The sequence below is a fragment of the Schistocerca gregaria genome, unplaced genomic scaffold, assembly GCF_023897955.1.
Source record: "Schistocerca gregaria isolate iqSchGreg1 unplaced genomic scaffold, iqSchGreg1.2 ptg000281l, whole genome shotgun sequence".
Classification (NCBI taxonomy): Eukaryota; Metazoa; Arthropoda; class Insecta; order Orthoptera; family Acrididae; genus Schistocerca; species Schistocerca gregaria.
In genome coordinates this window covers 243,346-315,434 of record NW_026061774.1, presented here as the reverse complement: position 1 = coordinate 315,434, position 72,089 = coordinate 243,346, and positions in this window count along the sequence as shown.

Below are 72,089 nucleotides of genomic sequence, written 5' to 3'. Positions count from 1 at the left end.
ATTGGCAGCTCTTCTCTCTGAAACGGTTACATTTATCGTGTGAAAAGCTATGTCGCGTGCTGCGGTATACGGAGACACTAAAAGCACCAAAATAGAGCACAGAAGAAGTTTCTAAGTTTATGTAATAGCCAGTAAGAAGCAGTACAATTCAAGTTTCAGTTGTCGATTACTGTCATTTTAGCCTTCTTTGGTACCTTGGACACGAGCAAGGACCTTACGATTTTGCATAAATGGAGGACTAGCAGCTGCGTTGCACGCGAGAATGTGAAAAGTGTTCATACGTAGTAAAAACCTGAGATATCCGTCCGTTTTCGTCATTTGTTATCATATCGACTTAAAGCCAGATCGTTACATTGGCCGCTCTTCTCTCTGAAACGTTTTCATTTATCGCTTGCAAAGCCATGTCGCGTGCTGCGTGCCGCGTTGCTATTGAGATTGTGAAAAGTGTTCATATGTACTAAAAACATGAGAAATCCGTCCGTTTTCGTCATTTGTTATCGAATCGACTTAAAGCCAGATCGTCACATTGGCCGCTCTTCTCTCTGAAACGGTTTTATTTATTGTCTGCAAAGCTATGTTGCGTGCTGAGGTATGCGGAGACACTAAAAGCACCATAGTAGAAAACACGTGAAGTTTCTAAGCTGATGTAGAAGCCAGTAAGAAGAAATATAATTCAAGTTTTAGTTATCGATTATTGACTTTTTAGCCGGCTTTGGTGCCTAAAAGCACCATAGTAGAACACACGTGAAGTTTCTAAGCTGATGTAGAAGCCAGTAAGAAGAAGTATAATTCAAGTTTTAGTTATGGATTATTGACTTTTTAGCCGGCTTTGGTGCCTTGGGCATGAGCTAGGACCTTAAAATTTTGCATGAAAGGAGGACTAGCAGCCGCGTTGCAAGGAAGAATGTGAAAAGTGTTCTTATGGAGTAAAAACCTGAGATATCGGTCCGGTTTCGTCATTTGTTATCAAATCAACTTGAAGCCAGATTGTTACATTGGCCGCTCTTCTCTCTGAAACCATTAAATTTATTGTCTGCAAAGGTATGTCGCTTGCTGCAGTATACGGAGACACTAAGAGCACCATAGTAGAACACAGAAGTAGCTTCTAAGTTGATGTAATAGCCAGTAAGATGTAGTACAATTCACATGCCTTGGGCATGCGCTAGGACCTTAAAATTTTGCATGATGAAGGACTAGCAGCCGCTTTGTACGGGTAATTTGAAAAGTGATCATAAGTAGTAAAAACCTGCGAAATCTGTCCGTTTTCGTAATTTGTTATCGTATCGACTTAAAGCCAGATCGTCACATTGGCCGCTCTTCTCTCTGAAACGGTTATTTTTATAGTGTGCAAAGCTATGTCGCGTGTTGCGGTATGCGCGAGACACTAAAAGCATCATAGCAGAACACAGAAGAAGCTTCAAAGTTGATGTAATAGCAAGTTAGAAATAGTACAATTCAAGTTATAGTTATCGATTATTGACCTTTTACCCTTCTTTGGTGATTTGGACATTAGCTAGGACCTTAAGATTTTGCATAAGGGGATGTCTAGCAGCCACTTTGCACGGGAGTATGTAAAAAGTGTTCATATATATAGTAAAAACCTGAGAAATCCGTCCGTTTTCGTCATTTGTTAACCATTCGACTTAAAGCCAGTTCGTCACATTGGCCGCTCTTCTCTCTGAAACGGTTTCATTTATCGTCTGCAAAGCTATGTCGTGTGCTGCGGTATGGGCTCGACACGTAAAGCACCATAGTAGAACACAGAAGAAGCTTCTAAGTTGACGTAATAGCTAGTAAGAAACAGTACAATTCAAGTTTTAGTTATTGATTATTTACCTTTTACCTTTCTTTGGTGCTTGCTTGATGGGAAGTCTGGCAGCCACGTTGCACGGGAGAATGTGAAAAGTGTTTATATGTAGTAAAAACCTGAGAAATCGGGCCGTTTTCGTTTTTTCTTATCGAATCGAATTAAAGCCAGATCGTCACACTGCCCGCTCTTCTCACTGAAACGGTTACATTTATCGTCTGCATAGCTATGTCGCGTGCTGCGGCTTGCAGGGACACTAAAAGCACCATAGTAGAACACAGAAGAAGTTTCTAAGTTGAAGTAATAGCCTGTAAGAAGTAGTACAATTCACGTGTTAGTAATCGATTATTGACTTTTTAGACGGGTTTGGCGCCTTGGACTTGTGCAAGGACCTTAAGTTTTTGCATGATGAAGGACTAGCAGCCGCTTTGCACGGGTGATTTGAAAAGTGATCATATGTGCTAAAAACCTGAGACATCTGCCATTTTCGTCATTTATTATCAAATCGATTTAAAGCCAGATCGTTACATTGGCCACTCCTCTCTCTGAAACGGTTTCATTTATCGTCTGCAAAGCTGTGTCGTGTGCTGCGGTATGGGCTAGACACTAAAAGCACCATAGCAGATCACAGAAGAAGCTTCTAAGTTGATGTAATAGCCAGTAAGAAACACTACAATTCAAGTTTTAGTTATCGAATATTGACCTTTTACCCTTCTTTGGTGCCTTGGACATGAGCTAGGACCTTACGATTTTGCTTGAAGGGAAGTCTAGCAGACGCGTTGCACGGGAGAATGTGAAAAGTGTTCATATGTAGTAACAACCTGAGATATCCGTCCGTTTTTGTCATTTGTTATCGAATCGACTTAAACCCAGAACGTCACGTTGGCCGCTCTTCTCTCTGAAACGGTTACATTTATCGTCTACAAAGCTATGACGCGTGATGCGATATGCGAAGAAACAAATAACACCATAGCAGAACACAGAAGAAGCTTCTAAGCTGATGTAATAGCTAGTAAGAAGTATTAAAATTCACGTATTAGTTATCGATTATTGTCCCTTTAGCCGTCTTTGGTGTCTTGTACATGAGCTAGGACATTAAGATTTTGCATGAAAGGAGGACCAGCAGCCGCGTTGCTCGGGAGAATGTGATAAGTGTTGATAAGTAGTAAAAACCTGAGAAATCCGTCCGTTTTCCTCATCTGTTATCAAATCGTCTTAAAGCCAGAAAGTTACAATGGCCGCGATTCTCTTTGTAACGGTTACATTTGTCGTCTGCACAGCTATGTCGGGTGCTGTGGTATGCTTAGACAATAAATGCACCATTGTAGAACACAGAAGAAGCTTCTAAGTTGATGTAATAGCCAGTAAGAAGTAGTACAATAACGTTTTAGATATCGATTATTGACTTTTTAGCTGGCTTTGGGGCCTTGGAGATGGGGTAGGACCTTCACATTTTGCATCTAAGGAGGACTAGCAGCTGCGTTGCACGGGAGAATGTGAAAAGTGTTCATATGTAGTCAAAACCTGAGAGATCCGTTCGTTTTCGTCATTTCTTATCAAATCGACTTAAAGCCAGATCGTCACATTGGTCGCTCTTCTCTCTGAAACGGTTACATTTATCGTCTGCAAAGCTATGTCGCGTGCTGCGGTATGCGGAGACACTAACAGCACCATAGTAGAAAACAGATGAAACTCCTAAGTTGCTGTAATAGCCAGTAAGAAGTAGTGCAATAACGTTTTAGATACCGATTATTGAATTTTTAGCTGACTTTGGGGCCTTGGACATGAGCTAGGACCTTAAGATTTTGCATCAAAGGAGAACTAGATGCTCCGTTGCACGGGAGAATGTGAAAAGTGTTCATGTGTAGTAAAAACCTGAGAAATCCGTCCGTTTTCGTCATTTCTTACCAAATCGACTTAAAGCAAGATCGTCACAGTGGTCGCTCTTCTCTCTGAAACTGTTACATTTATCATGTGCAAAGCTATGTCGCGTGCTGCGGTTTGCGGATACTCTAACAGCACCATCGTAGAACACAGATGAAACTTCTAAGTTGATGTAATAGCCAGTAAGAAGTAGTACAATAACGTTTTAATTATCGATTATTGACTTTTTAGCTGGCTTTGGGGTCTTGGACATGAGCTAGGACCTTAAGACTTTGCATCAAAGGAGGACTAGCAGCTGCGTTGCACGGGAGAATGTGAAAAGTGTTCATATGAAGTAAAAACCTGAGAAATCCGTCCGTTTTCGTCATTTCTTATCAAATCAGATTAAAGCCAGAACGTTACATTGGCCGCCCTTCTCTGTGAAACGGTACCATTTATCGCCTGCAAAGCTATGTCGCCTGCCGCGGTATGCCGAGACACTAACAGCACCATAGTAAAACAGAAGAAGCTTCTAAGTTGATGTAATTGCCAGTAAGAAGTAGTACAATAACGTTTTAGATATCGATTATTGACTTTTTAGTTGGCATTGGGGCCTTGGACATGAGCTAGGACCTTAAAATTTTGCATCAAAGGAGGACTAGATGCTCCGTTGCACGGGAGAATGTGAAAAGTATTCATATGCAGTACAAACCTGAGAAATCCGTCCGTTTTCGTAATTTCTTATCAAATCGACTTAAAGCCAGGACGTCACATTGGACGCTCTTCTCTCTGAAACGGTTACATTTATGGTCTGCAAAGCTATGTCGCGTGCTGCGGTATGCCGAGACACTAACAGCACCATAGTAGAACACAGAAGAAGCTCCTAAGTTGTAGTAATTGCCAGTAAGAAGTAGTGCAATAACGTTTTAGATATCGATTATTGACTTTTTAGCTGGCTTGGGGCCTTGGACATGAGCTAGGACCTTAAGACTTTGCATCAAAGGAGGACTAGCAGCTGCGTTGCACGGGAGAATGTGAAAAGTGTTCATATGTAGTAAAAACATGAGAAATCCGTCCGTTTTCGTTTTTTCTTATAAAATCGACTTAATACCAGATCGTCACATTGGTCGCTCTTTTCTCTGAAACGGTTACATTTATCGTCTGCAAAGCTACGTCGCGTGCTGCGGTATGCGGAGACACTAACAGCACCATAGTAGAACACTGATGAAACTTCTAACTTGATGTAGTAGCCAGTAAGAAGTAGTACAATAACGTTTTAGATATCGACTATAGACTTTTTACCTGGCTTTGGGGTTTTGGACATGAGCTGGGAACTTAAGACTTTGCATCAATTGAGGACTGGTAGCTGCGTTGAACTTGAGAATGTGATAAGTGTTCATATGTAGTAAAAACCTGAGAAATCCGTCCGTTTTCGTCATTTCTCATGAAATCAACTTAAAGCCAGATCGTCACATTGGTAACTCTTCTCTCTGAAACGGTTACATTTATCGTATGTAAAGCTATGTCACGTGCTGCGGTATGCGGAGACACTAACAGCACCATAGAAGAACACAGATGAAACTTCTAAGTTGATGTAATAGCCAGTAAGAAGTAATACAATAACGTTTTAGATTTCGATTATTGACTTTTTAACTGGCTTTGGTGTCTAGGACATGAGCTAGGACCTTAAGACTTTGCATCAAAGGAGGACTAGCAGCTGCGTTGCACGGGAGAATGTGAAAAGTGTTCATATGTAGTAAAAACATGAGAAATCCGTCCGTTTTCGTCATTTCTTATCAAATCGACTTAAAACCAGATCGTCACATTGGTCGCTCTTCTCTCTGAAACGGTTACATTTATCGTCTGCAAAGCTATGTCGCGCGCTGCGGTATGCGGAGACACTAACAGCACCATAGTAGAAAACAGATGAAACTTCTAAGTTGATGTAATAGCCAGTAAGAAGTAGTACAATAACGTTATCGATACCGATTATTGACTTTTTAGCTGGCTTTGGGGTCTTCGACATGAGCTCGGACCTTAAGAATTTGCATCAAAAGAGAACTAGCAGCTGCGTTGCAGGGCAGAATGTAAAAAGTGTTCATGTATAGTAAAAACCTGAGAAATCCGTCCGTTTTCGTCATTTCTTATCAAATCGACTTAAAGCCAGATCGTCACATTGGTCGCTCTTCTCTCTGAAACGGTTACATTTGTTACATTTATCGTCTGCAAAGCTATGTCGCGTGCTGCGGTATGCGGAGAGACTAACAACACCATAGTAGAAAACAGATGAAACTTCTAAGTTGATGTAATAGCCAGTAAGAAGTAGTACAATAACGTTTTAGATATCGATTATTGACTTTTTAGCTGGCTTTGGTGCCTTGGACGTGAGCTAGGACCTTAAGATTTTGCATCAATGGAGAACTAGCAGCTGCGTTGCACGGGAGAATGTGAAAAGTGTTCATATGTAGTAAAAACATGAGAAATCCGTCCGTTTTCGTCATTTCTTATCAAATCGACTTAAAGCCAGATCGTCACATTGGTCGCTCTTCTCTCTGAAACGGTTACATTTATCGTCTGCAAAGCTATGTCGCGTGCTGCGGTATGCGGAGACACTAACAGCACCATAGTAGAAGACTGATGAAACTTCTAAGTTGATGTAATAGCAGGTAAGAAGTAGTACAATAACGTTTTAGATATCGATTATTGACTTTTTAGCTGGCTTTGGGGTCTTGGACATGAGCTAGGACCTTAAGACATTGCGTCAAAGGAAGAGTAGCAGCTGCGTTGCACGGGAGAATGTGAAAAGTGTTCATGTGTAGTAAAAACCTGAGAAATCCGTCCGTTTTCGTCATTTCTTATCAAATCGACTTAAAGCCAGATCGTCACATTGGTCGCTCTTCTCTCTGAAACGGTTACATTTGTTACATTTCTCGTCTGCAAAGCTATGTTGCGTGCTGCGGTATGCGGAGAGACAAACAGCACCATAGTAGAACACTGATGAAACTTCTAAGTTGATGTAATAGCCAGTAAGAAGTAGTACAATAACGTTTTAGATTTCGATTATTGACTTTTTAGCTGGATTTGGGGCCTTGGACTTGAGCTAGTACCTTAAGATTTTGCATCAATGGAGAACTAGCAGCTGCGTTGCACGGGAGAATGTGAAAAGTGTTCATATGTACTAAAAACATGAGAAATCCGTCCGTTTTCGTCACTTCTTATCAAATCGACTTAAAGCCAGATCGTCACATTGGTCGCTCTTCTCTCTGAAACGGTTACATTTATCGTCTGCAAAGCTATGTCGCGTGCTGCGGCATGCGGAGACACTAACAGCACCATAGTAGAACACTGATGAAACTTCTAAGTTGATGTAATAGCCAGTAAGAAGTAGTACAATAACGTTTTAGATATCGATTATTGACTTTTTAGCTGGCATTGGGGTCTTGAACATGAGCTAGGACCTTCAGACCTTTCATCAAAGGAGGACTAGCGGCTGCGTTGCACGGCAGAATGTGAAAAGTGTTCATATGTAGTAAAAACCTGAGAAATCCGTCCGTTTTCGTCATTTCTTATCAAATCGACTTAAAGCCAGATCGTCACATTGGTCGCTCTTCTCTCTGAAACGGTTACATTTGTTACATTTCTCGTCTGCAAAGCTATGTTGCGTGCTGCGGTATGCGGAGAGACAAACAGTACCATAGTAGAACACTGATGAAACTTCTAAGTTGATGTAATAGCCAGTAAGAAGTAGTACAATAACGTTTTAGATTTCGATTATTGACTTTTTAGCTGGATTTGGGGCCTTGGACTTGAGCTAGTACCTTAAGATTTTGCATCAATGGAGAACTAGCAGCTGCGTTGCACGGGAGAATGTGAAAAGTGTTCATATGTAGTAAAAACATGAGAAATCCGTCCGTTTTCATCACTTCTTATCAAATCGACTTAAAGCCAGATCGTCACATTGGTCGCTCTTCTCTCTGAAACGGTTACATTTATCGTCTGCAAAGCTATGTCACGTGCTGCGGCATGCGGAGACACTAACAGCACCATTGTAGAACACTGATGAAACTTCTAAGTTGATGTAATAGCCAGTAAGAAGTAGTACAATAACGTTTTAGATATCGATTTTTGACTTTTTAGCTGGCATTGGGATCTTGGACAAGAGCTAGGACCTTCAAACCTTTCATCAAAGGAGGACTAGCAGCTGCGTTGCACGGGAGAATGTGAAAAGTGTTCATATGTAGTAAAAACCTGAGAAATCCGTCCGTTTTCGTCATTTCTTATCAAATCGACTTAAAGCCAGATCGTCACATTGGTCGCTCTTCTCTCTGAAACGGTTACATTTATCGTCTGCAAAGCTATGTCGCGTGCTGCGGTATGCGGAGACAGTAACAGCACCATAGTAGAACACTGATGAAACTTCTAAGTTGATGTAATAGCCAGTAAGAAGTAGTACAATAACGTTTTATATATCGATTATTGACTTTTTATTTGGCTTTGGGGCCTTGGACATGACCTAGGAACTTAAGATATTGCATCACAAAAGGACTAGCAGCTGCGTTGCACGGGAGAATGTGAAAAGTGTTCATGTGTAGTAAAAACCTGAGAAATCCGTCCGTTTTCGTCATTTCTTATCAAATCGACTTAAAGCCAGATCGTCACATTGGTCGCTCTTCTCTCTGAAACGGTTACATTTGTTACATTTATCGTCTGCAAAGCTATGTCGCGTGCTGCGGTATGCGGAGAGACTAACAACACCATAGTAGAAAACAGATGAAACTTCTAAGTTGATGTAATAGCCAGTAAGAAGTAGTACAATAACGTTTTAGATATCGATTATTGACTTTATAGCTGGCTTTGGTGCCTTGGACGTGAGCTAGGACCTTAAGATTTTGCATCAATGGAGAACTAGCAGCTGCGTTGCACGGGAGAATGTGAAAAGTGTTCATATGTAGTAAAAACATGAGAAATCCGTCCGTTTTCGTCATTTCTTATCAAATCGACTTAAAGCCAGATCGTCACATTGGTCGCTCTTCTCTCTGAAACGGTTACATTTATCGTCTGCAAAGCTATGTCGCGTGCTGCGGTATGCGGAGACACTAACAGCACCATAGTAGAAGACTGATGAAACTTCTAAGTTGATGTAATAGCAGGTAAGAAGTAGTACAATAACGTTTTAGATATCGATTATTGACTTTTTAGCTGGCTTTGGGGTCTTGGACATGAGCTAGGACCTTAAGACATTGCGTCAAAGGAAGACTAGCAGCTGCGTTGCACGGGAGAATGTGAAAAGTGTTCATGTGTAGTAAAAACCTGAGAAATCCGTCCGTTTTCGTCATTTCTTATCAAATCGACTTAAAGCCAGATCGTCACATTGGTCGCTCTTCTCTCTGAAACGGTTACATTTGTTACATTTCTCGTCTGCAAAGCTATGTTGCGTGCTGCGGTATGCGGAGAGACAAACAGTACCATAGTAGAACACTGATGAAACTTCTAAGTTGATGTAATAGCCAGTAAGAAGTAGTACAATAACGTTTTCTATTTCGATTATTGACTTTTTAGCTGGATTTGGGGCCTTGGACTTGAGCTAGTACCTTAAGATTTTGCATCAATGGAGAACTAGCAGCTGCGTTGCACGGGAGAATGTGAAAAGTGTTCATATGTAGTAAAAACATGAGAAATCCGTCCGTTTTCATCACTTCTTATCAAATCGACTTAAAGCCAGATCGTCACATTGGTCGCTCTTCTCTCTGAAACGGTTACATTTATCGTCTGCAAAGCTATGTCACGTGCTGCGGCATGCGGAGACACTAACAGCACCATTGTAGAACACTGATGAAACTTCTAAGTTGATGTAATAGCCAGTAAGAAGTAGTACAATAACGTTTTAGATATCGATTTTTGACTTTTTAGCTGGCATTGGGATCTTGAACAAGAGCTAGGACCTTCAGACCTTTCATCAAAGGAGGACTAGCAGCTGCGTTGCACGGGAGAATGTGAAAAGTGTTCATATGTAGTAAATACCTGAGAAATCCGTCCGTTTTCGTCATTTCTTATCAAATCGACTTAAAGCCAGATCGTTACATTGGTCGCTCTTCTCTCTGAAACGGTTACATTTATCGTCTGCAAAGCTATGTCGCGTGCTGCGGTATGCGGAGACAGTAACAGCACCATAGTAGAACACTGATGAAACTTCTAAGTTGATGTAATAGCCAGTAAGAAGTAGTACAATAACGTTTTAGATATCGATTATTGACTTTTTAGCTGGCTTTGGGGTCTTGGACATGATCTAGGACCTTAAGACATTGCATCAAAGGAGGTTTAGCAGCTGCGTTGCACGGGAGAATGTGAAAAGTGTTCATGTGTAGTAAAAACCTGAGAAATCCGTCCGTTTTCGTCATTTCTTATCAAATCGACTTAAAGCCAGAACGTCACATTGGCCGCTCTTCTCTCTGAAACGGTAACATTTATCGCCTACAAAGATAGGTCGCGTGCTGCGGTATGCCGAGACACTAACAGCACCATAGTAGAACACAGAAGAAGCTTCTAAGTTGTAGTAATTGCCAGTAAGAAGTAGTGCAATAACGTTTTAGATATCGATTATTGACTTTTTAGCTAGCTTTGGGGCCTTGGAATTGAGCTAGGTCCTTAAGATTTTGCATCAAAGGAGGACTAGCAGCTGCGTTGCACGGGAGAATGTGAAAAGTGTTCATATGTAGTAAAAACCTGAGAAATCCTTCAGTTTTCGTCATTTCTTATCAAATCGACTTAAAGCCAGATCGTCACATTGGTCTCTCTTCTCTCTGAAACTGTTACATTTATCATCTGAAAAGCTATGTCGCGTGCAGCGGTATGCGGAGACACTAACAGCACCATAGTAGAACACAGATGAAATTCTAAGTTGATGTAATTGCCAGTAAGAAGTAGTACAATAACGTTTTAGATATTGATTATTGACTTTTTAGCTGGCTTTGGGGTCTTGGACATGATCTAGGACCTTAAGACATTGCATCAAAGGAGGTTTAGTAGCTGCGTTGCACGGGAGAATGTGAAAAGTGTTCATGTGTAGTAAAAACCTGAGAAATCCGTCCGTTTTCGTCATTTCTCATCAAATCGACTTAAAGCCAGATCGTCGCATTGGTCACTCTTCTCTCTGAAACGGTTACATTTATCGTCTGTAAAGCTATGTCACATGCTGCGGTATGCGGAGACACTAACAGCACCATAGTAGAAAACAGATGAAACTTCTAAGTTGATGTAATTGCCAGTAAGAAGTAGTACAATAACGGTATAGATACCGATTATTGACTTTTTAGCTGGCATTGGGGTCTTGGACATGAGCTAGGACCTTAAGACTTTGCATCAAAGGAGGACTAGCAGCTGCGTTGCACGGGAGAATATGAAAAGTGTTCATGTGTAGTAAAAACCTGAGAAATCCGTCCGTTTTCGTCATTTCTGATCAAATCGACTTAATGCCAGATCGTCACATTGGTCGCTCTTCTCTCTGAAACGGTTACATTTATAGTCTGCAAAGCTAAGTCGCGTGCTGCGGTATGCGGAGACACTAACAGCACCATAGTAGAACAATGATGAAACTTCTAAGTTGATGTAATAGCCAGTAAAAAGTAGTACAATAACGTTTTAGATATCGATTATTGACTTTTTAGCTGGCATTGGGGTCTTGGACATGAGCTAGGACCTTAAGACTTTGCATCAAAGGAGGACTAGCAGCTGCGTTGCACGGGAGAATGTGAAAAGTGTTCATGTGTAGTAAAAACCTGAGAAATCCGTCCGTTATCGTCATTTCTGATCAAATCGACTTAAAGCCAGATCGTCACATTGGTCGCTCTTCTCTCTGAAACGGTTACATTTATCGTCTGCAAAGCTATGTCGCGAGCTGCGATATGCGGAGACACTAACAGCACCATAGTAGAACACTGATGAAACTTCTAAGTTGATGTAATAGCCAGTAAGAAGTAGTACAATAACGTTTTAGATATCGATTATTGACTTTTTAGCTGGCTTTGGGGCCTTGGACATGAGCTAGGACCTTAAGATTTTGCATCAAAGGAGAACTAGCAGCTGCGTTGCACGGGAGAAAGTGAAAAGTGTTCATATGTAGTAAAAACCTGAGAAATCCGTCCGTTTTCGTCATTTCTTATCAAATCGACTTAAAGCCAGTTCGTCATATTGCTCGCTCTTCTCTCTGAAACTGTTACATTTATCGTCTGCAAAGCTATGTCGCGTGCTGCGGTATGCGGAGACACTAACAGCACCATAGTAGAACACTGATGAAACTTCTAAGTTGATGTATTAGCCAGTAAGAAGTAGTACAATAACGTTTTAGATATCGATTATTGACTTTTTAGCTGGCTTTGGGGTCTTGGACATGAGCTAGGACCTTAAGACATTGCATCAAAGGAGGGCTAGCAGCTGCGTTGCACGGGAGAATGTGAAAAGTGTTCATGTGTACTAAAAACCTGAGAAATCCGTCCGTTTTCGTCATTTGTTATCGAATCGACTTAATGTCAGATCGTCTCATTGGCCGCTCATATCTCTGAAACGGTTACATTTATCGTCTGCAAAGCTATGGCGCGTCCTGCGGTATGCGGAGACACTAAAAGCACCATAGTAGAACACAGAAGAAGCTTCTAAGTCGATGTAATAGCCAGTAAGAAGTAGTACAATTCAAGTTTTAGTTATCGATTTTTGACTTTTTAGTCTGCTATGTAATAGCCAGTAAAATGTAGTACACTTCAAGTTTTAATTATCGATTATTGAATTTTTAGCCTTCTTTGTTGCCTTGGACATGACCTAGGACTTTAAGATTTTGCATGAAAGGAGGAATAGCAGCCGCGTTGCACGGGAGAATGTGAAAAGTGTTCATATGTAGTAAAACCCTGAGAAATCCGTCCGTTTTCGTCATTTGTTATCGAATCGACTTAAAGCCAGATCGTCACATTGGTCGCTCTTCTCTCTGAAACGGTTACATTTGTTACATTTATCGTCTGCAAAGCTATGTCGCGTGCTGCGGTACGCGGAGAGACTAACAACACCATAGTAGAAAACAGATGAAACTTCTAAGTTGATGTAATAGCCAGTAAGAAGTAGTACAATAACGTTTTAGATTTCGATTATTGACTTTTTAGCTGGCTTTGGTGCCTTGGACGTGAGCTAGGCCCTTAAGATTTTGCATCAATGGAGAACTAGCAGCTGCGTTGCACGGAAGAATGTGAAAAGTGTTCATATGTAGTAAAAACATGAGAAATCCGTCCGTTTTCGTCATTTCTTATCAAATCGACTTAAAGCCAGATCGTCACATTGGTCGCTCTTCTCTCTGAAACGGTTACATTTATCGTCTGCAAAGCTATGTCGCGTGCTGCGGTATGCGGAGACACTAACAGCACCATAGTAGAAGACTGATGAAACTTCTAAGTTGATGTAATAGCAGGTAAGAAGTAGTACAATAAAGTTTTAGATATCGATTATTGACTTTTTAGCTGGCTTTGGGGTCTTGGACATGAGCTAGGACCTTAAGACATTGCGTCAAAGGAAGACTAGCAGCTGCGTTGCACGGGAGAATGTGAAAAGTGTCATGTGTAGTAAAAACCTGAGAAATCCGTCCGTTTTCGTCATTTCTTATCAAATCGACTTAAAGCCAGAACGTCACATTGGCCGCTCTTCTCTCTGAAACGGTAACATTTATCGCCTACAAAGATAGGACGCGTGCTGCGGTATGCCGAGACACTAACAGCACCATAGTAGAACACAGAAGAAGCTTCTAAGTTGTAGTAATTGCCAGTAAGAAGTAGTGCAATAACGTTTTAGATATCGATTATTGACTTTTTAGCTAGCTTTGGGGCCTTGGAATTGAGCTAGGGCCTTAAGATTTTGCATCAAAGGAGGACTAGCAGCTGCGTTGCACGGGAGAATGTGAAAAGTGTTCATATGTAGTAAAAACCTGAGAAATCCTTCAGTTTTCGTCATTTCTTATCAAATCGACTTAAAGCCAGATCGTCACATTGGTCTCTCTTCTCTCTGAAACTGTTACATTTATCATCTGAAAAGCTATGTCGCGTGCAGCGGTATGCGGAGACACTAACAGCACCATAGTAGAACACAGATGAAATTCTAAGTTGATGTAATTGCCAGTAAGAAGTAGTACAATAACGTTTTAGATATTGATTATTGACTTTTTAGCTGGCTTTGGGGTCTTGGACATGATCTAGGACCTTAAGACATTGCATCAAAGGAGGTTTAGCAGCTGCGTTGCACGGGAGAATGTGAAAAGTGTTCATGTGTAGTAAAAACCTGAGAAATAAGTCCGTTTTCGTCATTTCTTATCAAATCGACTTAAAGCCAGAACGTCACATTGGCCGCTCTTCTCTCTGAAACGGTTACATTTATCGTCTGTAAAGCTATGTCACGTGCTGCATTATGCGGAGACACTAACAGCACCATAGTAGAAAACAGATGAAACTTCTAAGGTGATGTAATTGCCAGTAAGAAGAGGTACAATAACGTTATAGATACCGATTATTGACTTTTTAGCTGGCTTTGGGGTATTGGACATGAGCTAGGACCTTAAGATTTTGCATCAAAAGAGAACTAGCAGCTGCGTTGCACGGGAGAATGTGAAAAGTGTTCATATGTAGTAAAAACCTGAGAAATCCGTCAGTTTTCGTCATTTCTTATCAAATCGACTTCAAGGCAGAACGTCACATTGGCTTCTCTTCTCTCTGAAACGATTACATTTATCGTCTGCAAAGCTATGTCGCGTGCTGCGGTATGCGGAGACACTAACAGTACCATAGTAGAACACTGATGAAACTTCTAAGTTGATGTAATAGGAAGTAAAAAGTAGTACAATAACGTTTTATATATCGATTATTGACTTTTTATTTGGCTTTGGGGCCTTGGACATGACCTAGGAACTTAAGATATTGCATCACAAAAGGACTAGCAGCTGCGTTGCACGGGAGAATGTGAAAAGTGTTCATGTGTAGTAAAAACCTGAGAAATCCGTCCGTTTTCGTCATTTCTTATCAAATCGACTTAAAGCCAGATCGTCACATTGGTCGCTCTTCTCTCTGAAACGGTTACATTTGTTACATTTATCGTCTGCAAAGCTATGTCGCGTGCTGCGGTATGCGGAGAGACTAACAACACCATAGTAGAAAACAGATGAAACTTCTAAGTTGATGTAATAGCCAGTAAGAAGTAGTACAATAACGTTTTAGATATCGATTATTGACTTTTTAGCTGGCTTTGGTGCCTTGGACGTGAGCTAGGACCTTAAGATTTTGCATCAATGGAGAACTAGCAGCTGCGTTGCACGGGAGAATGTGAAAAGTGTTCATATGTAGTAAAAACATGAGAAATCCGTCCGTTTTCGTCATTTCTTATCAAATCGACTTAAAGCCAGATCGTCACATTGGTCGCTCTTCTCTCTGAAACGGTTACATTTATCGTCTGCAAAGCTATGTCGCGTGCTGCGGTATGCGGAGACACTAACAGCACCATAGTAGAACAATGATGAAACTTCTAAGTTGATGTAATAGCCAGTCAAAAGTAGTACAATAACGTTTTAGATATCGATTATTGACTTTTTAGCTGGCATTGGGGTCTTGGACATGAGCTAGGACCTTAAGACTTTGCATCAAAGGAGGACTAGCAGCTGCGTTGCACGGGAGAATGTGAAAAGTGTTCATGTGTAGTATAAACCTGAGAAATCCGTCCGTTATCGTCATTTCTGATCAAATCGACTTAAAGCCAGGTCGTCACATTGGTCGCTCTTCTCTCTGAAACGGTTACATTTATCGTCTGCAAAGCTATGTCGCGTGCTGCGATATGCGGAGACACTAACAGCACCATAGTAGAACACTGATGAAACTTCTAAGTTGATGTAATAGCCAGTAAGAAGTAGTACAATAACGTTTTAGATATCGATTATTGACTTTTTAGCTGGCTTTGGGGCCTTGGACATGAGCTAGGACCTTAAGATTTTGCATCAAAGGAGAACTAGCAGCTGCGTTGCACGGGAGAATGTGAAAAGTGTTCATATGTAGTAAAAACCTGAGAAATCCGTCCGTTTTCGTCATTTCTTATCAAATCGACTTAAAGCCAGTTCGTCATATTGCTCGCTCTTCTATCTGAAACTGTTACATTTTTCGTCTGCAAAGCTATGTCGCGTGCTGCGGTATGCGGAGACACTAACAGCACCATAGTAGAACACTGATGAAACTTCTAAGTTGATGTATTAGCCAGTAAGAAGTAGTACAATAACGTTTTAGATATCGATTATTGACTTTTTAGCTGGCTTTGGGGTCTTGGACATGAGCTAGGACCTTAAGACATTGCATCAAAGGAGGGCTAGCAGCTGCGTTGCACGGGAGAATGTGAAAAGTGTTCATGTGTACTAAAAACCTGAGAAATCCGTCCGTTTTCGTCATTTGTTATCGAATCGACTTAATGCCAGATCGTCTCATTGGCCGCTCATATCTCTGAAACGGTTACATTTATCGTCTGCAAAGCTATGGCGCGTCCTGCGGTATGCGGAGACACTAAAAGCACCATAGTAGAACACAGAAGAAGCTTCTAAGTCGATGTAATAGCCAGTAAGAAGTAGTACAATTCAAGTTTTAGTTATCGATTTTTGACATTTTAGTCTGCTATGTAATAGCCAGTAAAATGTAGTACACTTCAAGTTTTAATTATCGATTATTGAATTTTTAGCCTTCTTTGTTGCCTTGGACATGACCTAGGACTTTAAGATTTTGCATGAAAGGAGGAATAGCAGCCGCGTTGCACGGGAGAATGTGAAAAGTGTTCATATGTAGTAAAACCCTGAGAAATCCGTCCGTTTTCGTCATTTGTTATCGAATCGACTTAAAGCCAGATCGTCACATTGGTCGCTCTTCTCTCTGAAACGGTTACATTTGTTACATTTATCGTCTGCAAAGCTATGTCGCGTGCTGCGGTACGCGGAGAGACTAACAACACCATAGTAGAAAACAGATGAAACTTCTAAGTTGATGTAATAGCCAGTAAGAAGTAGTACAATAACGTTTTAGATTTCGATTATTGACTTTTTAGCTGGCTTTGGTGCCTTGGACGTGAGCTAGGCCCTTAAGATTTTGCATCAATGGAGAACTAGCAGCTGCGTTGCACGGAAGAATGTGAAAAGTGTTCATATGTAGTAAAAACATGAGAAATCCGTCCGTTTTCGTCATTTCTTATCAAATCGACTTAAAGCCAGATCGTCACATTGGTCGCTCTTCTCTCTGAAACGGTTACATTTATCGTCTGCAAAGCTATGTCGCGTGCTGCGGTATGCGGAGACACTAACAGCACCATAGTAGAAGACTGATGAAACTTCTAAGTTGATGTAATAGCAGGTAAGAAGTAGTACAATAAAGTTTTAGATATCGATTATTGACTTTTTAGCTGGCTTTGGGGTCTTGGACATGAGCTAGGACCTTAAGACATTGCGTCAAAGGAAGACTAGCAGCTGCGTTGCACGGGAGAATGTGAAAAGTGTTCATGTGTAGTAAAAACCTGAGAAATCCGTCCGTTTTCGTCATTTCTTATCAAATCGACTTAAAGCCAGAACGTCACATTGGCCGCTCTTCTCTCTGAAACGGTAACATTTATCGCCTACAAAGATAGGTCGCGTGCTGCGGTATGCCGAGACACTAACAGCACCATAGTAGAACACAGAAGAAGCTTCTAAGTTGTAGTAATTGCCAGTAAGAAGTAGTGCAATAACGTTTTAGATATCGATTATTGACTTTTTAGCTAGCTTTGGGGCCTTGGAATTGAGCTAGGGCCTTAAGATTTTGCATCAAAGGAGGACTAGCAGCTGCGTTGCACGGGAGAATGTGAAAAGTGTTCATATGTAGTAAAAACCTGAGAAATCCTTCAGTTTTCGTCATTTCTTATCAAATCGACTTAAAGCCAGATCGTCACATTGGTCTCTCTTCTCTCTGAAACTGTTACATTTATCATCTGAAAAGCTATGTCGCGTGCAGCGGTATGCGGAGACACTAACAGCACCATAGTAGAACACAGATGAAATTCTAAGTTGATGTAATTGCCAGTAAGAAGTAGTACAATAACGTTTTAGATATTGATTATTGACTTTTTAGCTGGCTTTGGGGTCTTGGACATGATCTAGGACCTTAAGACATTGCATCAAAGGAGGTTTAGCAGCTGCGTTGCACGGGAGAATGTGAAAAGTGTTCATGTGTAGTAAAAACCTGAGAAATAAGTCCGTTTTCGTCATTTCTTATCAAATCGACTTAAAGCCAGAACGTCACATTGGCCGCTCTTCTCTCTGAAACGGTTACATTTATCGTCTGTAAAGCTATGTCACGTGCTGCATTATGCGGAGACACTAACAGCACCATAGTAGAAAACAGATGAAACTTCTAAGTTGATGTAATTGCCAGTAAGAAGAGGTACAATAACGTTATAGATACCGATTATTGACTTTTTAGCTGGCTTTGGGGTATTGGACATGAGCTAGGACCTTAAGATTTTGCATCAAAAGAGAACTAGCAGCTGCGTTGCACGGGAGAATGTGAAAAGTGTTCATATGTAGTAAAAACCTGAGAAATCCGTCAGTTTTCGTCATTTCTTATCAAATCGACTTCAAGGCAGAACGTCACATTGGCTTCTCTTCTCTCTGAAACGATTACATTTATCGTCTGCAAAGCTATGTCGCGTGCTGCGGTATGCGGAGACACTAACAGTACCATAGTAGAACACTGATGAAACTTCTAAGTTGATGTAATAGCCAGTAAAAAGTAGTACAATAACGTTTTATATATCGATTATTGACTTTTTATTTGGCTTTGGGGCCTTGGACATGACCTAGGAACTTAAGATATTGCATCACAAAAGGACTAGCAGCTGCGTTGCACGGGAGAATGTGAAAAGTGTTCATGTGTAGTAAAAACCTGAGAAATCCGTCCGTTTTCGTCATTTCTTATCAAATCGACTTAAAGCCAGATCGTCACATTGGTCGCTCTTCTCTCTGAAACGGTTACATTTGTTACATTTATCGTCTGCAAAGCTATGTCGCGTGCTGCGGTATGCGGAGAGACTAACAACACCATAGTAGAAAACAGATGAAACTTCTAAGTTGATGTAATAGCCAGTAAGAAGTAGTACAATAACGTTTTAGATATCGATTATTGACTTTTTAGCTGGCTTTGGTGCCTTGGACGTGAGCTAGGACCTTAAGATTTTGCATCAATGGAGAACTAGCAGCTGCGTTGCACGGGAGAATGTGAAAAGTGTTCATATGTAGTAAAAACATGAGAAATCCGTCCGTTTTCGTCATTTCTTATCAAATCGACTTAAAGCCAGATCGTCACATTGGTCGCTCTTCTCTCTGAAACGGTTACATTTATCGTCTGCAAAGCTATGTCGCGTGCTGCGGTATGCGGAGACACTAACAGCACCATAGTAGAACAATGATGAAACTTCTAAGTTGATGTAATAGCCAGTAAAAAGTAGTACAATAACGTTTTAGATATCGATTATTGACTTTTTAGCTGGCATTGGGGTCTTGGACATGAGCTAGGACCTTAAGACTTTGCATCAAAGGAGGACTAGCAGCTGCGTTGCACGGGAGAATGTGAAAAGTGTTCATGTGTAGTAAAAACCTGAGAAATCCGTCCGTTATCGTCATTTCTGATCAAATCGACTTAAAGCCAGGTCGTCACATTGGTCGCTCTTCTCTCTGAAACGGTTACATTTATCGTCTGCAAAGCTATGTCGCGTGCTGCGATATGCGGAGACACTAACAGCACCATAGTAGAACACTGATGAAACTTCTAAGTTGATGTAATAGCCAGTAAGAAGTAGTACAATAACGTTTTAGATATCGATTATTGACTTTTTAGCTGGCTTTGGGGCCTTGGACATGAGCTAGGACCTTAAGATTTTGCATCAAAGGAGAACTAGCAGCTGCGTTGCACGGGAGAAAGTGAAAAGTGTTCATATGTAGTAAAAACCTGAGAAATCCGTCCGTTTTCGTCATTTCTTATCAAATCGACTTAAAGCCAGTTCGTCATATTGCTCGCTCTTCTCTCTGAAACTGTTACATTTATCGTCTGCAAAGCTATGTCGCGTGCTGCGGTATGCGGAGACACTAACAGCACCATAGTAGAACACTGATGAAACTTCTAAGTTGATGTATTAGCCAGTAAGAAGTAGTACAATAACGTTTTAGATATCGATTATTGACTTTTTAGCTGGCTTTGGGGTCTTGGACATGAGCTAGGACCTTAAGACATTGCATCAAAGGAGGGCTAGCAGCTGCGTTGCACGGGAGAATGTGAAAAGTGTTCATGTGTACTAAAAACCTGAGAAATCCGTCCGTTTTCGTCATTTGTTATCGAATCGACTTAATGTCAGATCGTCTCATTGGCCGCTCATATCTCTGAAACGGTTACATTTATCGTCTGCAAAGCTATGGCGCGTCCTGCGGTATGCGGAGACACTAAAAGCACCATAGTAGAACACAGAAGAAGCTTCTAAGTCGATGTAATAGCCAGTAAGAAGTAGTACAATTCAAGTTTTAGTTATCGATTTTTGACTTTTTAGTCTGCTATGTAATAGCCAGTAAAATGTAGTACACTTCAAGTTTTAATTATCGATTATTGAATTTTTAGCCTTCTTTGTTGCCTTGGACATGACCTAGGACTTTAAGATTTTGCATGAAAGGAGGAATAGCAGCCGCGTTGCACGGGAGAATGTGAAAAGTGTTCATATGTAGTAAAACCCTGAGAAATCCGTCCGTTTTCGTCATTTGTTATCGAATCGACTTAAAGCCAGATCGTCACATTGGTCGCTCTTCTCTCTGAAACGGTTACATTTGTTACATTTATCGTCTGCAAAGCTATGTCGCGTGCTGCGGTACGCGGAGAGACTAACAACACCATAGTAGAAAACAGATGAAACTTCTAAGTTGATGTAATAGCCAGTAAGAAGTAGTACAATAACGTTTTAGATTTCGATTATTGACTTTTTAGCTGGCTTTGGTGCCTTGGACGTGAGCTTGGCCCTTAAGATTTTGCATCAATGGAGAACTAGCAGCTGCGTTGCACGGAAGAATGTGAAAAGTGTTCATATGTAGTAAAAACATGAGAAATCCGTCCGTTTTCGTCATTTCTTATCAAATCGACTTAAAGCCAGATCGTCACATTGGTCGCTCTTCTCTCTGAATCGGTTACATTTATCGTCTGCAAAGCTATGTCGCGTGCTGCGGTATGCGGAGACACTAACAGCACCATAGTAGAAGACTGATGAAACTTCTAAGTTGATGTAATAGCAGGTAAGAAGTAGTACAATAAAGTTTTAGATATCGATTATTGACTTTTTAGCTGGCTTTGGGGTCTTGCACATGAGCTAGGACCTTAAGACATTGCGTCAAAGGAAGACTAGCAGCTGCGTTGCACGGGAGAATGTGAAAAGTGTTCATGTGTAGTAAAAACCTGAGAAATCCGTCCGTTTTCGTCATTTCTTATCAAATCGACTTAAAGCCAGAACGTCACATTGGCCGCTCTTCTCTCTGAAACGGTAACATTTATCGCCTACAAAGATAGGTCGCGTGCTGCGGTATGCCGAGACACTAACAGCACCATAGTAGAACACAGAAGAAGCTTCTAAGTTGTAGTAATTGCCAGTAAGAAGTAGTGCAATAACGTTTTAGATATCGATTATTGACTTTTTAGCTAGCTTTGGGGCCTTGGAATTGAGCTAGGGCCTTAAGATTTTGCATCAAAGGAGGACTAGCAGCTGCGTTGCACGGGAGAATGTGAAAAGTGTTCATATGTAGTAAAAACCTGAGAAATCCTTCAGTTTTCGTCATTTCTTATCAAATCGACTTAAAGCCAGATCGTCACATTGGTCTCTCTTCTCTCTGAAACTGTTACATTTATCATCTGAAAAGCTATGTCGCGTGCAGCGGTATGCGGAGACACTAACAGCACCATAGTAGAACACAGATGAAATTCTAAGTTGATGTAATTGCCAGTAAGAAGTAGTACAATAACGTTTTAGATATTGATTATTGACTTTTTAGCTGGCTTTGGGGTCTTGGACATGATCTAGGACCTTAAGACATTGCATCAAAGGAGGTTTAGCAGCTGCGTTGCACGGGAGAATGTGAAAAGTGTTCATGTGTAGTAAAAACCTGAGAAATAAGTCCGTTTTCGTCATTTCTTATCAAATCGACTTAAAGCCAGAACGTCACATTGGCCGCTCTTCTCTCTGAAACGGTTACATTTATCGTCTGTAAAGCTATGTCACGTGCTGCATTATGCGGAGACACTAACAGCACCATAGTAGAAAACAGATGAAACTTCTAAGTTGATGTAATTGCCAGTAAGAAGAGGTACAATAACGTTATAGATACCGATTATTGACTTTTTAGCTGGCTTTGGGGTATTGGACATGAGCTAGGACCTTAAGATTTTGCATCAAAAGAGAACTAGCAGCTGCGTTGCACGGGAGAATGTGAAAAGTGTTCATATGTAGTAAAAACCTGAGAAATCCGTCAGTTTTCGTCATTTCTTATCAAATCGACTTCAAGGCAGAACGTCACATTGGCTTCTCTTCTCTCTGAAACGATTACATTTATCGTCTGCAAAGCTATGTCGCGTGCTGCGGTATGCGGAGACACTAACAGTACCATAGTAGAACACTGATGAAACTTCTAAGTTGATGTAATAGCCAGTAAAAAGTAGTACAATAACGTTTTATATATCGATTATTGACTTTTTATTTGGCTTTGGGGCCTTGGACATGACCTAGGAACTTAAGATATTGCATCACAAAAGGACTAGCAGCTGCGTTGCACGGGAGAATGTGAAAAGTGTTCATGTGTAGTAAAAACCTGAGAAATCCGTCCGTTTTCGTCATTTCTTATCAAATCGACTTAAAGCCAGATCGTCACATTGGTCGCTCTTCTCTCTGAAACGGTTACATTTATCGTCTGCAAAGCTATGTCGCGTGCTGCGGTATGCGGAGACACTAACAGCACCATAGTAGAAGACTGATGAAACTTCTAAGTTGATGTAATAGCCAGTAAGAAGTAGTACAATAACGTTTTAGATATCGATTATTGACTTTTTAGCTGGCTTTGGGGTCTTGGACATGAGCTAGGACCTTAAGACATTGCGTCAAAGGAAGACTAGCAGCTGCGTTGCACGGGAGAATGTGAAAAGTGTTCATGTGTAGTAAAAACCTGAGAAATCCGTCCGTTTTCGTCATTTCTTATCAAATCGACTTAAAGCCAGATCGTCACATTGGTCGCTCTTCTCTCTGAAACGGTTACATTTGTTACATTTCTCGTCTGCAAAGCTATGTTGCGTACTGCGGTATGCGGAGAGACAAACAGCACCATAGTAGAACACTGATGAAACTTCTAAGTTGATGTAATAGCCAGTAAGAAGTAGTACAATAACGTTTTAGATTTCGATTATTGACTTTTTAGCTGGATTTGGGGCCTTGGACTTGAGCTAGTACCTTAAGATTTTGCATCAATGGAGATCTAGCAGCTGCGTTGCACGGGAGAATGTGAAAAGTGTTCATATGTAGTAAAAACATGAGAAATCCGTCCGTTTTCGTCACTTCTTATCAAATCGACTTAAAGCCAGATCGTCACATTGGTCGCTCTTCTCTCTGAAACGGTTACATTTATCGTCTGCAAAGCTATGTCACGTGCTGCGGCATGCGGAGACACTAACAGCACCATAGTAGAACACTGATGAAACTTCTAAGTTGATGTAATAGCCAGTAAGAAGTAGTACAATAACGTTTTAGATTTCGATTATTGACTTTTTAGCTGGATTTGGGGCCTTGGACTTGAGCTAGTACCTTAAGATTTTGCATCAATGGAGAACTAGCAGCTGCGTTGCACGGGAGAATGTGAAAAGTGTTCATATGTAGTAAAAACATGAGAAATCCGTCCGTTTTCATCACTTCTTATCAAATCGACTTAAAGCCAGATCGTCACATTGGTCGCTCTTCTCTCTGAAACGGCTACATTTATCGTCTGCAAAGCTATGTCACGTGCTGCGGCATGCGGAGACACTAACAGCACCATTGTAGAACACTGATGAAACTTCTAAGTTGATGTAATAGCCAGTAAGAAGTAGTACAATAACGTTTTAGATATCGATTTTTGACTTTTTAGCTGGCATTGGGATCTTGAACAAGAGCTAGGACCTTCAGACCTTTCATCAAAGGAGGACTAGCAGCTGCGTTGCACGGGAGAATGTGAAAAGTGTTCATATGTAGTAAAAACCTGAGAAATCCGTCCGTTTTCGTCATTTCTTATCAAATCGACTTAAAGCCAGATCGTCACATTGGTAGCTCTTCTCTCTGAAACGGTTACATTTATCGTCTGCAAAGCTATGTCGCGTGCTGCGGTGTGCGGAGACAGTAACAGCACCATAGTAGAACACTGATGAAACTTCTAAGTTGATGTAATAGCCAGTAAGAAGTAGTACAATAACGTTTTAGATATCGATTATTGACTTTTTAGCTGGCTTTGGGGTCTTGGACATGATCTAGGACCTTAAGACATTGCATCAAAGGAGGTTTAGCAGCTGCGTTGCACGGGAGAATGTGAAAAGTGTTCATGTGTAGTAAAAACCTGAGAAATCCGTCCGTTTTCGTCATTTCTTATCAAATCGACTTAAAGCCAGATCGTCACATTGGTCGCTCTTCTCTCTGAAACGGTTACATTTGTTACATTTATCGTCTGCAAAGCTATGTCGCGTGCTGCGGTATGCGGAGAGACTAACAACACCATAGTAGAAAACAGATGAAACTTCTAAGTTGATGTAATAGCCAGTAAGAAGTAGTACAATAACGTTTTAGATATCGATTATTGACTTTTTAGCTGGCTTTGGTGCCTTGGACGTGAGCTAGGACCTTAAGATTTTGCATCAATGGAGAACTAGCAGCTGCGTTGCACGGGAGAATGTGAAAAGTGTTCATATGTAGTAAAAACATGAGAAATCCGTCCGTTTTCGTCATTTCTTATCAAATCGACTTAAAGCCAGATCGTCACATTGGTCGCTCTTCTCTCTGAAACGGTTACATTTATCGTCTGCAAAGCTATGTCGCGTGCTGCGGTATGCGGAGACACTAACAGCACCATAGTAGAAGACTGATGAAACTTCTAAGTTGATGTAATAGCAGGTAAGAAGTAGTACAATAACGTTTTAGATATCGATTATTGACTTTTTAGCTGGCTTTGGGGTCTTGGACATGAGCTAGGACCTTAAGACATTGCGTCAAAGGAAGACTAGCAGCTGCGTTGCACGGGAGAATGTGAAAAGTGTTCATGTGTAGTAAAAACCTGAGAAATCCGTCCGTTTTCGTCATTTCTTATCAAATCGACTTAAAGCCAGATCGTCACATTGGTCGCTCTTCTCTCTGAAACGGTTACATTTGTTACATTTCTCGTCTGCAAAGCTATGTTGCGTACTGCGGTATGCGGAGAGACAAACAGCACCATAGTAGAACACTGATGAAACTTCTAAGTTGATGTAATAGCCAGTAAGAAGTAGTACAATAACGTCTTAGATTTCGATTATTGACTTTTTAGCTGGATTTGGGGCCTTGGACTTGAGCTAGTACCTTAAGATTTTGCATCAATGGAGAACTAGCAGCTGCGTTGCACGGGAGAATGTGAAAAGTGTTCATATGTAGTAAAAACATGAGAAATCCGTCCGTTTTCGTCACTTCTTATCAAATCGACTTAAAGCCAGATCGTCACATTGGTCGCTCTTCTCTCTGAAACGGTTACATTTATCGTCTGCAAAGCTATGTCGCGTGCTGCGGCATGCGGAGACACTAACAGCACCATAGTAGAACACTGATGAAACTTCTAAGTTGATGTAATAGCCAGTAAGAAGTAGTACAATAACGTTTTAGATTTCGATTATTGACTTTTTAGCTGGATTTGGGGCCTTGGACTTGAGCTAGTACCTTAAGATTTTGCATCAATGGAGAACTAGCAGCTGCGTTGCACGGGAGAATGTGAAAAGTGTTCATATGTAGTAAAAACATGAGAAATCCGTCCGTTTTCATCACTTCTTATCAAATCGACTTAAAGCCAGATCGTCACATTGGTCGCTCTTCTCTCTGAAACGGCTACATTTATCGTCTGCAAAGCTATGTCACGTGCTGCGGCATGCGGAGACACTAACAGCACCATTGTAGAACACTGATGAAACTTCTAAGTTGATGTAATAGCCAGTAAGAAGTAGTACAATAACGTTTTAGATATCGATTTTTGACTTTTTAGCTGGCATTGGGATCTTGAACAAGAGCTAGGACCTTCAGACCTTTCATCAAAGGAGGACTAGCAGCTGCGTTGCACGGGAGAATGTGAAAAGTGTTCATATGTAGTAAAAACCTGAGAAATCCGTCCGTTTTCGTCATTTCTTATCAAATCGACTTAAAGCCAGATCGTCACATTGGTAGCTCTTCTCTCTGAAACGGTTACATTTATCGTCTGCAAAGCTATGTCGCGTGCTGCGGTATGCGGAGACAGTAACAGCACCATAGTAGAACACTGATGAAACTTCTAAGTTGATGTAATAGCCAGTAAGAAGTAGTACAATAACGTTTTAGATATCGATTATTGACTTTTTAGCTGGCTTTGGGGTCTTGGACATGATCTAGGACCTTAAGACATTGCATCAAAGGAGGTTTAGCAGCTGCGTTGCACGGGAGAATGTGAAAAGTGTTCATGTGTAGTAAAAACCTGAGAAATCCGTCCGTTTTCGTCATTTCTTATCAAATCGACTTAAAGCCAGAACGTCACATTGGCCGCTCTTCTCTCTGAAACGGTAAAATTTATCGCCTACAAAGATAGGTCGCGTGCTGCGGTATGCCGAGACACTAACAGCACCATAGTAGAACACAGAAGAAGCTTCTAGGTTGTAGTAATTGCCAGTAAGAAGTAGTGCAATAACGTTTTAGATATCGATTATTGACTTTTTAGCTAGCTTTGGGGCCTTGGAATTGAGCTAGGGCCTTAAGATTTTGCATCAAAGGAGGACTAGCAGCTGCGTTGCACGGGAGAATGTGAAAAGTGTTCATATGTAGTAAAAACCTGAGAAATCCTTCAGTTTTCGTCATTTCTTATCAAATCGACTTAAAGCCAGATCGTCACATTGGTCTCTCTTCTCTCTGAAACTGTTACATTTATCATCTGAAAAGCTATGTCGCGTGCAGCGGTATGCGGAGACACTAACAGCACCATAGTAGAACACAGATGAAATTCTAAGTTGATGTAATTGCCAGTAAGAAGTAGTACAATAACGTTTTAGATATTGATTATTGACTTTTTAGCTGGCTTTGGGGTCTTGGACATGATCTAGGACCTTAAGACATTGCATCAAAGGAGGTTTAGCAGCTGCGTTGCACGGGAGAATGTGAAAAGTGTTCATGTGTAGTAAAAACCTGAGAAATAAGTCCGTTTTCGTCATTTCTTATCAAATCGACTTAAAGCCAGAACGTCACATTGGCCGCTCTTCTCTCTGAAACGGTTACATTTATCGTCTGTAAAGCTATGTCACGTGCTGCATTATGCGGAGACACTAACAGCACCATAGTAGAAAACAGATGAAACTTCTAAGTTGATGTAATTGCCAGTAAGAAGAGGTACAATAACGTTATAGATACCGATTATTGAGTTTTTAGCTGGCTTTGGGGTACTGGACATGAGCTAGGACCTTAAGATTTTGCATCAAAAGAGAACTAGCAGCTGCGTTGCACGGGAGAATGTGAAAAGTGTTCATATGTAGTAAAAACCTGAGAAATCCGTCAGTTTTCGTCATTTCTTATCAAATCGACTTCAAGGCAGAACGTCACATTGGCTTCTCTCTGAAACGATTACATTTATCGTCTGCAAAGCTATGTCGCGTGCTGCGGTATGCGGAGACACTAACAGTACCATAGTAGAACACTGATGAAACTTCTAAGTTGATGTAATAGCCAGTAAAAAGTAGTACAATAACGTTTTATATATCGATTATTGACTTTTTATTTGGCTTTGGGGCCTTGGACATGACCTAGGAACTTAAGATATTGCATCACAAAAGGACTAGCAGCTGCGTTGCACGGGAGAATGTGAAAAGTGTTCATATGTAGTAAAAACCTGAGAAATCCGTCCGTTTTCGTCATTTCTCATCAAATCGACTTAAAGCCAGATCGTCGCATTGGTCACTCTTCTCTCTGAAACGGTTACATTTATCGTCTGTAAAGCTATGTCACATGCTGCGGTATGCGGAGACACTAACAGCACCATAGTAGAAAACAGATGAAACTTCTAAGTTGATGTAATTGCCAGTAAGAAGTAGTACAATAACGTTATAGATACCGATTATTGACTTTTTAGCTGGCATTGGGGTCTTGGACATGAGCTAGGACCTTAAGACTTTGCATCAAAGGAGGACTAGCAGCTGCGTTGCACGGGAGAATGTGAAAAGTGTTCATGTGTAGAAAAACCTGAGAAATCCGTCCGTTTTCGTCATTTCTGATCAAATCGACTTAATGCCAGATCGTCACATTGGTCGCTCTTCTCTCTGAAACGGTTACATTTATAGTCTGCAAAGCTATGTCGCGTGCTGCGGTATGCGGAGACACTAACAGCACCATAGTAGAACAATGATGAAACTTCTAAGTTGACGTAATAGCCAGTTAAAAGTAGTACAATAACGTTTTAGATATCGATTATTGACTTTTTAGCTGGCATTGGGGTCTTGGACATGAGCTAGGACCTTAAGACTTTGCATCAAAGGAGGACTAGCAGCTGCGTTGCACGGGAGAATGTGAAAAGTGTTCATGTGTAGTAAAAACCTGAGAAATCCGTCCGTTATCGTCATTTCTGATCAAGTCGACTTAAAGCCAGATCGTCACATTGGTCGCTCTTCTCTCTGAAACGGTTACATTTATCGTCTGCAAAGCTATGTCGCATGCTGCGATATGCGGAGACACTAACAGCACCATAGTAGAACACTGATGAAACTTCTAAGTTGATGTAATAGCCAGTAAGAAGTAGTACAATAACGTTTTAGATATCGATTATTGACTTTTTAGCTGGCTTTGGGGCCTTGGACATGAGCTAGGACCTTAAGATTTTGCATCAAAGGAGAACTAGCAGCTGCGTTGCACGGGAGAAAGTGAAAAGTGTTCATATGTAGTAAAAACCTGAGAAATCCGTCCGTTTTCGTCATTTCTTATCAAATCGACTTAAAGCCAGTTCGTCATATTGCTCGCTCTTCTCTCTGAAACGGTTACATTTATCGTCTGCAAAGCTATGTCGCGTGCTGCGGTATGCGGAGACACTAACAGCACCATAGTAGAACACTGATGAAACTTCTAAGTTGATGTATTAGCCAGTAAGAAGTAGTACAATAACGTTTTAGATATCGATTATTGACTTTTTAGCTGGCTTTGGGGTCTTGGACATGAGCTAGGACCTTAAGACATTGCATCAAAGGAGGGCTAGCAGCTGCGTTGCACGGGAGAATGTGAAAAGTGTTCATGTGTACTAAAAAACTGAGAAATCCGTCCGTTTTCGTCATTTGTTATCGAATCGACTTAATGTCAGATCGTCTCATTGGCCGCTCATATCTCTGAAACGGTTACATTTATCGTCTGCAAAGCTATGGCGCGTCCTGCGGTATGCGGAGACACTAAAAGCACCAAAGTAGAACACAGAAGAAGCTTCTAAGTCGATGTAATAGCCAGTAAGAAGTAGTACAATTCAAGTTTTAGTTATCGATTTTTGACTTTTTAGTCTGCTATGTAATAGCCAGTAAAATGTAGTAGACTTCAAGTTTTAATTATCGATTATTGAATTTTTAGCCTTCTTTGTTGCCTTGGACATGACCTAGGACTTTAAGATTTTGCATGAAAGGAGGAATAGCAGCCGCGTTGCACGGGAGAATGTGAAAAGTGTTCATATGTAGTAAAACCCTGAGAAATCCGTCCGTTTTCGTCATTTGTTATCGAATCGACTTAAAGCCAGATCGTCACATTGGTCGCTCTTCTCTCTGAAACGGTTACATTTGTTACATTTATCGTCTGCAAAGCTATGTCGCGTGCTGCGGTACGCGGAGAGACTAACAACACCATAGTAGAAAACAGATGAAACTTCTAAGTTGATGTAATAGCCAGTAAGAAGTAGTACAATAACGTTTTAGATTTCGATTATTGACTTTTTAGCTGGCTTTGGTGCCTTGGACGTGAGCTAGGCCCTTAAGATTTTGCATCAATGGAGAACTAGCAGCTGCGTTGCACGGAAGAATGTGAAAAGTGTTCATATGTAGTAAAAACATGAGAAATCCGTCCGTTTTCGTCATTTCTTATCAAATCGACTTAAAGCCAGATCGTCACATTGGTCGCTCTTCTCTCTGAAACGGTTACATTTATCGTCTGCAAAGCTATGTCGCGTGCTGCGGTATGCGGAGACACTAACAGCACCATAGTAGAAGACTGATGAAACTTCTAAGTTGATGTAATAGCAGGTAAGAAGTAGTACAATAAAGTTTTAGATATCGATTATTGACTTTTTAGCTGGCTTTGGGGTCTTGGACATGAGCTAGGACCTTAAGACATTGCGTCAAAGGAAGACTAGCAGCTGCGTTGCACGGGAGAATGTGAAAAGTGTTCATGTGTAGTAAAAACCTGAGAAATACGTCCGTTTTCGTCATTTCTTATCAAATCGACTTAAAGCCAGATCGTCACATTGGTCGCTCTTCTCTCTGAAACGGTTACATTTGTTACATTTCTCGTCTGCAAAGCTATGTTGCGTGCTGCGGTATGCGGAGAGACAAACAGCACCATAGTAGAACACTGATGAAACTTCTAAGTTGATGTAATAGCCAGTAAGAAGTAGTACAATAACGTTTTAGATTTCGATTATTGACTTTTTAGCTGGATTTGGGGCCTTGGACTTGAGCTAGTACCTTAAGATTTTGCATCAATGGAGAACTAGCAGCTGCGTTGCACGGGAGAATGTGAAAAGTGTTCATATGTAGTAAAAACACGAGAAATCCGTCCGTTTTCATCACTTCTTATCAAATCGACTTAAAGCCAGATCGTCACATTGGTCGCTCTTCTCTCTGAAACGGTTACATTTATCGTCTGCAAAGCTATGTCGCGTGCTGCGGCATGCGGAGACACTAACAGCACCATAGTAGAACACTGATGAAACTTCTAAGGTGATGTAATAGCCAGTAAGAAGTAGTACAATAACGCTTTAGATATCGATTATTGACTTTTTAGCTGGCATTGGGGTCTTGAACATGAGCTAGGACCTTCCAAACTTTCATCAAAGGAGGACTAGCGGCTGCGTTGCACGGCAGAATGTGAAAAGTGTTCATATGTAGTAAAAACCTGAGAAATCCGTCCGTTTTCGTCATTTCTTATCAAATCGACTTAAAGCCAGATCGTCACATTGGGCGCTCTTCTCTCTGAAACGGTTACATTTGTTACATTTCTCGTCTGCAAAGCTATGTTGCGTGCTGCGGTATGCGGAGAGACAAACAGCGTCATAGTAGAACACTGATGAAACTTCTAAGTTGATGTAATAGCCAGTAAGAAGTAGTACAATAACGTTTTAGATTTCGATTATTGACTTTTTAGCTGGATTTGGGGCCTTGGACTTGAGCTAGTACCTTAAGATTTTGCATCAATGGAGAACTAGCAGCTGCGTTGCACGGGAGAATGTGAAAAGTGTTCATATGTAGTAAAAACATGAGAAATCCGTCCGTTTTCATCACTTCTTATCAAATCGACTTAAAGCCAGATCGTCACATTGGTCGCTCTTCTCTCTGAAACGGTTACATTTATTGTCTGCAAAGCTATGTCACGTGCTGCGGCATGCGGAGACACTAACAGCACCATTGTAGAACACTGATGAAACTTCTAAGTTGATGTAATAGCCAGTAAGAAGTAGTACAATAACGTTTTAGATATCGATTTTTGACTTTTTAGCTGGCATTGGGATCTTGAACAAGAGCTAGGACCTTCAGACCTTTCATCAAAGGAGGACTAGCAGCTGCGTTGCACGGGAGAATGTGAAAAGTGTTCATATGTAGTAAAAACCTGAGAAATCCGTCCGTTTTCGTCATTTCTTATCAAATCGACTTAAAGCCAGATCGTCACATTGGTAGCTCTTCTCTCTGAAACGGTTACATTTATCGTCTGCAAAGCTATGTCGCGTGCTGCGGTATGCGGAGACAGTAACAGCACCATAGTAGAACACTGATGAAACTTCTAAGTTGATGTAATAGCCAGTAAGAAGTAGTACAATAACGTTTTAGATATCGATTATTGACTTTTTAGCTGGCTTTGGGGTCTTGGACATGATCTAGGACCTTATGACATTGCATCAAAGGAGGTTTAGCAGCTGCGTTGCACGGGAGAATGTGAAAAGTGTTCATGTGTAGTAAAAACCTGAGAAATCCGTCCGTTTTCGTCATTTCTTATCAAATCGACTTAAAGCCAGAACGTCACATTGGTCGCTCTTCTCTCTGAAACGGTAAAATTTATCGCCTACAAAGATAGGTCGCGTGCTGCGGTATGCCGAGACACTAACAGCACCATAGTAGAACACAGAAGAAGCTTCTAAGTTGTAGTAATTGCCAGTAAGAAGTAGTGCAATAACGTTTTAGATATCGATTATTGACTTTTTAGCTAGCTTTGGGGCCTTGGAATTGAGCTAGGGCCTTAAGATTTTGCATCAAAGGAGGACTAGCAGCTGCGTTGCACGGGAGAATGTGAAAAGTGTTCATATGTAGTAAAAACCTGAGAAATCCTTCAGTTTTCGTCATTTCTTATCAAATCGACTTAAAGCCAGATCGTCACATTGGTCTCTCTTCTCTCTTAAACTGTTACATTTATCATCTGAAAAGCTATGTCGCGTGCAGCGGTATGCGGAGACACTAACAGCACCATAGTAGAACACAGATGAAATTCTAAGTTGATGTAATAGCCAGTAAGAAGTAGTACAATAACGTTTTAGATATTGATTATTGACTTTTTAGCTGGCTTTGGGGTCTTGGACATGATCTAGGACCTTAAGACATTGCATCAAAGGAGGTTTTGCAGCTGCGTTGCACGGGAGAATGTGAAAAGTGTTCATGTGTAGTAAAAACCTGAGAAATAAGTCCGTTTTCGTCATTTCTTATCAAATCGACTTAAAGCCAGAACGTCACATTGGCCGCTCTTCTCTCTGAAACGGTTACATTTATCGTCTGTAAAGCTATGTCACGTGCTGCATTATGCGGAGACACTAACAGCACCATAGTAGAAAACAGATGAAACTTCTAAGTTGATGTAATTGCCAGTAAGAAGAGGTACAATAACGTTATAGATACCGATTATTGACTTTTTAGCTGGCTTTGGGGTATTGGACATGTTCTAGGACCTTAAGACATTGCATCAAAGGAGGTTTAGCAGCTGCGTTGCACGGGAGAATGTGAAAAGTGTTCATGTGTAGTAAAAACCTGAGAAATAAGTCCGTTTTCGTCATTTCTTATCAAATCGACTTAAAGCCAGAACGTCACATTGGCCGCTCTTCTCTCTGAAACGGTTACATTTATTGTCTGTAAAGCTATGTCACATGCTGCATTATGCGGAGACACTAACAGCACCATTGTAGAAAACAGATGAAACTTCTAAGTTTATGTAATTGCCAGTAAGAAGAGGTACAATAACGTTATAGATACCGATTATTGACTTTTTAGCTGGCTTTGGGGTATTGGACATGAGCTAGGACCTTAAGATTTTGCATCAAAAGAGAACTAGCAGCTGCGTTGCACGGGAGAATGTGAAAAGTGTTCATATGTAGTAAAAACCTGAGAAATCCGTCAGTTTTCGTCATTTCTTATCAAATCGACTTCAAGGCAGAACGTCACATTGGCCGCTCTTCTCTCTGAAACGATTACATTTATCATCTGCAAAGCTATGTCGCGTGCTGCGGTATGCGGAGACACTAACAGTACCATAGTAGAACACTGATGAAACTTCTAAGTTGATGTAATAGCCAGTAAAAAGTAGTACAATAACGTTTTATATATCGATTATTGACTTTTTATTTGGCTTTGGGGCCTTGGACATGACCTAGGAACTTAAGATATTGCATCACAAAAGGACTAGCAGCTGCGTTGCACGGGAGAATGTGAAAAGTGTTCATATGTAGTAAAAACCTGAGAAATCCGTCCGTTTTCGTCATTTCTCATCAAATCGACTTAAAGCCAGATCGTCGCATTGGTCACTCTTCTCTCTGAAACGGTTACATTTATCGTCTGTAAAGCTATGTCACATGCTGCGGTATGCGGAGACACTAACAGCACCATAGTAGAAAACAGATGAAACTTCTAAGTTGATGTAATTGCCAGTAAGAAGTAGTACAATAACGTTATAGATACCGATTATTGACTTTTTAGCTGGCATTGGGGTCTTGGACATGAGCTAGGACCTTAAGACTTTGCATCTAAGGAGGACTAGCAGCTGCGTTGCACGGGAGAATGTGAAAAGTGTTCATGTGTAGTAAAAACCTGAGAAATCCGTCCGTTTTCGTCATTTCTGATCAAATCGACTTAATGCCAGATCGTCACATTGGTCGCTCTTCTCTCTGAAACGGTTACATTTATAGTCTGCAAAGCTATGTCGCGTGCTGCGGTATGCGGAGACACTAACAGCACCATAGTAGAACAATGATGAAACTTCTAAGTTGACGTAATAGCCAGTAAAAAGTAGTACAATAACGTTTTAGATATCGATTATTGACTTTTTAGCTGGCATTGGGGTCTTGGACATGAGCTAGGACCTTAAGACTTTGCATCAAAGGAGGACTAGCAGCTGCGTTGCACGGGAGAATGTGAAAAGTGTTCATGTGTAGTAAAAACCTGAGAAATCCGTCCGTTTTCGTCATTTGTTATCGAATCGACTTAATGTCAGATCGTCTCATTGGCCGCTCATATCTCTGAAACGGTTACATTTATCGTCTGCAAAGCTATGGCGCGTCCTGCGGTATGCGGAGACACTAAAAGCACCATAGTAGAACACAGAAGAAGCTTCTAAGTCGATGTAATAGCCAGTAAGAAGTAGTACAATTCAAGTTTTAGTTATCGATTTTTGACTTTTTAGTCTGCTATGTAATAGCCAGTAAAATGTAGTAGACTTCAAGTTTTAATTATCGATTATTGAATTTTTAGCCTTCTTTGTTGCCTTGGACATGACCTAGGACTTTAAGATTTTGCATGAAAGGAGGAATAGCAGCCGCGTTGCACGGGAGAATGTGAAAAGTGTTCATATGTAGTAAAACCCTGAGAAATCCGTCCGTTTTCGTCATTTGTTATCGAATCGACTTAAAGCCAGATCGTCACATTGGTCGCTCTTCTCTCTGAAACGGTTACATTTGTTACATTTATCGTCTGCAAAGCTATGTCGCGTGCTGCGGTATGCGGAGAGACTAACAACACCATAGTAGAAAACAGAAGAAACTTCTAAGTTGATGTAATAGCCAGTAAGAAGTAGTACAATAACGTTTTAGATTTCGATTATTGACTTTTTAGCTGGCTTTGGTGCCTTGGACGTGAGCTAGGCCCTTAAGATTTTGCATCAATGGAGAACTAGCAGCTGCGTTGCACGGGAGAATGTGAGAAGTGTTCATATGTAGTAAAAACATGAGAAATCCGTCCGTTTTCGTCATTTCTTATCAAATCGACTTAAAGCCAGATCGTCACATTGGTCGCTCTTCTCTCTGAAACGGTTACATTTATCGTCTGCAAAGCTATGTCGCGTGCTGCGGTATGCGGAGACACTAACAGCACCATAGTCGAAGACTGATGAAACTTCTAAGTTGTTGTATAGCAGGTAAGAAGTAGTACAATAAAGTTTTAGATATCGATTATTGACTTTTTAGCTGGCTTTGGGGTCTTGGACATGAGCTAGGACCTTAAGACATTGCGTCAAAGGAAGACTAGCACCTGCGTTGCACGGGAGAATGTGAAAAGTGTTCATGTGTAGTAAAAACCTGAGAAATCCGTCCGTTTTCGTCATTTCTTATCAAATCGACTTAAAGCCAGATCGTCACATTGGTCGCTCTTCTCTCTGAAACGGTTACATTTGTTACATTTCTCGTCTGCAAATCTATGTTGCGTGCTGCGGTATGCGGAGAGACAAACAGCACCATAGTAGAACACTGATGAAACTTCTAAGTTGATGTAATAGCCAGTAAGAAGTAGTACAATAACGTTTTAGATTTCGATTATTGACTTTTTAGCTGGATTTGGGGCCTTGGACTTGAGCTAGTACCTTAAGATTTTGCATCAATGGAGAACTAGCAGCTGCGTTGCACGGGAGAATGTGAAAAGTGTTCATATGTAGTAAAAACATGAGAAATCCGTCCGTTTTCATCACTTCTTATCAAATCGACTTAAAGCCAGATCGTCACATTGGTCGCTCTTCTCTCTGAAACGGTTACATTTACCGTCTGCAAAGCTATGTCGCGTGCTGCGGCATGCCTAGACACTAACAGCACCATTGTAGAACACTGATGAAACTTCTAAGTTGATGTAATAGCCAGTAAGAAGTAGTACAATAACGTTTTAGATATCGATTATTGACTTTTTAGCTGGCATTGGGGTCTTGAACATGAGCTAGGACCTTCAGACCTTTCATCAAAGGAGGACTAGCAGCTGCGTTGCACGGGAGAATGTGAAAAGTGTTCATATGTAGTAAAAACCTGAGAAATCCGTCCGTTTTCGTCATTTCTTATCAAATCGACTTAAAGCCAGATCGTCACATTGGTCGCTCTTCTCTCTGAAACGGTTACATTTATCGTCTGCAAAGCTATGTCGCGTGCTGCGGTATGCGGAGACAGTAACAGCACCATAGTAGAACACTGATGAAACTTCTAAGTTGATGTAATAGCCAGTAAGAAGTAGTACAATAACGTTTTAAATATCGATTATTGACTTTTTAGCTGGCTTTGGGGTCTTGGACATGATCTAGGACCTTAAGACATTGCATCAAAGGAGGTTTAGCAGCTGCGTTGCACGGGAGAATGTGAAAAGTGTTCATGTGTAGTAAAAACCTGAGAAATCCGTCCGTTTTCGTCATTTCTTATCAAATCGACTTAAAGCCAGAACGTCACATTGGCCGCTCTTCTCTCTGAAACGGTAACATTTATCGCCTACAAAGATATGTCGCGTGCTGCGGTATGCCGAGACACTAACAGCACCATAGTAGAACACAGAAGAAGCTTCTAAGTTGTAGTAATTGCCAGTAAGAAGTAGTGCAATAACGTTTTAGATATCGATTATTGACTTTTTAGCTAGCTTTGGGGCCTTGGAATTGAGCTAGGGCCTTAAGATTTTGCATCAAAGGAGGACTAGCAGCTGCGTTGCACGGGAGAATGTGAAAAGTGTTCATATGTAATAAAACCCTGAGAAATACTTCAGTTTTCGTCATTTCTTATCAAATCGACTTAAAGCCAGATCGTCACATTGGTCTCTCTTCTCTCTGAAACTGTTACATTTATCATCTGAAAAGCTATGTCGCGTGCAGCGGTATGCGGAGACACTAACAGCACCATAGTAGAACACAGATGAAATTCTAAGTTCATGTAATTGCCAGTAAGAAGTAGTACAATAACGTTTTAGATATCGATTATTGACTTTTTAGCTGGCTTTGTTGTCTTGGACATGAGCTAGGACCTTAAGACATTGCATCAAACGAGGACTAGCAGCTGCGTTGCACGGGAGAATGTGAAAAGTGTTCATATGTAGTGAAAACCTGAGAAATCCGTCAGTTTTCGTCATTTCTTATCAAATCGACCTCAAGGCAGAACGTCACATTTGCCGCTCTTCTCTCTGAAACGGTTACATTTGTTACATTTATCGTCTGCAAAGCTATGTCGCGTGCTGCGGTGTGCGGAGACACTAACAGTACCATAGTAGAACACAGATGAAACTTCTAAGTTGATGTGATAGCCAGTAAAAAGTAGTACAATAACGTTTTATATATCGATTATTGACTTTTTATTTGGCTTTGGGGCATTGGACATGACCTAGGACCTTAAGATATTGCATCAAAAAGGGACTAGCAGCTGCGTTGCACGGGAGAATGTGAAAAGTGTTCATATGTCGTAAAAACCTGAGAAATCCGTCCGTTTTCGTCATTTCTCATCAAATCGACTTAAAGCCAGATCGTCTCATTGGTCACTCTTCTCTCTGAAACGGTTACATTTATCGTCTGTAAAGCTATGTCACATGCTGCATTATGCGGAGACACTAACAGCACCATAGTAGAAAACAGATGAAACTTCTAAGTTGATGTAATTGCCAGTAAGAAGAGGTACAATAACGTTATAGATACAGATTATTGACTTTTTAGCTGGCTTTGGGGTATTGGACATGAGCTAGGACCTTAAGATTTTGCATCAAAAGAGAACTAGCAGCTGCGTTGCACGGGAGAATGTGAAAAGTGTTCATATGTAGTAAAAACCTGAGAAATCCGTCAGTTTTCGTCATTTCTTATCAAATCGACTTCAAGGCAGAACGTCACATTGGCCGCTGTTCTCTCTGAAACGATTACATTTATCGTCTGCAAAGCTATGTCGCGTGCTGCGGTATGCGGAGACACTAACAGTACCATAGTAGAACACTGATGAAACTTCTAAGTTGATGTAATAGCCAGTAAAAAGTAGTACAATAACGTTTTATATATCGATTATTGACTTTTTATTTATCTTTGGGGCCTTGGACATGACCTAGGAACTTAAGATATTGCATCACAAAAGGACTAGCAGCTGCGTTGCACGGGAGAATGTGAAAAGTGTTCATATGTAGTAAAAACCTGAGAAATCCGTCCGTTTTCGTCATTTCTCATCAAATCGACTTAAAGCCAGATCGTCGCATTGGTCACTCTTCTCTCTGAAACGGTTACATTTATCGTCTGTAAAGCTATGTCACATGCTGCGGTATGCGGAGACACTAACAGCACCATAGTAGAAAACAGATGAAACTTCTAAGTTGATGTAATTGCCAGTAAGAAGTAGTACAATAACGTTATAGATACCGATTATTGACTTTTTAGCTGGCATTGGGGTCTTGGACATGAATCAGGACCTTAAGACTTTGCATCAAAGGAGGACTAGCAGCTGCGTTGCACGGGAGAATGTGAAAAGTGTTCATGTGTAGTAAAATCCTGAGAAATCCGTCCGTTTTCGTCATTTCTGATCAAATCGACTTAAAGCCAGATCGTCACATTGGTCGCTCTTCTCTCTGAAACGGTTACGTTTATAGTCTGCAAAGCTATGTCGCGTGCTGCGGTATGCGGAGACACTAACAGCACCATAGTAGAACAATGATGAAACTTCTAAGTTGATGTAATAGCCAGTAAAAAGTAGTACAATAACGTTTTAGATATCGATTATTGACTTTTTAGCTGGCATTGGGGTCATGGACATGAGCTAGGACCTTAAGACTTTGCATCAAAGGAGGACTAGCAGCTGCGTTGCACGGGGGAATGTGAAAAGTGTTCATGTGTAGTAAAAACCTAAGAAATCCGTCCGTTATCGTCATTTCTGATCAAATCGACTTAAAGCCAGATCGTCACATTGGTCGCTCTTCTCTCTGAAACGGTTACATTTATCGTCTGCAAAGCTATGTCGCGTGCTGCGATATGCGGAGACACTAACAGCACCATAGTAGAACACTGATGAAACTTCTAAGTTGATGTAATAGCCAGTAAGAAGTAGTACAATAACGTTTTAGATATCGATTATTGACTTTTTAGCTGGCTTTGGGGCCTTGGACATGAGCTAGGACCTTAAGATTTTGCATCAAAGGAGAACTAGCAGCTGCGTTGCACGGGAGAAAGTGAAAAGTGTTCATATGTAGTAAAAACCTGAGAAATCCGTCCGTTTTCGTCATTTCTTATCAAATCGACTTAAAGCCAGATCGTCATATTGCTCGCTCTTCTCTCTGAAACGGTTACATTTTTCGTCTGCAAAGCTATGTCGCGTGCTGCGGTATGCGGAGACACTAACAGCACCATAGTAGAACACTGATGAAACTTCTAAGTTGATGTATTAGCCAGTAAGAAGTAGTACAATAACGTTTTAGATATCGATTATTGACTTTTTAGCTGGCTTTGGGGTCTTGGACATGAGCTAGGACCTTAAGACATTGCATCAAAGGAGGGCTAGCAGCTGCGTTGCACGGGAGAATGTGAAAAGTGTTCATGTGTAGTAAAAACCTGAGAAATCCGTCCGTTTTCGTCATTTGTTATCGAATCGACTTAATGTCAGATCGTCTCATTGGCCGCTCATATCTCTGAAACGGTTACATTTATCGTCTGCAAAGCTATGGCGCGTCCTGCGGTATGCGGAGACACTAAAAGCACCATAGTAGAACACAGAAGAAGCTTCTAAGTCGATGTAATAGCCAGTAAGAAGTAGTACAATTCAAGTTTTAGTTATCGATTTTTGACTTTTTAGTCTGCTATGTAATAGCCAGTAAAATGTAGTACACTTCAAGTTTTAATTATCGATTATTGAATTTTTAGCCTTCTTTGTTGCCTTGGACATGACCTAGGACTTTAAGATTTTGCATGAAAGGAGGAATAGCAGCCGCGTTTCACGGGAGAATGTGAAAAGTGTTCATATGTAGTAAAACCCTGAGAAATCCGTCCGTTTTCGTCATTTGTTATCGAATCGACTTAAAGCCAGATCGTCACATTGGTCACTCTTCTCTCTGACACGGTTGTACTTATCGTCTGCAAAGCTATGTCGCGTGCTGCGGTATGCGGAGACAGTAAAAGCACTATAGTAGAACCCAGATGAAGCTTCTAAGTTCATGTAATAGCCAGTAAGAAGTAGTACAATTCAAGTTTTAGTTATAGATTATTGAATTTTTAGCCGGCTTTGGTGCCTTTGACATGAAATAGGACCTTAAGATTTTGCATGAAATTCAGGACTAGCAACCGCGTTGCACAGGGGAATGTGAAAAGTCTTCATATGTAGTAAAAACCTGAAAAATTGTCCGTTTTCGTCATTTGTTATCGTAACGAATTAAAGCCATATCGTCATATTAGCCGCTCTTCTCTCATAAACGGTTGCATTTATCGTCTGCAAAGCTCTGTCGCGTGCTGCGGTATACGGAGACACTAAAAGCAGCATTGCAGAGCACAAACGAAGCCTCTAAGTTGATGTAATAGCCAGTAAGAAGTAGTACAATTCAAGTTTTAGTTATCGATTACTGACTTTTTACCATTCTTTGGTGCTTCGACATGAGCTAGGAAATTAAGATTTTGCATGAAGGGAAGTCTAGTGGAAGCGTTGCAGGGGAGAATGTGAAAAGTGTTCATATGTAGTAAAAATCTGAGAAATTCGTCCGTTTTCGTCATTTGTTATAGAATCGACTTAAAGCCAGATCGTCACATTGGCCGCTCTTCCCTCTGAAACGAATACATTTATCGTCTGCAAAGCTATGTCGCCTGCTACGTTATCCGGAGACACTAAAAGTACCATAGTAGAAAACAGATGAAGCTTATAAGTTGATGTAATAGCCAGTAAGAAGTAGTAGAATTCAAGATTTAGTTATCGATTATTGACTTTTTAGCCGGCTTTGTTGCCTTTCACATGAGTTAGGACTATACGATTTTGCATGAAAGGAGCACTAGCAGACGCGCTGCACGGGCGAATGTGGAAAGTATCATATGTAGTAAAAACCTGAGAAATCCGTCCGTTTTCGTCATTTGTTATCGAATCGACTTAAATCCAGATCGACACATCGGCCGCTCTTCTCTCTGAAACGGTTACATCTGTCTTCTGCAAAGCTATGTTGCGTCCTGGGGTATGTTGCGACACTACAAGCACCATAGTAGAACACAGATGAAGCTTCTAAGTTGATGTAATAGACAGTAAGAAGTCATACAATGCAAGTTTGAGTTATCGATTATTGACTTTTTAGACGGCTTTGGTGCCTTGGGTATGGGCTACGTCTATACGATTTTGCAGGAAAGGAGGACTAGCAGCCGCGTTGCACGGGAGAATGTAAAAAGTGTTCATATGTAGTAAAAACCTGAGAAATCCGTCCATTTTCGTCATTTGTTATCGAATCGACTTAAAGACACATCGCCACATTTTACGCTCTTCTCCCTGAAACGGTTACATTTATCGTCTGCAAAGCTATGTCACTTATTGCTGTATGCGGTGAGGCTAAAAGCAAACATAATAGAACACAGAAGAAACTTCTAAGTTGAAGTAATAGCCAGTAAGAAGCAGTACAATTCAAGTATTGGTTGTCAATTATTGATTTTTAGCCGGCTTTGGTTCCTTGGACATGAGGTGGAATCATAAGATTTTGCATGAAAGGAGGACTAGCAGCCGCGTTGCACGGGAGAATGTGAAAAGGGTTCATATGTATTGAAAACCTGAGAAATCCGTATGTTTTCTTCAATTGTTATCGAATCGACTTAATACCAGGTCGTTACATTGTCCGCTCTTCCCTCTGAAACCGTTATATTTATCGTCTCCAAAGATAGGTCGCGAGCTATGTAATGCGGAGACACTAAAAGCACTATACTAGAACACAGATGAAGCTTCTAAGTTGATGTCATAGCCAGTAAGAAGTAGTGCAATTCAAGTATTCGTTATCGATTATTCACTTTTCACCCGGCTTTGGAGCCTTGTACAGCAGCTAGGGCATTAAGATTTTGCATGAAAGGAGGACTATCAGCCGCGTTGCACGGGAGAATGTGAAAAGTGTTCATATGTAGTAAAAACCTGAGAAATCCGTCCGTTTTCGTAATTTGTTATCGAATCGACTTAAAGCCAGGACGTACATTGGCCGCTCTTCTCTCTGAAACGGTTACATTTACCGTCTGCAAAGCTATGACGCGTGCTGCGGTATGCGGAGACACTAAAAGCACCATAGTAGAATACAGAAGAAGCTTCTAAGTTGATGTAAGAGCCAGTAAGAAACAGTAAAATTCAAGTTTTAGTTATCGATTATTGACCATTTAATTTTCTTTGGTGCTTTGGAAATGAGCTAGGACTTTACGATTTTGCATATAGGGAAGTGTAAGAGCCGCTTCGCACGGGATAATGTGAAAAATGTTCATATATACTAAAAGCATGAGAAATCCCTCCGTTTTCGTCATTTGTTATCGAATCGACTTAAAGCCAGATAGTCACATTGGGGGCTCTTCTCTCTGAAACGATTATATTTACCGTCTACAAAGCTATGTCGCGTTCTGCGGTATGCGGAGACACTAAAAGCACCATAGTAGAACACTGAACAATCTCCTAAGTTTATGTAATAGCCAGTAAGAAATAGTACAATTCACGTTTTAGCTATCTATTATTGACTTTTTAGCCGGCTTTGGTGCCTTGGGCATGAGCTAGGACCTTAAGATTTTGTGGGAAAGGAGGACTAGCAGCCGCGTTACACGGGTGAATGTGAAAAGTGTTCATATGTAGTGAAAACCTGAGAAATCCGACCGTGTTCGTCAATTCTTATCGAATCGACTTAAAGCCAGATTGTCACATTGGCCGCTCTTCCCTCTGAAACGGTTTTATTTATCGTCTGCAATGGTATGTCGCTGGGTGCAGTATGCATAGACACTTAAAGCACCATAGTACAACACAGAAGAAGCTTCTAAGTTAATGTAATAGCCCGTAAGAAGTAGTACAATTCAAGTTTTCGTTATCGATTATTCACTTTTTAGACTGCTTTGGTGCCTTGTACATGAGCTACGACCTTAAGTTTTTGCATGAAAGGAGGACTATTAGCCGCGTTGTACGGGACAATGTAAAAAGTGTTCATAAGTAGTAAAAACCTGAGAAATCCGGCCCTTTTCGTCATTTGTTATCGAATGGACTTAAAGCCAGATCATCACATTGGCCGCTCTTCTCAATGAAACGATTACAATTATCATCTGCAAAGCTATGTCGCATGCTGCGGCATGCGGAGACACTAAAAGCACCATAGTAGAACACAGATGAAGCTTCTAAGTTGATGTAATAGCCAGTAAGAAGTACTGCAATTCAAGTTTTAGTTTTCGATTATTGACTTTTTACCTTTCTTTGGTTCCTTGGACATGAGCTAGGACCTTAAGATTTTGCATGAAAGGAGGACTAGCAGCCGCGTTGAACGGGAAAATGTGAAAAGTGTTCATATGTAGTAAAAACCTGAGAAATCCCTCCGTTTTCGTCATTGTTATCAAATCGACTTAAAGCCAGATCGTCACATTGGCCGCTCTTCCCTCTGAAACGGTTAAATTTACCGTCTGCAAAGCTGTGTCGCGTGCTGCGGTATGCGGAGATACTAAAAGCACCATAGTAGAACACTGAAAAAACTTCTAAGTTTATGTAATAGCCAGTAAGGTGTAGTACAATTCACGTTTTAGCTATCGATTATTGACTTTGTAGCCGGCTTTGGTGCCTTGGGCATGAGCTAGGACCTTACGATTTTGCGTGAAAGGAGGACTAGCAACCGCTTTACTAGGGTGAATGTGAAAAGTGTTCATATGTAGTGAAAACCTGAGAAATCCGTATGTTTTCGTCAATTGTTGTCGAATCGACTTAAAGCCAGATCGTCACATTGGTCGCTCTTCCCTCTGAAACGGTTATATTATTCGTCTGCAATGCTATGTCGCTGGGTGCAATATGCATAGACACTTAAAGCACCATAGTACAACACAGAAGAAGCTTCTAAGTTAATGTAATAGCCCGTAAGAAGTAGTACAATTCAAGTTTTCGTTATCGATTATTCACTATTTAGCCTGCTTTGATGCCTTGTACATGAGCTAGGACCTTAAGTTTTTGCATGAAAGGAGGACTATTAGCCGCGTTGCACGGGACAATGTAAAAAGTGTTCATATGTAGTAAAAACCTGAGAAATCCGGCCCTTTTCATCATTTGTTATCGAATCGACTTAAAGCCAGATCGTCACATTGGCCGCTCTTCTCCCTGAAACGATTACAATTATCATCTGCAAAGCTATGTCGCACGCTGCGGTATGCGGAGACACTAAAAGCACCATAGTAGAACACAGATGAAGCTTCTAAGTTGATGTAATAGCCAGTAAGAAGTACTGCTCTTCAAGTTTTAGTTTTCGATTATTGACCTTTTAGATTTTTTGGTTCCTTGGACATGAGCTAGGACCTTAAGATTTTGCATGAAAGGAGGACTAGCAGCCGTGTTGCACGGGATTATGTGAAAAGTGTTCATATGTAGTAAAATCCTGAGAAGTCCGTCCGTTTTTGTCATTGTTATCAAATCGACTTAAAGCCAGATCATCACATTGGCCGCTCTTCCCTCTGAAACGGTTAAATTTACCGTCTGCAAACCTATGTCGCTGGGTGCGGTATACGGAGACACTAAAAGCACCGTAGAACACAGAAGAAGCTTCTAAGTTGATGTAATACCCAGTAAGAAGTAGTACAATTCATGTTTTAGTTTTCGGTTATTGACTTTTTAGCCGGCTTTGGTGCCTTGGACATGAGCTAGGTCCTTAAGATTTTGCATGAAAGGAAAACTAGCAGCCGCGTTACTGGAGTGAATGTGAAAAGTATTCATATGTAGTGAAAACCTGAGAAATCGGTATGTTTTCGTCAATTGTTGTCGAATCGACTTAAAGCCATATCGTCAAAATGGCCGGTCTTCTCTCTGAAACGGTTAAATTTACCGTCTGCAAACCTATGTCGCTGGGTGCGGTATGCGGAGTCACTAAAATCACCATAGTAGAACACAGAAGTAGCTTCTAAGTTGATGTAATACCGAGTAAAAAGTAGTAAAATTAACGTTTTAGTTATCGATTATTGACTTCTTAACCAATTTTGATGCTTTGGGCATGAGCTAGAACGTTATGATTTTGCATGAAAGGAGGACTAGCAGCCGCGTTGCACGGGAGAATGTGAAAAGTGTTCATATGTCGTAAAAACCTGAGAATTCCGGCCGTTTTCGTCATTTGTTATCGAATCGACTTAAAGCCAGGACGTACATTCGGTGCTCTTCTCTCTGAAACGGTTATATTTACCGTCTGCAAAGCTATGTCGCGTGCTGCGGTAAGCGAAAACACTAAAAGCGTCATAGTAGAATACAGGTGAAGCTTCTTAGTTCATGTAATAGCCAGTAAGAAGTAGTACAATTCAAGTTTTAGGTATCGATTATTGACCTTTTAGCCGGTTTTGGTGCGTTGGACATGAGCTAGGACCTTAAGATTTTGCGTGGAAGGAGGACTAACAGCCGCGTTACACGGGTGAATGTGAAAAGTGTTCATATGTAGTAAAAACCTGAGAAATCCGTCCGTTTTCGTCATTTCTGATCAAAACGACTTAAAGCCAGATCGTCACATTGGCCGCTCTTCTCCCTGAAACGATTACAATTATCATCTGCAAAGCTATGTCGCATGCTGCGGTATGCGGAGACACTAAAAGCACCATAGTAGAACACAGTAGAAGCTTCTAATTTGATGTAATAGGTAGTAAGAAGTAGTAGAATTCAAGTTTTAGTTTTCGATTATTGACTTTTTAGCCGGCTTTAGTCCCTTGGACATGAGCTAGGACCTTAATATTAGCATGAAAGGAGGACTAGCAGCCGCGTTGCACGGGAAAATGTGAAAAGTGTTCATATGTTGTAAAAACCTAAGATATCGGCCCGTTTTCGTCATTTGTTTTCAAATCGACTTTAAGCCAGATCGTCACATTGGAAGCTCTTCCCTCTGAAACGGTTACATTTATCGTCTGCAAAGCTATGTCGCGTGCACCGGTATGCGGAGACACTAAAAGCACCATTGTAGAACACATAAGTAGCTTCTACGTTGATGTAATAGCCAGTTAGAAGTAGTACAATTCAAGTTTTAGTTATCGATTATTGATTTTTACCCGGCTTTTGTGCCTTGGACTATGGCTAGGACATTAAGATTTTTCATGAAAGGAGGACTAGCAGCCGCGTTGCACGGTAGAATGTGAAAAGTGTTCATATGTAGTAAAAACCTGAGAAATCCGTCCGTTTTCGTCATTTGTTGTCGAAAAGACTGAAAGCCAGATTGTCACATTGGGCGCTCATCTCTCTGAAAGGGTTACATTTATCGTCTGCAAAGCTATATCGCGTGCTGCGGTATTCGGAGACACTAAAAGCACCATAGTAGAACACAGAAGAAGCTTCTAAGTTGATGTAATAGCCAGTAAGAAGCAGTACAATTCAAGTTTTAGTTATTGATTATTGACTTTTTACCCTTCTTTGGTGCCTTGGACATGAGCTAGGACCTTAAGATTTTGCACGAAAGGAGGACCAGCAGCCGCGTTGCACGGGAGAATGTGAAAAGTGTTCATATGTAGTAAAAACCTGAGAAATTCATCCGTTTTCGTCATTTATTATTGAAACGACTGGAAGCGAGATCGTCACTGTGGCCCCTCTTCTCTCCGAAACGGTTACATTTATCGTCTGTAAAGCTATGTCACGTGCTGCGGTATGCGGAGACACTAAAAGGATCATACTAGAAGACAGATGAAGCTTCTAAGCTGATGTAATAGAAAGTAGGAAGTAGTACAATTCAAGTTTATTTATCGATTATTGAATTTTTAGCCGGCTTTGGTGCCTTGGACATGAGCTGGTACCTTAAGATTTTGCATGAATGGAGGACAAGCAGCCGCGTTGCAGGGGAGAGTGTAAAAAGTGTTCATATGTAGTAAAATCCTGAGAAATCCGTCCGTTTTTGTCATCTGATATCGAATCGACTTAAGCCTGATCGTCACATTGGTCGCTCTTCACTCTGAAACGGTTACATTTATCGTCTGCAAAGCTATGTCACGTGCTGCGGTATGCGGAGACACTAAAAGGATCATACTAGAACACAGATGAAGCTTCTAAGCTGATGTAATAGAAAGTAGGAAGTAGTACAATTCAAGTTTATTTATCGATTATTGAATTTTTAGCCGGCTTTGTTGCCCTGGACATGAGCTGGTACCTTAAGATTTTGCATGAAAGGAGGACTAGCAGCCGTGTTGCACGGGAGAATGTGAAAAGTTTTCATATGTAGTAAAAACCTGAGAATTTCGTCCTTTTTCGTCATTTGATATCGAATAGACTTAAAGATAGAACTTCACATTGGGCGCTCTTCTCTCTGAAACGTTTACATTCGTCGCCTGCATAGCTATGTAGCGTGCTGCGGTATTCGGAGACACTAAAAGAACCATAGTAGAACACAGATGAAACTTCTAAGTTGAGGTAAGAGCCAGTAAGAAATAATACAATACAAGTTATAGATATCGATTATTGACTTTTTAGCCGGCTTTGGTGCCTTGGATATGAGCTAGGACCGTACGATTTTGCATGATGGGAGATCTAGCAGCCACGTTGCACGGGAGAGAGTGAAAAGTGTTCATATGTACTAAAAACCTGAAAAATCCGTCCGTTTTCGTCATTTGTTATCTCATCGGCTTAAAGCTAGATCGTCACATTGCCCGCTCTTCATTCTGAAACGGTTACACTTATCATCTGCAAAGCAATCTCGCGTGCTGCGGTATGAGGAGACACTAAAAGCACCATAGTTGAACGCGGAAGAAACTTCTAAGTTGATGTAAAAGCCATTAAGAAACAGTACAATTCAAGTGTTAGTTATCGATTATTGACTTTTTACCTTTCTTTGGAGTCTTGGACATGAGCTATGACCTTAATATTTTGCATGAAAGGAGGACTAGCAGCCGCGATGCACGGGAGAATGTGAAAAGTGTTCATATGTAGTAAAAACCTGAGAAATCCGTCCGTTTTCGTTATTTGTTATCGAATCGACTTACAGCCAGATCGTCACATTGGCCGCTCTTCTCTCTGAAACGGTTGTACTTATCGTCTGCAAAGCTATGTCGCGTGCTGCGCTATGTGGAGACACTAAAAGCACCATAGTAGAACACAGACGAAGCTTCTAAGTTGATGTAATAGCCAGTAAGAAGTAGTACAATTCAAGTTTTAGGTATCGATTATTGACTTTTTAGCTGTTTTTGGTGCATTGGACATGAGCTATAACCTTAAGATTCTGCATGAAAGGTGGACTAGCAGCCGAGTTGCACGTCAGAATGTGAAAAGTGTTCATATGTAGTAAAAACCTGAGAAATCCTTCCGTCTTCGTCATTTGTTATCGAATCTACTTAAAGCCAGATGGTCACATTGGCCGCTCTTCTCTCTGAAACGTTTGTACATATCGTCTGCAAAGCTATGTCGCGTGCAGCGGTATGTGGAGACACTAAAATCACCATAGTAGAACACAGATGAAGCATCTAAGTTGATGTAATAGCCAGTAAGATGTAGTACAATTCAAGTTTTAGGAATCGATTATTGACTTTTTAGCTGGCTTTAGTGCCTTGGACATGAGCTAGGACTTTAAGATTCTGCATGAAAGGAGGACTAGCAGCCGAGTTGCGCGGGAGAATGTGAAAAGTGTTCATATGTAGTAAAAACCTGAGAAAACCGTCCGTTTTCGTCATTTGTTGTCGAAACGACTGAATGCCAGATCGTCACATTGGCCGCTCGTCTCTTTGTGACGGGTTACATTTATCGTCTGCAAAGCTATATCGCGTGCTGCGGTATTCGGAGACACTAAAAGCACCATAGTAGAACACAGATGAATCTTCTAAGCTGATGTAATAGAAAGTATGAAGTAGAACAATTCAAGTCTTAGTTATCGATTATTGACTTTTTAGCCGGCTTTCGTGCCTTGGACAGGAGCTAGGGCCTTAAGATTTTGCATGGAAGGAGGTCTAACTGACGCGTTGCACGTGAGAATGCGAAATGTGTTCATATGTAGTAAAAACCTGAGAAATCCACATCGTCACATTGGCCGCACTTGCCTCTGAAACGGTTACATTTATCGTCTGCAAAGCTATGTTGCGTGCTGCGGTATGCGGAGACACTAAATCGCCATAGTAGAACACTGAAGAAGCTTCTATGTTGATGTAATAGCCCGTTAGATGTAGTACAATTCAAGTGTTAGTGAATCTTCGAAGCTGATGTAATAGAAAGTATGAAGTAGAACAATTCAAGTGTTAGTTATCGATTATTGACTCTTACCCGGCTTTCGTGCCTTGGACTGGAGCTAGGGCCTTAAGATTTTGCATGAAACGAGGACTAACTGACGCGTTGCACGTGAGAATCTGAAAAGTGTTCATATGTAGTAAAAACATGAGAAATTCTTCCGTTTTATCCTTTTTTCCCGAATCGACTTAAAGCCAGATCCTCACGTAGGATGCTCTTCTCTCTGAAACGGTTACATTTAACGTCTGCAAAGCTATGTCGCGTGCTGCTGTATGCGGAGACACTAAAAGGACCATAGTAGAACACAGATGAAGCTTCCAAATTGATGTAATAGAAAGCAAGAAATGGTACAATTCAAGTTTGATAACGTAACGACTTAAGCTTGATCCTCACATTGGCCGCTCTTCTCGCTGAAACGATTACATTTATCGTCTGCAAATCTATGTTGCGTGCTGCGGAATGCGGTGACACTAAAAGCACCATAGTAGAACACAGAAGAAATATCTAACTTGATGTAATAGCCAAAAGAAGCAGTACAATTCAAGCTTTTGTACTCGATTATTGACTTTTTAGGCGGCTTGTGTGCCTTGGGCATGACCTAGGACCTTAAGATTTTGCATTAAAGAAGGACTAGCAGCCGCGTTGCACGGGAGAATGTGAAAAGTGTTCATATGTAATAAAAACCTGAGAAATTCATCCGTTTTCGTCATTTTTTATCGAATTGACTTAAAGCCAGATCGTCACATTGGGGGCTCTTCTCTCTGAAACGGTTACATTTATCGTCTGCAAAGCTACGTCGCGTTCTGCGGTATGCGGAGACACTAAAAGCACCATAGTAGAACACAGAAGAAGCATCTAAGTTGATGTAATAGCCAGTACGAAGCAGTTCAATTTAGATTTTAGTTATCGATTATTGACTTTTTACTCTTCTTTGGTGCCTTGGACATGAGCTTGGACCTTAAGATTTTGTATGAAAGGAGGACTAGGAACCGCGTTGTACGGGGGAATGTGAAAAGTCCAGAATGAGATTTTCACTCTGCAGCGGAGTGTGCGCTGATATGAAACTTCCTGGCAGATTAAAACTGTGTGCCCGACCGAGACTCGAACTCGGGACCTTTGCCTTTCGCGGGCAAGTGCTCTACCAACTGAGCTACCGAAGCACGACTCACGTCCGGTACTCACAGCTTTACTAGGAGACGGATACTGGTAGAAGTAAAGCTGTGAGTACCGGACGTGAGTCGTGCTTCGGTAGCTCAGTTGGTAGAGCACTTGCCCGCGAAAGGCAAAGGTCCCGAGTTCGAGTCTCGGTCGGGCACACAGTTTTAATCTGCCAGGAAGTTTCAATGTGAAAAGTGTTCATATGTAGTAAAAACCTGAGAAATCCGTCCGTTTCCGTCATTTCATAACGAATCGACTAAAACCTGCTCGTCACATTAGCCGCTCTTCTCGCTGAAACGGTTACATTTATCGTCTGCAAATCTATGTCGCGTGCTGCAGTATGCGGAGAGACTAAAAGCACCATAGTAGAACACAGAAGAAGCTTCTAAGTTAATGTAATAGCCAGTAAGAAGCAGTAAAATTCAAGTTTCAGTTATCGATTATTGACTTTTTAGGAGGCTTGTGTGCCTTGGGCATGAGCTAGGACCTTAAGATTTTGCATGAAAGGAGGACTGGCAGCCGCGTTGCATGGGTGAATGTGAAAAGTGTTCATATGAAGCATAAACCTGAGAAATCCGTCCGTATTCGTCATTTGTTTTCGAATCGACTGTAAGCCAGATCGTCACATTGGCCGCTCTTCTCTCTGAAACGGTTACATTTATCGTCTGTAGAGCTATGTCACGTGCTGCGGTATTCGGAGACACTAAAAGCAGCATAGCAAAACACATAATAGGCTACTAAGTTGATGTAATAGCCAGTAAGAGGTAGTAAATTCATGTTTTAGTTATCGATTATTGACTTTTTACCCTACTTTGGTGCATTGACATGAGCTAGGACCTTAAGATTTAGCCTGAATGGAGGACTGGGAGCCACGTTGGATGGGTGAATGTGAAACGTGTTCGTATGTAGCATAAACCTGAGAAATCCGTCCGTTTTCGTCTTTTGTTATCTCATCGGCTTAAAGCTAGATCGTCACATTGGCCGCTGTTCTCTCTGAAACGTTTACTTTTATAGTCTGCAAATCTATGTCGCGTGGTTGCAGTATGCGGAGACACTAAAAGCAGCATAGCAGAACACATAAGAGGCTTCTAAGTAGATGTAATAGGCAGTAAGAAGCAGTACAATTCAAGTTTTAGTTATCGATTATTAACTTTTTAGATGGATTTGGTGCCTTAGACATTAGCTAGGACCGTAAGATTTAGCATGAAAGGAGGACTGGCAGCCGCGTTGCAAGGGAGAATGTGAACTGTGTTAATATGTAGCATAAACTTGAGAAATCCGTCCGTTTTCGTCATTTGTTTTCGAATCGACTTGAAGCCAGATCGCCACATTGGCCGCTCTTCTCTCTGAAACGGTTACATTTACCGTCTGCAAAGCTATGTCGCGTGCTCCGGTATGCGGAAACACTAAAAGCACCATAGTAGAACACAGATGTAGCTTCCAAGTTGATGTAATAGCCAGTAAGAAGTAGTACAATTCAAGTTTTAGCTATGGATTATTGACTTTTTAGAAGGCTTTGGTGCCTTGGACATCAGCTATCACCTTAAGATTCTGCATTAAAGAAGGACTAGCAGTCGCTTTACACGGGAGATTGTGAAAAGTGTTCATATGAAGTCAAAACCTGAGAAATCCGTCCATTTTCGTCATTTGTTATCGTTTCGACTTAAAGCCAGATCGTCACATTGGCCGCTCCTCTCTCTGAAACGGTTACATTTCTCGTCTGCAAAGCTATGTCGAGCGCTGCGGTATGCGGCGTCACTAAAAACACCATAGTAGAACACAGATGAAGCTTCTACGTTCATGTAATAGCCAGTAAGAAACAGTACAATAAGAGCATTAGTTTTCGATTATTGACTTTTTACCCTTCTTCGGTGCCTTGGACATGAACTAGGACCTTAAGATTTTGCGTGAAAGGAGTTCTAGCAGCCGCGTAGCACGAGAGAGAGTGTAAAGTGTTCATATGTAGTAAAAACCTGAGAAATCCGTCCGTTTCCGTCATTTCATAACGAATCGACTTAAAGCCAGATCGTCACATTGGCCGCTCTTCTCTCTGAAACGGTTACATTTATCGTCTGCAAAACTGTGTCGCATGCTGCGGTGTGCAGAGGCACTAAAAGCACCATAGTATAACACAGATGAAGCTTCTACGTTGGTGTGATACACAGTAACAAGTAGCACAATTCATGTTTTAGTTATCGATTATTGACTATTCACCCCGCTTTCGTGCCTTGGACATGAGCTAGGAACTTAAGATTTTGCATGAAAGGAGGAGTAGCAGCCTCGTTGAACGGGAGAATGTGAAAAGCGTTCATATATGGTAAAAACCTGAGAAATCCGTCCGTTTTCGTCGTTTGTTATGGAATCGACTTAAAGCCAGATCGTCACATTAGCCGCTCTTCTCTCTAAACGGTTACATTTATCGTCTGCAAACCTATGTCGCGTGCTGCGGTATGCGGAAACACTAAATGCACTTAGTAGAACACAGATGAAGCTTCTAAGTTGATGTAATAAGCAGTAAGAAGTAGTACAATTCAAGTATTAGTTATCGATCATTGACTTTCTACCTAGCTTTGGTGCCTTTGATATGTGCTAGGACCTTAAGATTTTCCATGAAAGGAGGACTAGCAGCCACGTTGCACGGGAGAATGTGAAAAGTGTTCACATGTAATAAAAATCGTCACATTGGCCGCTCTTCTCTCTGAAACGGTCACATTTATCGTCTGCAATGCTAAGTCACGTGCTGCGGCATGCGGAGACACTAAAAGCTCCATAGTAGAACACAGATGAAGCTTCTAAGTGGATGTAATAGACAGTAAGAAGTAGTACAATTCAAGTTTTAGTTATCGATTATTGACTTTTTAGCCGGCTTTGGTGCCTTGGACATGAGGTAGGCCCTTAAGATTTTGCATGAATTGAGGACTAGCAGCCACGTGTCACGGGGGAATGTGAAAAGTGTTCATATGTAGTAAAAACCTGAGAAATCCGTCCGTTTCCGGCATTTCATAACGAATCGACTAAAACCTGATCGTCACATTAGCCGCTCCTCTCGCTGAAACGGTTACATTTATCGTCTGCAAATCTATGTCGCGTGCTGCGGTATGCAGAGACACTAAAAGCACCATAGTAGAACACAGAAGAAGCTCCTAAGTTGATGTATTAGCTAGTAAAAAGTGGTACAATTCCAGTTTTAACTATCGATTATTGACTTTTTAGACGGCTTTGGTGCCTTGGACATGAGTTAGGCCCTTACGATTTTGCATGAACGGAGGACTAGCAGCCGCGTTGCACGGGAGAATGTGAAAAGTGTTCACATGTAGTAAAAATCTGTGAAAACCATCCGTTTTCGTCATTTGTTATCGATCGACATAAAGCCAGATCGTCACATTGGCCGCTCTTCTCTCTGAAACGGTCACATTTATCGTCTGCAATGCTAAGTCACGTGCTGCGGCATGCGGAGAGAATATAAGCTCCATAGTAGAACACAGATGAAGCTTCTAAGTTGATGTAATAACCAGTAAGAAGTAGTACAATTCAAGTATTAGTTATCGATCATTCACTTTTTACCTAGCTTTGGTGCCTTTGATATGTGCTAGGACCTTAAGATTTTCCATGAAAGGAGGACTAGCAGCCACGTTGCACGGGAGAATGTGAAAAGTGATCATATGTAGTAAACACCTGAGAAATCCGTCCGTTTCCGTCATTTGTTGTCGAAACGACTGAAAGCCAGATCGTCACATTGGCCGCTCTTCTCCCTGAAACGGTTACATTTATCGTCTGCAAAGCTATATCGCGTGCTGCGGTATTCGGAGACACTAAAAGCACCATAGTAGAACACAGATGAATCTTCGAAGCTGATGTAATAGAAAGTATGAAGTAGAACAATTCAAGTGTTAGTTATCGATTATTGACTCTTACCCGGCTTTCGTGCCTTGGACTGGAGCTAGGGCCTTAAGATTTTGCATGAAACGAGGACTAACTGACGCGTTGCACGTGAGAATCTGAAAAGTGTTCATATGTAGTAAAAACATGAGAAATTCTTCCGTTTTATCCTTTTTTCCCGAATCGACTTAAAGCCAGATCCTCACGTAGGATGCTCTTCTCTCTGAAACGGTTACATTTAACGTCTGCAAAGCTATGTCGCGTGCTGCTGTATGCGGAGACACTAAAAGGACCATAGTAGAACACAGATGAAGCTTCCAAATTGATGTAATAGAAAGCAAGAAATGGTACAATTCAAGTTTGATAACGTAACGACTTAAGCTTGATCCTCACATTGGCCGCTCTTCTCGCTGAAACGATTACATTTATCGTCTGCAAATCTATGTTGCGTGCTGCGGAATGCGGTGACACTAAAAGCACCATAGTAGAACACAGAAGAAATATCTAACTTGATGTAATAGCCAAAAGAAGCAGTACAATTCAAGCTTTTGTACTCGATTATTGACTTTTTAGGCGGCTTGTGTGCCTTGGGCATGACCTAGGACCTTAAGATTTTGCATTAAAGAAGGACTAGCAGCCGCGTTGCACGGGAGAATGTGAAAAGTGTTCATATGTAATAAAAACCTGAGAAATTCATCCGTTTTCGTCATTTTTTATCGAATTGACTTAAAGCCAGATCGTCACATTGGGGGCTCTTCTCTCTGAAACGGTTACATTTATCGTCTGCAAAGCTACGTCGCGTTCTGCGGTATGCGGAGACACTAAAAGCACCATAGTAGAACACAGAAGAAGCATCTAAGTTGATGTAATAGCCAGTACGAAGCAGTTCAATTTAGATTTTAGTTATCGATTATTGACTTTTTACTCTTCTTTGGTGCCTTGGACATGAGCTTGGACCTTAAGATTTTGTATGAAAGGAGGACTAGGAACCGCGTTGTACGGGGGAATGTGAAAAGTCCAGAATGAGATTTTCACTCTGCAGCGGAGTGTGCGCTGATATGAAACTTCCTGGCAGATTAAAACTGTGTGCCCGACCGAGACTCGAACTCGGGACCTTTGCCTTTCGCGGGCAAGTGCTCTACCAACTGAGCTACCGAAGCACGACTCACGTCCGGTACTCACAGCTTTACTAGGAGACGGATACTGGTAGAAGTAAAGCTGTGAGTACCGGACGTGAGTCGTGCTTCGGTAGCTCAGTTGGTAGAGCACTTGCCCGCGAAAGGCAAAGGTCCCGAGTTCGAGTCTCGGTCGGGCACACAGTTTTAATCTGCCAGGAAGTTTCAATGTGAAAAGTGTTCATATGTAGTAAAAACCTGAGAAATCCGTCCGTTTCCGTCATTTCATAACGAATCGACTAAAACCTGCTCGTCACATTAGCCGCTCTTCTCGCTGAAACGGTTACATTTATCGTCTGCAAATCTATGTCGCGTGCTGCAGTATGCGGAGAGACTAAAAGCACCATAGTAGAACACAGAAGAAGCTTCTAAGTTAATGTAATAGCCAGTAAGAAGCAGTAAAATTCAAGTTTCAGTTATCGATTATTGACTTTTTAGGAGGCTTGTGTGCCTTGGGCATGAGCTAGGACCTTAAGATTTTGCATGAAAGGAGGACTGGCAGCCGCGTTGCATGGGTGAATGTGAAAAGTGTTCATATGAAGCATAAACCTGAGAAATCCGTCCGTATTCGTCATTTGTTTTCGAATCGACTGTAAGCCAGATCGTCACATTGGCCGCTCTTCTCTCTGAAACGGTTACATTTATCGTCTGTAGAGCTATGTCACGTGCTGCGGTATTCGGAGACACTAAAAGCAGCATAGCAAAACACATAATAGGCTACTAAGTTGATGTAATAGCCAGTAAGAGGTAGTAAATTCATGTTTTAGTTATCGATTATTGACTTTTTACCCTACTTTGGTGCATTGACATGAGCTAGGACCTTAAGATTTAGCCTGAATGGAGGACTGGGAGCCACGTTGCATGGGTGAATGTGAAACGTGTTCGTATGTAGCATAAACCTGAGAAATCCGTCCGTTTTCGTCTTTTGTTATCTCATCGGCTTAAAGCTAGATCGTCACATTGGCCGCTCTTCTCTCTGAAACGTTTACTTTTATAGTCTGCAAATCTATGTCGCGTGGTTGCAGTATGCGGAGACACTAAAAGCAGCATAGCAGAACACATAAGAGGCTTCTAAGTAGATGTAATAGGCAGTAAGAAGCAGTACAATTCAAGTTTTAGTTATCGATTATTAACTTTTTAGATGGATTTGGTGCCTTAGACATTAGCTAGGACCGTAAGATTTAGCATGAAAGGAGGACTGGCAGCCGCGTTGCAAGGGAGAATGTGAAGTGTGTTAATATGTAGCATAAACTTGAGAAATCCGTCCGTTTTCGTCATTTGTTTTCGAATCGACTTGAAGCCAGATCGCCACATTGGCCGCTCTTCTCTCTGAAACGGTTACATTTACCGTCTGCAAAGCTACGTCGCGTGCTCCGGTATGCGGAAACACTAAAAGCACCATAGTAGAACACAGATGTAGCTTCCAAGTTGATGTAATAGCCAGTAAGAAGTAGTACAATTCAAGTTTTAGCTATGGATTATTGACTTTTTAGAAGGCTTTGGTGCCTTGGACATCAGCTATCACCTTAAGATTCTGCATTAAAGAAGGACTAGCAGTCGCTTTACACGGGAGATTGTGAAAAGTGTTCATATGAAGTCAAAACCTGAGAAATCCGTCCATTTTCGTCATTTGTTATCGTTTCGACTTAAAGCCAGATCGTCACATTGGCCGCTCCTCTCTCTGAAACGGTTACATTTCTCGTCTGCAAAGCTATGTCGAGCGCTGCGGTATGCGGCGTCACTAAAAACACCATAGTAGAACACAGATGAAGCTTCTACGTTCATGTAATAGCCAGTAAGAAACAGTACAATAAGAGCATTAGTTTTCGATTATTGACTTTTTACCCTTCTTCGGTGCCTTGGACATGAACTAGGACCTTAAGATTTTGCGTGAAAGGAGTTCTAGCAGCCGCGTTGCACGAGAGAGAGTGTAAAGTGTTCATATGTAGTAAAAACCTGAGAAATCCGTCCGTTTCCGTCATTTCATAACGAATCGACTTAAAGCCAGATCGTCACATTGGCCGCTCTTCTCTCTGAAACGGTTACATTTATCGTCTGCAAAACTGTGTCGCATGCTGCGGTGTGCAGAGGCACTAAAAGCACCATAGTATAACACAGATGAAGCTTCTACGTTGGTGTGATACACAGTAACAAGTAGTACAATTCATGTTTTAGTTATCGATTATTGACTATTCACCCCGCTTTCGTGCCTTGGACATGAGCTAGGAACTTAAGATTTTGCATGAAAGGAGGAGTAGCAGCCTCGTTGAACGGGAGAATGTGAAAAGCGTTCATATATGGTAAAAACCTGAGAAATCCGTCCGTTTTCGTCGTTTGTTATGGAATCGACTTAAAGCCAGATCGTCACATTAGCCGCTCTTCTCTCTAAACGGTTACATTTATCGTCTGCAAACCTATGTCGCGTGCTGCGGTATGCGGAAACACTAAATGCACTTAGTAGAACACAGATGAAGCTTCTAAGTTGATGTAATAAGCAGTAAGAAGTAGTACAATTCAAGTATTAGTTATCGATCATTGACTTTCTACCTAGCTTTGGTGCCTTTGATATGTGCTAGGACCTTAAGATTTTCCATGAAAGGAGGACTAGCAGCCACGTTGCACGGGAGAATGTGAAAAGTGTTCACATGTAATAAAAATCGTCACATTGGCCGCTCTTCTCTCTGAAACGGTCACATTTATCGTCTGCAATGCTAAGTCACGTGCTGCGGCATGCGGAGACACTAAAAGCTCCATAGTAGAACACAGATGAAGCTTCTAAGTGGATGTAATAGACAGTAAGAAGTAGTACAATTCAAGTTTTAGTTATCGATTATTGACTTTTTAGCCGGCTTTGGTGCCTTGGACATGAGGTAGGCCCTTAAGATTTTGCATGAATTGAGGACTAGCAGCCACGTGTCACGGGGGAATGTGAAAAGTGTTCATATGTAGTAAAAACCTGAGAAATCCGTCCGTTTCCGGCATTTCATAACGAATCGACTAAAACCTGATCGTCACATTAGCCGCTCCTCTCGCTGAAACGGTTACATTTATCGTCTGCAAATCTATGTCGCGTGCTGCGGTATGCAGAGACACTAAAAGCACCATAGTAGAACACAGAAGAAGCTCCTAAGTTGATGTATTAGCTAGTAAAAAGTGGTACAATTCCAGTTTTAACTATCGATTATTGACTTTTTAGACGGCTTTGGTGCCTTGGACATGAGTTAGGCCCTTACGATTTTGCATGAACGGAGGACTAGCAGCCGCGTTGCACGGGAGAATGTGAAAAGTGTTCACATGTAGTAAAAATCTGTGAAAACCATCCGTTTTCGTCATTTGTTATCGATCGACATAAAGCCAGATCGTCACATTGGCCGCTCTTCTCTCTGAAACGGTCACATTTATCGTCTGCAATGCTAAGTCACGTGCTGCGGCATGCGGAGAGAATATAAGCTCCATAGTAGAACACAGATGAAGCTTCAAAGTTGATGTAATAACCAGTAAGAAGTAGTACAATTCAAGTATTAGTTATCGATCATTCACTTTTTACCTAGCTTTGGTGCCTTTGATATGTGCTAGGACCTTAAGATTTTCCATGAAAGGAGGACTAGCAGCCACGTTGCACGGGAGAATGTGAAAAGTGTTCACATGTAATAAAAATCTGTGAAATCCATCCGTTTTCGTCATTTGTTATCCAATCGACTTAATGTCAGATCGTCATATTGGCCGCTCTTCTCTCTGAAACGGTTACATTTATCGTCCGCAAAGCTGTGTCGCGTGCCGCGGTATGAGGGGACACTAAAAGCACCATAGTGGAACACAGATGAAGCTTCTAAGTTGATGTATTAGCTAGTAAGAAGTGGTACAATTCCAGTTTTAACTATCGATTATTGACTTTTTAGACGGCTTTGGTGCCTTGGACATGAGGTAGGCCTTTACGATTTTGCATGAACGAAGGACTAGCAGCCGCGTTGCACGGGAGAATGTGAAAAGTGTTCACATGTAGTAAAAATCTGTGAAAACCATCCGTTTTCGCCTTTTTGTTATCGAATCGACATCAAGCCAGATCGTCACATTGGCCGCTCTTCTCTCTGAAACGGTCACATTTATCGTCTGCAATGCTAAGTCACGTGCTGCGGCATGCGGAGACACTAAAAGCTCCATAGTAGAACACAGATGAAGCTTCTAAGTGGATGTAATAGACAGTAAGAAGTAGTACAATTCAAGATTTAGTTATCGATTTTTGATTCTTTGGTGACTTGGACATTAGCTAGGACCTTACTATTTTGCATGAAAGGAGGACTAGCAGCCACGTGTCACGGGTGAATGTGAAAAGTGTTCATATGTAGTAAAAACCTGAGAAATCCGACCGTTTTCATCATATGTTACTGAATCGACTTACAGCAAGATCGCCACATTTTCCGCTCTTCTCTCTGAAACGGATGCATTTATCGTCTGCAAAGCTATGTCGCGTGCTGCGGTATGCGGAGACGCTAAAAGAACCATAGTAGAACACAGATGAAGCTTCTAAGTTGATGTATTAGCCAGTAAGAAGTGGTACAAACCAAGTTTTAATTGTCGATTATTGACTTTTTCGCCGGCTTTGGTGCCTTGGACATAAGCTAGGACCTTAAGATTTTGCATGAAAGGATCACTAGCAGCCGCGTTCCACGGGAGAATATGAAATGTGTTCATATGTAGCAAAAACCTTGGAAATCCGTCGGTTTTCGTCATTTGTTATCGAATAGACTTAAAGCCAGATCGTCACATTTGCCGCTCTTTTCGCTAAACGGTTACATTTATCGTCTGCAAAGCTATGTCGCGTGCTGCGGTATGCGGAGACACTGAAAGCACCATAGTACAACTTAGAAGAAGCTTCTAACCTGATGTAATAGCCAGTAAGAAACAGTACAATTCCAGTTTTAGTTATCGATTAATGACTTTTTACCCTTTTTGGTGCCTTGGACATAAGATAGGACCTTAAGATTTTGCATGAAACGAGGACTATCAGTTGCATTGCACGGGAGAATGTGAAAAGAGTTCATATGTAGTAAAAACCTGAGAAATCCGTCCGTTTTCGCCATTTGTTATAGAATCGACTTAAAGCCAGATCGTCACATTGGCCGCTCTTCTCTCTGAAACGGCTACATTTATCGTCTGCAAAGCTGTGTCGCGTGACTCGGTATGCGGAGACACTAAAAGCACAATAGTAAAACACGGAAGAAGCTTCTAAGTTGAAGTAATAGCCAGTAAGAAGCAGTACAATTCAAATTTTAGTTACCGATTATTGACTTTTTACCCTTCGTTGGTGCCCTGGACATGTGCTAGAGCCTTAAGATTTTGCATGACAGTAGGACTAGCAGCCGCGTTTGACGGGAGAATGTGAAAAGTGTTCGTATGTAGTAAAAACCTGAGAAATCCGTTTATTTTCGACATTTGTTATCTCATCGGCTTAAAGCTAGATCGTCACACTGGCCGCTCTTCTCTCTGAAACTGTTACATTTACCGTCTGCAAAGCTATGTCGCGTGCTCCGGTATGCGGAGAGACTAAAAGTAGCATAGCAGAACACATATTAGGCTTCTAAGTTTATCTAATAGCCAGTAAGACGCAGTACAATTCAAGATTAAGTTATCGATTTTTGATTCTATGGTGACTTGGACATTAGCTAGGACCTTACGATTTTGCATGAAAGGAGGACTAGCAGCCGCGTTGCAAAGGAGAATGTGAAAAGTGTTCATATGCAGTATAAACCTGAGAAATCCGTTGGTTTCATCATTTGTTATCGAATCGACTTAAAGTAAGATCGCAAATTGGCCGCTCTTCTCTCTGAAACGGGTACATTTATCGTCTGCAAAGCTATGTCGCGTGCTCCGGTACGCGGAGAGACTAAACGCAGCATGGCAGAACACATAAGATGCTTCTAAGTTGATCTAATACCCAGTAAGAAGCAGTACAATTCAAGTTTTAGTTATCGATTATTGACTTTTTACCCTTCTTAGATGCCTTTGACATGAGCTAGGACCTTTACATTTTGCATGATAGGAGGACTAGCACCTGCGTTGCACGGGAGAATGTGAAAAGTATTCATATGTAGTAAAAACCTGAAAAATCCGTCAGTTTTCGTCATTTCTTATCAAATAGACTTAAAGCCAGATCGTCACATTGGTCGCTCTTCTCTCTGAAACTGTTACATTTATCATCTGCAAAGCTATGTCGTGTGCTGCGGTATGCGGAGACACTAACAGCACCATAGTAGAACACAGATGAAACTTCCAAGTTGATGTAATTGCCAGTAAGAAGTAGTACAATAACGTTTTAGATATCGATTATTGACTTTTTAGCTGGCTTTGGGGAATTGGACATGAGCTAGGACCTTAAGATTTTGCATCAAAGGAGGACTAGCAGCTGCGTTGCCCGGGAGAATGTGAAAAGTGTTCATATGTAGTAAAATCCTGAGAAACCCGTCCGTTTTCGTCATTTCTTATCAAATCGACTTAAAGCCAGAACGTCACATTGGGCGCTCTTCTCTCTGAAACGGTAACATTTATCGCCTACAAAGCTATGTCGCTTGCTGCGGTATGCCGAGACACTAACAGCACCATAGTAGAACACAGAAGAAGCTTCTAAGTTGTAGTAATTGCCAGTAGGAAGTAGTGCAATAACGTTTTAGATATCGATTATTGACATTTTAGCTGGCTTTGGGGCCTTGGACATGAGCTAGGGCCTTAAGATTTTGCATCAAAGGAGGACTAGCAGCTGCGTTGCACGGGAGAATGTGAAGAGTGTTCATATGTAGTAAAAACCTGAGAAATCCGTCCGTTTTCGTAATTTCTTATCAAATCGACTTAAAGCCAGGACGTCACATTGGACGCTCTTCTCTCTGAAAAGGTTACATTTATCGTCTGCAAAGCTATGTCGCGTGCTGCGGTATGCGGAGACACTAACAGCACCATAGTAGCACACAGATGAAACTTCCAAGTTGATGTAATTGCCAGTAAGAAGTAGTGCAATAACGTTTTAGATATCGATTATTGACTTTTTAGCTGGCTTTGGGGAATTGGACATTAGCTAGGACCTTAAGATTTTGCTTCAAAGGAGGACTAGCAGCTGCGTTGCCCGGGAGAATGTGAAAAGTGTTCATATGTAGTAAAATCCTGAGAAATCCGTCCGTTTTCATCATTTCTTATCAAATCGACTTAAAGCCAGGTCTTCATATTGGTCGCTCTTCTCTCTGAAACGGTCACATTTATCGTCTGCAAAGCTATGTCGCGTGCTGCGGTATGCAGAGACACTAACAGCACCATAGTAGAACACTGATGAAAGTTCTAACTTGATGTAATAGCCAGTATGAAGTAGTACAATAACGTTTTGGATATCGACTATTGACTTTTTAGCTGGCCTTTGGGTCTTGGACATGAGCTAGGAACTTAAGACTTTGCATCAAAGGAGGACCAGCAGCTGCGTTGCACGGAAGAATGTGATAAGTGTTTATATGTAGTAAAAACCCGAGAAATCCTTTCGTTTTCGTCATTTCTTATCAAATCGACTTAAAGCCAGATCGTCATATTGTTCGCTATTCTCTCTGAAACGGTTACATTTATCGTCTGCAAAGCTATGTCGCGTGCTGCTATATGCGGAGACACTAACAGCACTATAGTAGAACACAGATGAAACTTCCAAGTTGATGTAATAGCCAGTACGAAGTAGTACAATAACGTTTTAGATATCGATTATTGACTTTTTAGCTGGCTTTGGGGCCTTGGACATGCGATAGGACCTTAAGATTTTGCATCAAAGGAGAACTAGCAACTGCGTTGCACGGGAGAAAGTGAAAAGTGTTCATATGTATTAAGAACCTGAGATATCCGTCCGTTTTCGTCATTTCTTATCAAATCGACTTAAAGCCAGATCGTCACATTGGTCGCTCTTCTCTCTGAAACGATTACATTTATCGTCTGCAAAGCTATGTCTTGTGCTGCGGTTTGCGGAGACACTAACAGCACCATAGCAGAACACTGATGAAACTTCTAAGTAGATGTAATAGCCAGTAAGAAGTAGTACAATAACGTTTTAGATATCGATTATTGACTTTTTAGCTGGCTTTGGGGTCTTGGACATGAGCTAGGACCTTACGACATTGCATCAAAGGAGGACTAGCAGCTGCGTTGCATGGGAGAATGTGAAAAGTGTTCATATGTAGTAAAAACCTGAGAAATCCGTCAGTTTTCGTCAATCCTTATCAAATCGACTTAAAGGCAGAACGTCACATTCGCCGCTCTTCTCTCTGAAACGGTTACATTTATCGTCTGCAAAGCTATGTCGCGTGCTCCGGTATGCGGAAACACTAACAGCGCCATAGTAGAACACAGATGAAACTTCTATGTTCATGTGATAGCCAGTAAAAAGTAGTACAATAACGTTTTATATATCGATTATTGACTTTTTATTTGGCTTTGTGGCCTTGGACATGACCTAGGACCTTCAGATATTGCATCAAAAAAGGACTAGCAGCTGCGTTGCACAGGAGAATGTGAAGATTGTTCATTTGTAGTAAAAACCTCAGAAATCCGTCCGTTTTCGTCATTTCTTATCAAATCGACTTAAAGCCAGATCGTCACATTGGTCGCTCATCTCTCTGAAACGGTTACTTTTATCGTCTGCAAAGCTATGTAGCGTGCTGCGGTATGCGGAGACACTAACAGCACCATAGTAGAAAACAGATGAAACTTCTAAGTTGATGTAATATCCAGTAAGAAGTAGTACAATAACGTTATAGATACCGATTATTGACTTTTAAGCTGGCTTTGGGGTCTTAGACATGAGCTAGGACCTTAAGATTTTGCATCAAAGGAGATCTAGCAGCTGCGTTGCACGGGAGAATGAGAAAAGTGTACATATGTAGTAAAATCCTGGAAATTCGTCCGTTTTCGTCATTTCTTATCAAATCGACTTAAAGCCAGATCGTCACATTGGTCGCTCTTCTCTCTGAAACGGTTACATTTATCGTCTGCAAAGCTGTGTCGCGTGCTACGGTATGAAGAGACACTAACAGCACCATAGTAGAACACAGATGAAACTTCTAAGTTGATGTAATAGCCAGTAAGAAGTAGTACAATAAAGTTTTAGATATCGATTATTGACTTTTTAGCTGGCTTTGGGGCCTTGGACATGAGCTCCGACCTTAAGATTTTGCATCAAAGGAGGACTAGCAGCTGCGTTGCACGGGAGAATGTGAAAAGTGTTCATATGTAGTAAAAACCTGAGAAATCCGTCCGTTTGCGTCGTTTCTTATCAAATCGACTTAAAGCCAGAACGTCACATTGGCCGCTCTTCTCTCTGAAACGGTAACATTTATCGCCTACAAAGCTATGTCGAGCGCTGCGGTATGCCGAGACACTAACAGCACCATAGTAGAACACAGAAGAAGCTTCTAAGTTGTAGTAATTGCGAGTAAGAAGTAGTGCAATAACGTTTTAGATATCTATTATTGACTTTTTAGCTGGCTTTGGGGCCTTGGACACGAGCTAGGGCCTTAAGATTTTGCATCAAAGGAGGACTAGCAGCTGTGTTACACGGGAGAATGTGAAAAGTGTTCATATGTAGTAAAAACCTGAGAAATCCGTCAGTTTTCGTCATTTCTTATCAAATCGACTTATAGCCAGATCGTCACATTGGTCGCTCTTCTCTCTGAAACTGTTACATTTATCATCTGCAAAGCTATGTCGCGTGCTGCGGTATGCGGAGACACTAACAGCACCATAGTAGAACACAGATGAAACTTCCAAGTTGATGTAATTGTCAGTAAGAAGTGGTACAATAACGTTTTAGATATCGATTATTGACTTTTTAGCTGGCTTTGGGGAATTGGACATGAGCTAGGACCTTAAGATTTTGCATCAAAGGAGGACTAGCAGCTGCGTTGCCCGGGAGAATGTGAAAAGTGTTCATATGTAGTAAAATCCTGAGAAATCCGTCCGTTTTCGTCATTTCTTATCAAATCGACTTAAAGCCAGGTCATCATATTGGTCGCTCTTCTCTCTGTAACGGTCACATTTATCGTCTGCAAAGCTATGTCGCGTGCTGCGATATGCAGAGACACTAACAGCACCATAGTAGAACACTGATGAATCTTCTAAGTTGAAGTTATAGCCAGTAAATGTAGTACAATAACGTTTTAGATATCGATTATTGACTTTTAAGCTGGCATTGGGGTCTTGGACATGAGCTAGGACCTTAAGACTTTGCATCAAAGGAGGACTAGCAGCTGCGTTGCACGGGAGAATGTGAAAAGTGTTCATGTGTAGTATAAACCTGAGAAATCCATCCGTTTTCGTCATTTCTGATCAAATCGACTTAAAGCCAGATCGTCACATTGGTCTCTCTTCTCTCTGAAACGGTTACATTTATCGTAAGCAAAGCTATGTCGCGTGCTGCGGAATGCGGAGACACTAACAGCACCATAGTAGAATACTGATGAAACTTCTAAGTTAATGTAACAGCCAGTAAGAAGTAGTGCAATAACGTTTTAAATACCGATTATTGAGTTTTTAGCTGGCTTTGGGGTCTTTGACATGAGCTAGGACCTTAAGATTTTGCATCAAAGGGGAACTAGCAGCTGCGTTGCACGGGAGAATGTGAAAAGTGTTCATATGTAGTAAAAACCTGAGAAATCGGTCCATTTTCGTCATTTCTTATCAAATCGACTTAAAGCCAGATCGTCACATTGGTCGCTCTTCTCTCTGAAACGGTTACATTTATCGTCTGCAAAGCTATGTCGCGTGCTGCGGTATGCAGAGACACTAACAGCACCATAGTAGAACACTGATGAAACTTCTAAGTTGATGTAATAGCCAGTAAGAAGTAGTGCAATAACGTTTTGGATATCGATTATTGACTTTTAACTGGCTTTTGGCTCTCGGACATGAGCTAGGACCTTAAGACTTTGCATCAAAGGAGGACTAGCAGCTGCGTTGCACGGGAGAATGTGAAAAGTGTTCATATGTAGTAAAAACCTGAGAAATCCGTTCGTTTTCGTCATTTCTTATCAAATCGACTTAAAGCCAGATCGTGACATTGGTCGCTCTTCTCTCTGAAACGGTTGTACTTATCGTCTGCAAAGCTATGTCGCGTGCTGCGGTATGCGGAGACACTAACAGCACCATAGTAGAACACAGATGAAACTTCTAAGTAGATGTAATAGCCAGTAAGAAGTAGTACAATAACGTTTTAGATATCGATTATTGACTTTTTAGCTGGCTTTGGGGCCTTGGACATGAGCTAGGACCTTAAAATTTTGCATCATAGGAGAACTAGCAGCTGCGTTGCACGGGAGGAGGTGAAAAGTGTTCATATGTAGTAAAAACCTGTGAAATCCGTCCGTTTTCGTCATTTCTTACCAAATCGATTTAAAGCCATATCGTCACATTGGTCGCTCTTCTCTCTGAAACGGTTACATTTATCGTCTGCAAAAATACGTCGCGTGCTGCGGTATGCGGAGACACTAAAAGCACCATAGCAGAACACAGATGAAGGCTATATGTTGATGTAATAGCCAGTAAGAAGTAGTACAATTTTAATTGTAGTTATCGATTTTTGACTTTTTGTCCGGTTATGTTATAGCCAGTAAGATGTAGTACAATTCCAGTTTTAGTTATCGAATATTGAATTTTTAGCCTCTTTGGTGCTTTGGACATGAGCTAGGACCTTACGATTTTTCACGAAAGGAGGACTAGCAGCCGCGAATGACGGGAGAATGTAAATAGTGTTCATATGTAGTAAAAACCTGAGAAATCCGTCCGTTTTCGTCATGTGCTATCGAATCGACTTAATGTCAGATCGTCTCATTGGCCGCTCATATCTCTGAAACCGTTACATTTATCGTCTGCAAAGCTATGGCGCGTCCTGCGGTATGCGGAGACACTAAAAGCACCATAGTAGAACACAGAAGAAGCTTCTAAGTCGATGTAATAGCCAGTAAGAAGTAGTACAATTCAAGTTTTAGTTATCGATTTTTGACTTTTTAGTCGGCTATATAATAGCCAGTAAAATGTAGTAGACTTCAAGTTTTAATTATCGATTATTGAATTTTTAGCCTTTTTTGTTGCCTTGGACATGAGCTAGGACCTTACGATTTTGCGTGAAAGGACGACTATCAGCCGCGTTGCGCGGGATAATGTGAAAAGTGTTGATAGGTAGTAAAAACCTGAGAAATCCGTCCGTTTTCATCATTTGTTATCGAATCGACTTAAATCCAGATCGTCAGATTGGCCGCTCTTCTCTCTGAAACGGTTACATTTATCGTCTGCAAAGCTATGTCGTGTGCTGCGGTATGCGGAGATACTAAAAGCGCCATAGTAGAACACAGATGTAGCTTCTAAGTTGATGTAATAGCCAAAAAGTAGTAATACAATTCAAGTTTTAGTTGTCGATTATTGACTTTTAGCCGGCTTTGGTGCCTTGGACATGAGCTATGACTTCACGATTTTACTTGAAAAGAGGACTAGAAGCCGCGTTGCACGGGCGAATGTGAAAAGAGTTCATATGTATTAAAAACCTGAGAAATCTGTCCGGTTTCGCCAATTTTTATCGTATCGACTTAAAGCCAGATCGTCACATTGGCCTCTCTTCTCTCTGACACGGTTACATTTATCCTCTGCAAAACTATGTCGCGTGGTGCGGTATCCGGAGAGACTAAAAGCATCATAGTAAAACACAGATGAACCTTCTTAGTTGATGTTATAGCCAATAAGAAGTAGTAAAACTCAAGTTTTAGTTATCGATTATTGACTTTTTTTGCCGGCTTTGGTGCCTTAGACATTATGAAACCTTCCCGTCTAATATTGGATGAACGTTTGCTTGCTGACTGAACGCTGCGTCTCTTAAAATCTTTTAACTGCTGCTCTGTCAAGACTACCTGCTGATTATACGACGAAACATAAAATGTGTTGTCGCCGTGGCCCTCAGTCGTTACCTGAAATTATTAAGACTGATTCTTACCTTTAATTATTTATACTGGATCGCCATCTGACTGCTACAGCAAACTGTGGAATGAATATACATACTTCTCTTTAACATAATTATAAGCTGCTGGTGGAGTTTCATAATACTTTGTGACTGGAATTCTTTAAGTTGAAGTTAATTTAGATTTGATAAAAGCTGAAGCTCAGTTTAGACTTTTCTTTTAAGATAACAATAAATTCCGTAAAGCATTTACGTGAATGATTTTGGGATAGAAAATTCTTAATGCATTTAATCTGGTAGAAGTTAACTATATTCTGAGAACGATCTTGACAAACAATTACAAGGGGTAAAGTTCTTTACAAAAATTCTTAAAAAGTAGCGTTGCGCTACATATCTAATTTTCCATCAAAATTACATAACTATGTTCTGAGAACGATCTTGACAAACAATTACAATGGGCATAGTTCTTTACAAAAATTCTTAAAAACTAGCATTGCGCTACATATAGCGAGTGGCTGGCGAGCACACCGCTTCTTTCAAAGTGTTAATTCATACCTCGCTTACAGCGACCTCCTCTCATGTCTCGCTAGCTACGACTGGACTGCCTCGTCTCACATCTTACTCGCAACTGCTCGCTTCCAACGCTCAATGCTACAAAAGTGCGGTCTCGCCGCCAACAATGGTTTTTGGTGCAGCCAATCCCTGCTACCATTACAGATGTATTACTGCGCGCTGTTTCCCGCTCTTTCTCAAAATGTATCTATGCGCGGTTTCCCGCTCTTTCTCAATAATACACAATGCAATTTAATTAACAAAACAATTTAAATAAGAAACAGTTCAGATAATTACATGCTAAAACAGTTTAAATACGCCTATTACATAATTAAATATGCCGCTACTCGGCTTTCTTAAAATTTTACTACGTTGTTGAGTCATATGGACTCAACATAAGTATAAAATTTCATTATAGAAAATAGTTTGAACAAAGTGTATACACAAATGCTGTCATACGAAATGATTTGTCTATCTCTAATAAAGAGAATATGTAAATAGACAGGGTTTTAGTAGGAATTGTACATCAAGTAAAATTTGGTTCCCTTAAATTTAACAACAAGAATAAGAGTAAATGTGAAAATCAATATACAGATCATATGAAGCAATTGAAAGTTTACATTATGAAACATTTAATTCAAATTGGCATCTCTTAGTACCACAATTAAGGAAGGTACAAAAGGAATTGGATAGCATGGTCAAAGCACTGGCAACTGTCTGTGAATGCACTCAAAAGTCTGTTCCTTTCCCTCACATAGCACAACACCAGGTTTCGCCATATGGTTGCATCATCGCCTTGCTCCATAGTTTTAGTGTACCCAAACACTAAGTACGTCGTCGAATAGCCTGAGTTGCCGCAGCCACATCAGGATTAATTTCCATCTCCAATGGTCCATTAAGGTTGGTGGTGTGCATCTTGGTATGCAAACACCTATTGTCGTACATCATACTGTGGTGTGTATCTAGGTATGCAGGCACCAATTGACATACATCGGGCTGTGGTGTGCATCTAGGTATGCAAACACCTCGTCGAGAACATCATTGGTTGAAGTCACGTGTTTCACAATTCACTGATTCTGTGCTCAATAACCATGGGGATGCACAGGAATTAAGGTACGGGTAAAATTGTTTCGGCAATGGGTTCACGGACATTGTTGGTACCATAATTTGACTACCAAATAATTTTCCCTATGACAAAATATGTTGTGTCGTAATTTGTAACAATATGTAGTTTTAATTTAAGAATTCTTCCAGAAAATTATTCCCATATATAAAAGACATAAAAGTTCCTACTTATTCAGTATTTGATAGTATACAGATTTGTTATAGACAAGTACATTATTACTTATTCTGTATTTACATATCTTAGTTTCTTACATCATTAATTATAAATTTTGTTGACAATGCATTTCTTGACTTACTGTCCTAAAATTGTATCTTCCATTCAGGGGTGTAGTCGTCTGTTATGAGTCGTCAAATGTCAGGTCATAATATACAATAAAATTACTGTCATAAAATTATTTAAAGTATTCTTTTGCAGCTGAAAATTAAGGTAAACATTATTCTGGTTAGACATTGTAATGTGTGGTCCCCATCCATAGTGTTGCAATGTGTCACATGCTAGCAAAATTATTTCTTAACATTATACATTTCTTATATACTAACATAACATACACATTCTTCTTCTGCATCTGTGTCAACTCTCTGCATAACCTTTTATAAACATTCAGCATTAATTAACGTCAGCGCACGGCATGACTTATTATAAAACATTCAGTATTAATTATCGTCAGTGCACGGCATGACTTCAATAAACATCTTCTGGTACTTCTCGTCCGCTCCTGGCATGACCTATAAAACACTTTATCATAATATTAACTGCTGCAAAATCACGTCAGCTCCCGGCATGACCTATAAAATTTCTGTAATGACAATTAGCGTCAGCTATCTGCGTGACCTAAAGATTCACATCCTTATTCTAACTAAAACTACGTTTCATTTTGATGACGTGTGACAACAATGCTGCATTCTGGAATAAAGAGTACATGTTAATGTTACCACTAAAATAATTGATTAATGAACGATCTATATTATCAGTTTAGCTATTGCAAAAATCGACATTTTCTTAAGTAATTATGTCACGTTATAAAAAAAATTTCTTTCATTTATGAGCTCTCAGTGCACAAATTCATACGTCGTGTCGTTGTCTGCATGTTCTCTTTAAGTTAGGAAATGTTTCTCGTGTTTTTATTTGTCTTGGCTGGCGTAGCATCATTAAGTACTGCTGTGTTCTTTAAGGTACGGTGAAATATTAGCGGCCCGCTGCGTGTCGCGGCTTTGTTTGTTACTGAAGCGCGCTGAAACTACCATTGTTGCATACTTACGTGTCACGCCGTCCTTTCGTCAGCTGAAATGCAAAAATTTAAGTCAAGAAATGTTTCACGTTGGATACATGATGATTCCCTAATGATTTCTTCTTACGTAGCGTTTCCACATGCACTACATTAGCGTGTGGAATATTACGAACTCTGTAAGGGCCAGCATACAGAAGTTCGAATTTACGGCATCTGTGCTTACCTTTGTTGGAAAGAAAATGAGTGCGAATCA